This window comes from Letharia lupina, assembly GCF_014066315.1.
Source record: "Letharia lupina isolate WasteWater1 chromosome Unknown contig_3, whole genome shotgun sequence".
NCBI classification, from domain to species: Eukaryota; Fungi; Ascomycota; class Lecanoromycetes; order Lecanorales; family Parmeliaceae; genus Letharia; species Letharia lupina.
This window is the reverse complement of record NW_023502972.1, coordinates 1,538,900-1,602,650: the sequence shown is the minus strand read 5'-3', so window position 1 is coordinate 1,602,650 and position 63,751 is coordinate 1,538,900. Positions and strand designations below refer to the sequence as shown.

At 30.9% G+C, this 63,751-nt stretch overlaps 11 protein-coding genes across 11 annotated transcripts; 6 read left to right on the top strand and 5 right to left on the bottom strand.

Annotated features, from left to right (window-relative positions):
- Nucleotides 1–11,914: 11,914 nt before the first annotated feature.
- Nucleotides 11,915–15,529, bottom strand: HO133_007340 (uncharacterized protein; the record flags this gene model as incomplete). Its single annotated transcript, XM_037298231.1, has 8 exons — nucleotides 11,915–12,284; nucleotides 12,340–13,145; nucleotides 13,201–13,298; nucleotides 14,122–14,482; nucleotides 14,545–15,062; nucleotides 15,152–15,247; nucleotides 15,298–15,475; nucleotides 15,527–15,529. The coding sequence occupies 8 exons, from the start codon at nucleotides 15,527–15,529 to the stop codon at nucleotides 11,915–11,917; spliced, it is 2,430 nt and encodes an 809-aa protein (XP_037156866.1).
- A 7,298-nt stretch (nucleotides 15,530–22,827) lies between these two features.
- HO133_007339 (uncharacterized protein) lies at nucleotides 22,828–23,598 on the top strand (the record flags this gene model as incomplete). Its single annotated transcript, XM_037298230.1, has 2 exons — nucleotides 22,828–22,841; nucleotides 23,043–23,598. The coding sequence occupies 2 exons, from the start codon at nucleotides 22,828–22,830 to the stop codon at nucleotides 23,596–23,598; spliced, it is 570 nt and encodes a 189-aa protein (XP_037156865.1).
- A 1,624-nt stretch (nucleotides 23,599–25,222) lies between these two features.
- On the top strand, nucleotides 25,223–27,005 carry HO133_007338 (uncharacterized protein; the record flags this gene model as incomplete). The annotated part of the gene is made up of 6 exons (XM_037298229.1): nucleotides 25,223–25,513; nucleotides 25,580–25,628; nucleotides 25,671–25,793; nucleotides 25,848–26,248; nucleotides 26,298–26,659; nucleotides 26,735–27,005. The coding sequence occupies 6 exons, from the start codon at nucleotides 25,223–25,225 to the stop codon at nucleotides 27,003–27,005; spliced, it is 1,497 nt and encodes a 498-aa protein (XP_037156864.1).
- Nucleotides 27,006–27,587: 582 nt separating this feature from the next.
- On the bottom strand, nucleotides 27,588–28,569 carry HO133_007337 (uncharacterized protein; the record flags this gene model as incomplete). Its single annotated transcript, XM_037298228.1, has 4 exons — nucleotides 27,588–27,778; nucleotides 27,839–28,155; nucleotides 28,210–28,478; nucleotides 28,528–28,569. 4 exons carry the CDS (start codon nucleotides 28,567–28,569, stop codon nucleotides 27,588–27,590), a joined length of 819 nt encoding a protein of 272 aa, XP_037156863.1.
- Nucleotides 28,570–34,928: 6,359 nt separating this feature from the next.
- On the bottom strand, nucleotides 34,929–35,717 carry HO133_007336 (uncharacterized protein; the record flags this gene model as incomplete). The annotated part of the gene is made up of 2 exons (XM_037298227.1): nucleotides 34,929–35,483; nucleotides 35,589–35,717. The coding sequence occupies 2 exons, from the start codon at nucleotides 35,715–35,717 to the stop codon at nucleotides 34,929–34,931; spliced, it is 684 nt and encodes a 227-aa protein (XP_037156862.1).
- Nucleotides 35,718–39,954: 4,237 nt separating this feature from the next.
- On the top strand, nucleotides 39,955–41,524 carry HO133_007335 (uncharacterized protein; the record flags this gene model as incomplete). Its single annotated transcript, XM_037298226.1, has 3 exons — nucleotides 39,955–40,047; nucleotides 40,103–41,293; nucleotides 41,366–41,524. 3 exons carry the CDS (start codon nucleotides 39,955–39,957, stop codon nucleotides 41,522–41,524), a joined length of 1,443 nt encoding a protein of 480 aa, XP_037156861.1.
- A 615-nt stretch (nucleotides 41,525–42,139) lies between these two features.
- On the bottom strand, nucleotides 42,140–42,876 carry HO133_007334 (uncharacterized protein; the record flags this gene model as incomplete). Its single annotated transcript, XM_037298225.1, has 2 exons — nucleotides 42,140–42,556; nucleotides 42,616–42,876. 2 exons carry the CDS (start codon nucleotides 42,874–42,876, stop codon nucleotides 42,140–42,142), a joined length of 678 nt encoding a protein of 225 aa, XP_037156860.1.
- Nucleotides 42,877–43,686: 810 nt separating this feature from the next.
- HO133_007333 (uncharacterized protein) lies at nucleotides 43,687–44,343 on the top strand (the record flags this gene model as incomplete). The annotated part of the gene is given in 2 exon segments (XM_037298224.1): nucleotides 43,687–43,752; nucleotides 43,765–44,343. 2 exon segments carry the CDS (start codon nucleotides 43,687–43,689, stop codon nucleotides 44,341–44,343), a joined length of 645 nt encoding a protein of 214 aa, XP_037156859.1.
- Nucleotides 44,344–45,049: 706 nt separating this feature from the next.
- On the top strand, nucleotides 45,050–45,734 carry HO133_007332 (uncharacterized protein; the record flags this gene model as incomplete). Its single annotated transcript, XM_037298223.1, has 2 exons — nucleotides 45,050–45,522; nucleotides 45,605–45,734. The coding sequence occupies 2 exons, from the start codon at nucleotides 45,050–45,052 to the stop codon at nucleotides 45,732–45,734; spliced, it is 603 nt and encodes a 200-aa protein (XP_037156858.1).
- A 292-nt stretch (nucleotides 45,735–46,026) lies between these two features.
- HO133_007331 (uncharacterized protein) lies at nucleotides 46,027–47,052 on the bottom strand (the record flags this gene model as incomplete). Its single annotated transcript, XM_037298222.1, has 1 exon — nucleotides 46,027–47,052. The coding sequence occupies one exon, from the start codon at nucleotides 47,050–47,052 to the stop codon at nucleotides 46,027–46,029; it is 1,026 nt and encodes a 341-aa protein (XP_037156857.1).
- Nucleotides 47,053–47,988: 936 nt separating this feature from the next.
- HO133_007330 (uncharacterized protein) lies at nucleotides 47,989–48,860 on the top strand (the record flags this gene model as incomplete). The annotated part of the gene is made up of 4 exons (XM_037298221.1): nucleotides 47,989–48,185; nucleotides 48,248–48,373; nucleotides 48,457–48,744; nucleotides 48,827–48,860. The coding sequence occupies 4 exons, from the start codon at nucleotides 47,989–47,991 to the stop codon at nucleotides 48,858–48,860; spliced, it is 645 nt and encodes a 214-aa protein (XP_037156856.1).
- Between the last annotated feature and the right edge of the window lie 14,891 nt (nucleotides 48,861–63,751).

Sequence of the window (63,751 nt, the reverse complement as noted above, 5' to 3'; positions counted from 1 at the left end):
TCGAGATAAAGACGTTAGAGAAAGGCTATTAAAATCGAATTTCGATTATATTATTAAATAACTTCTTAATAGAGAACGTCGTTAAAAATTAATTAATATTAACGACTTTAATAGTAAAGCTATATTTATAAATAATAAGAATAAAAGAAATAATAAAGATCGTAATAATAATAATAAAATTACTTCTAGATTTAAATATAATAACTATAACTTTCGCTATAGTAAAACTTACTAGCTATCTAATCTCAATTAAACTTTCGCTAAGTAAGTTAAAAAAAATAAGAATTATATTAAAGAATTTAAGAAGAAGAAGAAGACTAGTAAATTTATCTCTATCGAATTTATTAAAAAATTAAAAATAGTAAAGATAATCTATATAAAGACTATTACGATATTATATAACGATAACTAATATTTCGATAATATAGTCTTATTTTATATAATATATTTCGAAGCCTATTTCGTTAAGAAATTAATATCTCTCGAAAATTCTATATTAGTTAAAACTCTTAATAAAAGGATATTAGAAGCTACTATAGTCGATAATACTCTATTAAAAACTCTTATTAAGAATAAGAATAATAAGAATAAAGAATATTTATTAATACTAGTAAATATTTACTATATCGACGATCTATTTACTATATCGACGATCTATTTATTAATCTACTCTCTTTAGATATATTCTAATATAACGATCTTACTTATACTAGTAAGAGAAATTATTTTAAAGTCTATAATAATAATAACGATATTATTCTTAAGAGAGAATTAATAAATATACTTTATAAGCTAAGACTTATATTATTTAAAGCTATAATAATTAAAGAGATTATTATAATCGCGATTATTAGAAAGACTAATTATTATAAGATAATAGCTATTAAATAATATTAAGTATTAAATTATTTAAACTTTAATAATATTATTAGACTATCTATTATAATAGAAAAAATAGAAATTATAGATAATATTAAAAGATAATTTTATAAATTATATATATATAAAAAATAGAAGAAGATCTTAGATTATAAACTAATAATTAAGATAGAAAATACTTTTAATAGTATTTATATAGATTATGAAAATATAAGATAAGATACTTAGTTATTAACTGTAGAGTTACTATAAAGAAAAGAGCGACTAGATATAAATACGCTAAGGCGTATCATGTAACCATGTTACGTAACCGCTAAGAGTTACGTAACTCGAATTTCAATACTCCCCTTCGCATATATTCTCTTATAGGCGAAATCTAGTAAATATAAAGCTTAATACTAATAGGGTCTAAAATCGGGTAGATAAGATAAAATAACTTAGTTAATTTTTATTAAATTATTAAAGTAAGACTAGCGTTAGATAATTAAAGTGAAATCTAAGCTAGATAATTAAAGTGAGTTAGCGCCGGATAGCTAGCGTGAAGATATATCTTCTATACCCCCTTTATCTCTATTTTCTTATACGAACGAAATTGAAAAATATAAGATTTAAAGTTCGCGACGTCTAAAATAGAGTAGATAAGATGAAAAGTCGAAATCTGAAAACGACTATATTAAACTAGTCCCCTATTAAAATTCGATCTAAATTCCACTTTTTATTAAAAAGCGATTTTTCGAAAATTTTATTTTTAGACTATTTAATATATATTAAAAATCGATCGATTCGAGGTCGGAGGATATATATAAGAGTAGCTGAATGAAATAATTGAAAGAAATTCTTCTAGCTATATATCGCTAGCTACTAAGTCCTCTATAAAAATTATTCTAAATATCTAGCCCTTAATAATAGTAACTATAATAGCGGTAATTTGAAAATATAATATCTAAGATATTAGTAATGAATAGATATAGATTTCTTAAAAGAGTCTTAGAAATTTGATAATAATAGCGGCAATAGCGCTGAAAAAATAGCTATTTCGATGTGAATTGACGAGTTCGCTAAGTGTTAAGTCTAATATAGCGACTCGATAAACAACTCGAATAGATTACCCGTAGTGCGGGGACTAATAAAATAACTTTCTTAAAGTAGTTGATAGTAGACGACTTTTCTAAATTCAGATATAAATATAATAGAATAACTCCTCTATTAGATATTATTAAATTAAGACTATATTAAGATAATAGTAAGATTAACGGCTATCGAGGAGGTGAGTAGATATAGCTTTCACCTTAAGGGTATCTCGAAAAGTAACGAATTTATTTAAGCAAAGGGCCTTGATAAGCTTATCAGCCATCTATTTATTAGTAGAAATATACCGTATATTCACAGTGCCATCATTAATCTTTTCCCGTACGAAATGGTGGATAATGTTAATATGCTTAATGCGAGTATAGAACTAAGCGTTCTTTGCGAGGATAATTGCGCTCTAATTATTATCGAAAATAATAGTGGCTTTAAGGTCTATATCGTCGAGGCGAAGAAGTTAATTAAGTAGGTTTTTTAGCTAGATTACTTCTTTAATAGCCTACGTCTAATTAATATACTCTATCTTATAAGTAAATAATACTACGATAGCTTAACGCTTAGATAATTAACTAATCGCGCTGCTTTTTATATTAAAGAGGTAGCTAGATATAGATCTTCGAGTTATATTGCTAGTTCAATCAGAATCGATATAATCGATAAGTTCTTAAAGAGAGCCTTTATACACGAGTTCGTAGTGCACTATACTTCTTAGATATCGAAAGATTCGAATAATCGTATTTTAATACGCTGAAATTAGATTAACTAAGTAGCGACTTATTAATAATACCGCGTAGGCGATATCGGGATAAGTATCGAGTATAATATATATAAGAGATCTTATCGCGAATTAATAGTTCTCTTATAATTTTCTTAGGGCGATATAGCCCTCTTCGGCGGGAGCTAGTTTGCGATTAATTTCGAGAGGCGTCGATATTAAAGTGAGATTTTAATAGTTAAAATAATTTAAGAATTAAGTAATATAAGCCTCTTATCTTAGGCGAAGAATATCGCTATAATAATCTCTCTTAATAGTTATATCTAAGTAGTAGATATATAATCTTAAGTTTAATATATAAAACTTCGCATTAAGACCCTTCTTAATCCGCTAAATTTCGACTTTATTAAAGTTAATAATTAGAATATCGTCGATATAGAGCGCTATAATAGTATTCTCTTTAAGATTTATAAATATACTATTATTTAATTTAATAGAGAGAAGGCCTAGCTTCTTTATATATTTCGAGAAGTATTAATATTAGATTTAAGAAGATTACTTTAGATTATAAAGTGCTTTATTTAGCTTATAAATCTTGATATTATTCTTATTAAAGCTATCGAATTAACGTATATAAATCTCTTTTTTTACGTTATTATATAGAAAGGTAGTTTTAATATTTATTTACTTTAAATTCTAATTTAGAGCGACTATAAGTGCGAAGATCGCCTTATAGCTTATAAGCTTTATTATTAATATGAAAGTATTATAATAATTATAGCTCTTCTATTATTCGAATTCTTAAATAATCTAATATACCTTATAGCGAGTAATTTCTCTATCGAGACCTCGTTTTAAGATATAGACCTATTTATCTCTTAGAATATAAGCCTTAGAAGGCGTCTAAATAAGATATTAAGTGTTATTATCTATAAGAGATTTATACTTATTCTTTATAAAAAGTTTTTAATTTATTCGAAATAGCTAATTAGATATAGCTTACTTATAAGTAATAGACTTAAAAATATCTAGCTTATTAATATGATTTATAAGTAGAGTAAATATTATAAAGGTTTTTAAAAGAGAGTTAGAGGATAGATCCCGTAGATTCGAAATTATAAAATTCGAATAATTATATAATATCTTTTAAATAATATTTAACTTATAATCTTCGCGAATAGCTTATATAACTTTAATAATAGTAAATAATAAATCTAAGTCTAAGAAAATTTTCTATATAGATAGTATAGATTAAATTATTAGTAGTAGTATAGGTATAGTATTTAATTAAGTAGCCCGTATTAAGGATACTTAAGCTAAAGACTTTCGCGTAATTAATTAAGTATATCGTATTAAAGACTCTTATATAGATTTTCGCGAAGGCGCTAACTTATTAGCTGGCTAGAGGAAATTTGGCCTTAGCCTTATAAGTATTAAAGGTCTCGAAGCTATTAAAGATTTAGTAATTATTTTAGTTATAGATATAACGTTTTCTAATACTTCTTTAGATTTAACGTCTTTCGAAATATCTGTAATACGCTATCTATTTAGTGCCTCCCTTATAGCGAATACTAATATTATTAGACGTTGCCGCTTATTCGAGAGCTTATAAACCTCGATTTCTTCTTTCGAATTTATAATTAAGAGTTATTTTTTTATAAAGTGCGCGCTATTAGCGCGAATAATTATCTTTTTAATAAGATTATATAGTTAAAAGATATACTCCCCCTTATATTTTAATAGTATATACTTTTCACTTCGATTTATAAGCTTCTTCTAAATTCGTTTTATCGCGTAAGCGATGGAATCGATTATGCGTAAGTAGAAAAGAATAAGCTTTCGTTAATAGAAGGCCTTAAAAGAAGTTACGATAATTCTAATATTAGGCGATTATATTATTAGATAGTTAGCGATAATAATAATTTTAGACTAAAAAGATTTATTAAGATTAAAGCTTAAAAAAATGAAATATATCTTATATAGTAAGATCTATCTAAAATACTCAACTATATTATTTATCTAAGGGTTATTAGAGACGATAAGTTTCTATTTAATACTCGATAGAGCGAGATAGTTAAGAAAGGCTTTAAATATATACTCGCTCTTATTATTAAGGCGAATATAAGAGATCTTATAGCTATGCGATTTAAGATAAGTCTTAAATTATAAGAATATAGCGAAGATCTTACTCTTATAGCGGATATAGTAAACTTTAGAATAGAAGATAAAATTATTCTTAAATATTATAAAGTATCTATAGCTATTAAAATTAATAGGAAATAAAGACTCTATAAGATCGCTATAAATAAATTCGCTTAATTATATATCGAATATAGTAGAACTAATATAGAGAATAGTCTTCTAACGTCTCATAACACAGCACTCGTAAGTATACTTATCCGCGATATTCTTAATGAAATCTATATCTATCGCTATAGTAGGAAATCTATTTAGATTCTATTAATCTAAATAATTTATATAAGTATATTAAAGTTAATAAATTAAGTTCGAAGAAATATTATATATTATTAAAATACTATTTAAACTATTCTAGAGATCGAGAAAGAATAGATCTCGATTGCGAGTATTTATAAGCTTTAGATCATCTTTAGTTAAAGCGTAGCTAGTCTTATAAAAGTCGATTACAATATCGATATTTAAGAGTTTATTAACGAAAAGAAGGTTAACGCCTATATTAAATATATATAAGACGTTAAGTAAGATAATATCTATATGCTTATCTTAAATAAAGTAGTTTAAGCTAATAGTATTACGGCCGAGGAACTAAATTTAATTATTCTCGATATCGCGGATAGGGCGAGAGTAGATCTTTTCGTAGGTAATAAATATTAAATAATTAACGAAGGAATAGCGAGAGTAGTTAGAGTTTATCATTATATAAGAGCATAGATCGACGGAGTTAGTAATCATTAAGTTATACTTTAAACTAGAATCGACGGCTATTAAATTAATAACTTTCTTATTATTAGTTATATTAAGGATATTAAAATCGTTAAGACTAGGATTTATATGGTATATAGTCGAATTTAGTTCTTTTAGAAAGGTATAGTTGATATTAAGGTACTTATTCTTCTCTAGAATAAAGGTGTTAAAGGGCGTCTCTTCGATACGCTTACGCTTGGTGTTAAGGTCTTTCTCTATATTATTAAAGTTAATCGCAATAATTTAAGCCTTCTTCTTCTTTTTCTTATTTAATATAAACTTTTTAAGTTTTAGGTGAGAGAACTTGGTCTAGTATTTAATAAGGGGATATCTAAATTTATATTTAGTAGCCTTATATAAAGAGTAAGTTTCGCGATTAATTTCTAAGCCGCCGGCTTTATAGTGTCTAGCGAACTACTTATCTTTATTCTTATTATTATTATTATAGACAGCGTATATAGCGATATCGTCGTCTTTGAATAATAGTAGGCGAATCTCTTTATTTATCGCGGTATAGATGATTTTATTAAATTTAATAGTCTTATCGTTATATAGCTTATAGATTTAGATATAAATTATTACGAAAATATTAAAAGAGTTCTCGAGTTTTATAAGAAAGAGCTAAATTAGAAAGGGCTTTAATAGAGTAAGCGATTTATATAAGCTAGCGATTTCGATAGTAACCTTATAAAAGTCCTTTTTATATTAATGAATATCTCTCTTGAAAGTAAGAGTGATATCGAGTAGTTAGCGAATTAGCTTTATATAGAGCTCGAAGTCTTTAGGTTTATAATATTTGGCGATAGTGTTTAGTATTATCTAAGAATTCTTATTATCGTAATTAATCTCGGTGAGTTAGCGATTACTATATTTAAGGCGTTAAAAAATAATTATATAAGTCTTAAGTTTAATAGTTTTAATAAAGAATAAAAGATTATTAAGTATTAATTAGCCTTTAATATCTTATCTTTATCTAATATATCTCACGCTAGATTCTAGAATAGCGATAAAGATTAGAGAGAAATTATTTTTATTAGATTAGAATTAATTAAGGGTATTAGTCATAGCGCGCTATAATTAATTATTTAGATTTATTATTGCTAGAGAATAATCTAGATAATAATATATAAGATATTAATAGAGAGGGTAATAGTAGCGATAATAATAATAATTTAGCTATTATTTTAGACGAGGTAGTAGAGTTAGAGAAAGACTTTAAGAGTAACTTTAAAGCGGGTAAAATAAGCTTTTTAGTATAAAGGCTAAATAGTTTAATATCGCTTATAGAGCTAAAAGTATCTTCGCTAGCTTTAAATTTAAGATTAATAAAACTATCGTTTAATAAAGTAGCGAAAGTAGAATAGATACTCTAATCGTTATTAGAGTTCTCGAAGATCTTATTAATACTAGTTAACTATCGTCTTTAAGCTTTAAGTTCTTATATAAAAAATAAAAAGTATTTATATATAGAGCTGCGATAGATATAGGCGATCTAATTAAAATAAAAGATATTTAATAATAAAAATAACTTATAAATATAGGCTAATTTCTAGTGGAATTATATAAAATATAGTTATTATAGATATATGGATCTTCTTCTTAAAGAGGAATTAATACTCTTTTTATACTACTTATTTAAAGACTTAGATTTAAGATATTTATATCGCTAGCTACTATTATAAGACTTCGAAGATTATTCTAACTTTATAATTACGGTGGTAGGATATAGATAATCGCGGAAAAAGAATTCGATAATAAGACCTTAGCCCCTTTTTTTAAGAGGCTTCTAAAGGCCTAGAAGCTAATATTAATAAGATATTCTTATTATTTTAATTTTAGTAGGCTTATAAGCGTATTAAGAGATAGTAGTATTAGCTCTAAAATACTCTAAACTACGATTAGACTATTAATATTAATATTTAGTTACTTTTAATTAATAGCTATTAATTCGATAGTTAATATATAATTTTAAAGTTAATATTAATATAAAATAACTTTACTTTTAATAAAGTTAAGTATTCTAATTTAGTAGAAGCTAATAAGATTTAAGAGTCTTAGCGATATAACTTAGTTATATAGCGATATAATTATATATTTAATATATTTAGCGAGTTCGATATTTCGACTAGAGGCGATATATCTCGACTCGCTTAAAGTAAAAGCGAAAGCGGCTTTTAGCCTCTTATATTATTAACAAATTATATTCACTTAGACCCACAATTATTTTAAGAGAGGGAAATATCTTTATTAAGAAGATTAAAAGAATATCTCTATAGCTACTACTATCTCTATATAATAGACTTTAGATATTATAAGATAGATATTAAAAGCCTAAAAATAGTCGTAGTTATAGAGGCGAATAGTAGTTATAATATAATAGTTATTAAATAGAGCTCGAGCTTATAATCTATAGAAATATAAGATAAGATACTTAGTTATTAACTATAGAGTTACTATAAAGAAAAGAGCGACTAGATATAAATACGCTAAGGCGTATCACGTAACCATATCACGTAATCGCCAAGAGTTACGTGACTCGAATTTCAACATAGATCTCTTTAATAGAGAATTAATATTATCTTATTTTAAAGAAGATTATTATTATTACTTTATAAAAATTAATTAAAAGATTTAATTTCGATAAGTAGACTTCTTAAAAATTAAGAATTAGATATTTAAGTTATTATAAAATTTTATTATTATAATTAAAATATAGTTTTATATTATCTTTAAGTATATTTATTCTAATAATAATAATAAGTATAATAATAAGTATAATAATAAGAAAACTCGAGATTAATTAGTTTTCTAAGATATACGATAAGAGTTAACTATATTTAATTTATTTAAATAAAATAATATTAATAAGCGTATTAATAATATTCTTATTTAAAAGATATATATTTAATTAATAGTTATAAATCTATTATTAAGTCTATAGACTAAGATAATTAGAATAGATATTTTAAATATAAATTACTTATTTACGATTTTATTAAGAAAGTTAGCTATAATATTATATTAGATCTTTATTAAAAATAAGTTAAATATAGTTTATTTAAGATTATTTAAGATTACGATTTACACTTATAATTATAAATATAAATAAAAAAAAATTTAAATTAGAGTTTAAATATATCTTACTTAACTATAAGAGATTTAATTAATATCGATTATAAAATAAATATAAATCTCGTCTAGTAGCCGGAAAGATATGATATTTAATATGAGATTTAGGTAATTTTCGAGATATCATTTCAAAAGGTATAGGATATTTTCAATCCCACTCGATATTTTATATATAAATTATCGTATTTTAAAATTATTCCGTATAGAATAGACTAGCCTCGTTATAGAACTTTAAGAATAATAAGATTCTATAAATAGATTATAAAGATATAAATTTTTAAAGAAAAGAGGTAAAAGTTTAAAAATTCTAAGTTTAAAAAATTTCATATCTTTTCGGCCAGTAATCTCGTCTAATACGGCGACGTAATATCTTATAAAAATCTCTTTAGACTTTTATCTCGTCTTTTAGTAATATTAAAAACGAGCTAAGTAAGATATTAGAGAATAAGAATATTATAAATACTATTATCGTCGTTAAAAGAATTTTATTATTCTTAAAAGCTTCTCTTTTACTAGTTATAAATAGTAAGATAATAATAAATATATTTAAAGAAGACTTTAGAGTTATAGCTTAAAATTCATTTATAGATCTAGAAAATTTCGAGATTAATTATATTTTAAATTTATCTAAATTAAGTAATTAGAAGAGTACTATTTCGAATATATTAAATTCTTTTATATTTAATTTATTAAGACGCTTATAGCGTATTAAGAATATATTAAAGAATTATAATATTATATAAGATAATAAATAGACTAACTTCGATATTTTAAAAAAGAATTTTATTAAATTAATAAGAGTTATATTACTTATATCTAATTCTAAGTCTTATATTTATAAAATAATAATTAATAAGTTTAAAGTATTTTAATAAATAACTACTATATAGAAGTAATAGAATTTATTATAGAAGATAAAGATATAAAAGTTAATATTAAGATTAATATATTATATTATTCTTAAAAAAAGATAGATTTATAAGAAGAAAATAGAGGTAGATAATAAAATTCTACGCTATAAGACTAGATATATTATTAAAAGCTTTCTTTAATAAGAAGATATCGACTATAGTAAAATCTTTTTAAATATTATTAAGCTAATTATATAAAAGATTCTCTTAGCTTTAATTATATATTATAATAAAAAAATAAATCTAATTAATATTATAATAGTATTTCTCTATATAAAATTTAAATATAAGATTTATATAAAATAGTTAGAAGACTTTATTAAATTAGATTAAGATTAAATCTATTTACTATTTAAGATACTATATAAATTAAAATAATCTAATTATAAGTAATATAAGACGCTAGTAGAGTTTCTATTTAAATTCGAATTTATATATTTATAATTTAATTTATATTTATTTCTCTATAAATTAGATAAAGAAATCGTCTTTTTAATTATCTATATTAATAATATTAAAATCATTAATAATTAACTATTAGTTAATTAGGCTAAGAGACTTCTATATAAATAATTTAATATTATAAATCTTAATCTATATATATATTACTTAAGTATAAAGATCGAATAAAATTATTTAATAAGAATACTTAAAATAAATAAATAAATATTTATTAATAAGATTTTTATAATCTATAATATAGAGAAGTATCGTATTTCGCTTATCTTAATAAAATTAAATATAAATAATTATCTTATTTCTATACTTAATATATATATAATTAATCTAGAAAATATTATTATATTTAAGAGTAGCTTAGAGAAAATTAACTATTTAATTATTTAGATATAATTAAATATAGCGTTTACTACTAGTAAACTAATTATATTCTCTTTTAATTCGAATTATTAATATTAATAAGTATATAAAAAGATATTACGATATTTAATTAAGACTAGAATATATAAAATAGTTTTCGAGACTATAAAAATAGTAATATTATAATTATTCGACTACTTAAACGTTAATTAAATTAATAAGATATTTATAATATAATTAATAGCTAGAATAATTATAATACTAAATAATAGATTAATTAATTAGAGATTTACTAAGTAGAAAATTATAATATAATTTATATATAAGATTAAATATATAGCTACTTTTAATACTATTTAGAATATAATATAAATATACTATATTTTATTAGAGCTTAAATAATAGCTAAATAAATTATTTATAATATAATATAATAATAAGAAAGCTATAAATCTAATAAGGAATTTTATAAATTATAAGAGATTACGATATATTAACGTTAGTTATTATTAATAGCTAATTAGACGCTAAGATATAAATATATATCTATTAAGAATATAAAGATTAATAATCTTATTAAAGTATTAATTATTATAAAATTTAGTAATTTTATAGATATAATAGACTTAGTAAATAGAGATCTAAATTAATAAGCTAGAATAATATATAATTTTAGCGTTAAAATAAAGATATTTAGATATTACTAGATAGAAGAAGTATTAGCGTATTTAATTTCTTCTATATATATATACTTTCTATATACTTTTATCCTTTTATATATATTCTATTATTATTCTTTTTATATAGTTAGCCATAGATAGTAGTGCTTTATTCTCCATTAGCTATATAATAGCTAATGGCCCTATCACTAAATCTACACGCTTTCTATTATCACCACTGCTGTGCTACGCTGAGACACATATACATCTCTAGCTGCCGGACAGAGTACGTATGGGTAGGCATTGCATTATGCAGGTAAGCTTTGATAAGCATGGCGGGGCAAGTAAAATCCTCAAGCCAGACCACAGACCGCTGAACGGCTTTTGAGCCATATGTAGGCCGATAAGGAGATATGAGACTCCGCCGTTATCCCGGTCCAAGGTTACCTTTCGATATTGCAGATCGATCCCGTGTTAGGCCACTGACTATCTTGGCTATCGTACTAATACCTAGCTTGAACGCTTGCCTGGGGAATACAGTCGGTGAAGGAAACTAGCTTAATGAACTTCACTGTTGTCAAGTAAATGCGGTACTGAGAAGACAAATTTTGTTTGTCGAATCACTACTTGGTCGAAGAATGGCCTTTTTGGGATTCATGATGTGCCTTGGCCTACCAATCACCAGATCGGCCAATCCTAACCATTGGGGGCTCTGGTTATATGGGCTATTTGTAGATATGTCAATGGTCTATGATACTCCCATGTTACAAATGTTACAGGATGGATGACTCTCTTATCCCTTCGATACCATTGTGGGGTTTGACTCCATATTCATGGGTCTTGGTAAAGTTTTTCCACGCCTCTCGTCCACTTTCTGCAGCGTCGTACTCCCAGAGCCACTTGAACAGCTCATGATCTGCACCCGCACGAAGTCTTACATCGCGTTTCTCCTGGTCTGGGCCATCGGCAAGAGCAAACATAGCCTTCTGGTCTAACGTGCGATGTCTGACATCCGAAGCTCGTGGTTTGCGAACCTCCTCGAACACCCTAAGGGCGTCCGGAATTTGGTCACGTCCCACCAACAGGCTGAATATCCCTCCGAGGACTCCTGCATCCTCGAAGACCTGTGCGGCACCCTGTGCGCTGAAGAAGAGTTAGCCAGTTCCATGATGAATGAAGAGACTATGGTTATACATACAGGCATGGCAGTATTGCGTGAGCAGCGTCGCCAATCAGTACGAAGCGTCCACTCTCATGGCGCCATTGGCTCGGCTCATGGATCTGGAACAAAGTCCACTTGGTGCAAACAGACCCTTCCACATTGATAAGCTCATGAAGTACTGGGTCCCAGTCAGAGATCTTGCTCCTGAACTCTTCTAGGTCTGCTCGTTGCGGCCCGTACATAACCTTGCCACTTCCACCCTCGGCATATACCAGGACCACATTAAGCATATCGTGCTGGATGAGGTACGAGACCACGTGTCCGCCTGATCCCATCCAAAAGTTGACGCTAGATCGTTTTTTCAGGTCCCAAGCTAGATGGTCTTCAGTTATATCTGCTATAGGAACAGAGATCCGGTAGACGACATCGCCAGGACTGTAAGGAGGGTCCGCATGACCCAACAGGATACCCCTACAGCGGGACCTCTCTCCGTCAGCACCCAGGATCACGTCTGCTTCATAAACCTCGTTGGTGGACAAACGAAGGGAGGGCTTGCTGAAATCGATCTCTTTGACGTCGCTGCCAAGTCTGACTTCTATCTTATGCTTCCTCGTTCCAGACAACAAGGCTCTTAAGAGATCCGCACGATGAATCACGATGTAAGGGGCCTTGTTGACCAGCCTCGGATCGGACACGGGCGGAGACTGCGAGAGCACGTCTCCTCGATAGGAGCGGAACGTCCCGGCCTCTGGCCGGTCAGCGTACTTGAGGACCTCCTCAAGAACGCCCCAGTGTTGGAGCATACGCGTAGCATTGGGTGACAACTGTATTCCAGCGCCGATCTGTTAAGCTAAGTTAAAATAAGCTCGAATGTTATATCGAAAAGCATGAGATTACTTCTTGTAGCTCCAAACTACGCTCGAACACTGTTACGCGGTGTCCAGTCTGAGCAAGAGCCAGTGCGGAAGCCAGTCCACTGAGACCGCAGCCCACAACTAGGACATGACACTTGTACGCCATGTTAGAAGTCGAAGGGGGTAATTCCCTATAATTCCATAAGAATTTTAGAAAGATTATGACTTTGGCACTGGGTGTATTTAAAACAGGTATCTGGCGGGGAGAGAAAATACCGGCTTGAAATTTGACAGCAGGGCAAAAGTAACTCTTAAGTAATTTGATCCACATGAATTTGTAGAACCCATTCCGCGTTTCCCGTGCTGACAACAGGGTTGAGGACCCTGCGAACTCTATTATGCGTAAGCCAGGACCATTTAGAATCCATTGTGCATTTAGAGGCAACCATAGTACTTCAAGTCTGTTGTGTGTCAGGGTGCCAAATGATTAGTTGTGATAACACGATCCATGGATACACGCCTCACCGGAGCAGAATCTAGGTATCATTGAAGTGAGCAATAGGGAGTATGGAAAGAAATACTGTATATTTATGATCAAGAAAGAAAGTTAATATACCGGGAATATAATGGAATGGGCAGTCAAGCCATTCCATCTGGGGTGTGTGTTGTGGTTGTGTGATGAACCAAGTTTCAAGGAGGAAAAAAAGCCGCTCGATCACAGATCTTTGTGGCCACCTCGGTATGTAGAGTAATTATACAAAGGCAGGGACAGTTTCAGCTAAGCTGATTGTCGAGGATAATTTACTGCGATAGCTAATGTTATTCCACCCCGCGAGGTCATCCTGGGCCCAGGAAGCCTGCAGTAGTCTTTTACAATGATTAAAAGATCGCGACGAGCTCAGCTTCTCCGTCCTGAGGATGACATCGAGGATAACGGCCCGTTGTTCATCAGTTCGCGACTCACAGCCAATGATGTAAATGGGAAATTGCTGTTTACAGGAGCTCAGCCGGGGCAAGATAGCGAAGGCTTGGTCGATTTGCTGTTGCGTCCTAATGGGTTGGTCAATTAGGCCTTCGGAACTTCGATTGAGATACCAGAGCATAGCAAGCTGGTATAGCTTCATCACCAACGTCGCATTATCGCTACCCTCTGTGACTTTTGGTATTGGTAGGCTCCTGATTCTCCAATCCAACACTTCTACGAAGCTCTTATGATCATGCACATCGTCGCTCATTTCTGGCGAGATTGCGCTGCTGGATACTGTATCACATATCTGAGACAGCAGATTCAGCATGGAGAGAATGGGCGGCGGAAAATTGGAAATCTGGAATGTTAAACATCAGGCCAACACGTCATGTAGTCATATATTCTGTGTCATATACGAACCTGCGGACACAAGTGATCTGTCGGAGTGAATGGGAGCTCCGGGGCCCCTTCTCTTTTCCAATGCAGTAGTGAAAAGCGAGCGGAAACATCGTGGTAGTGCAGCCAGTCCAGCAGGACGACCACATCAGAGCTGAACTGAAGTAGTGTTTTGATAGAGGACGCGTTGATGACTGTCTTGACACCGCCGAGGTATTGCGTCCATTGACCTGAAGTGCAGGATGCCTGGTGAACCTCAAACGAACAAAGCAACATCCCCGTGCTAATATGCTGAATAGCCCCTATCGCCCCAAAACTCGGCTCGAAAGATCCTTGCGCCAGGTTTCCCAGAGCAGCTATTTTTGCTTCGACGGCTTGGGATTGTAAGCCGTAGCGATGTAGCGAAGCAAAGGCTATCAGCGCCTGGAATAGTGCCGCAGCCGAGGCCGTCTTCCCTTCTAGGCTAATTCGAAGCAGAATTTTTCCGAGGTTAGTGGTATCTTGTCCAAAGGTAGCCAGGGATGCGGACGCTACACAGCAAACTACACGTGGCGTACATGAACCTGTCAGTACTCCCTTCCAATCTCTGACTAAGCTCGGTAGGTAGCTATGCGGGATGTACGCAACATACAGTATTCGAGCAGATCTGAATCAAGTGTCTCCAGCTCAGAAGGGTTCCAGCACGTTGATGCGCCTAGCAAAGACAGGGTTCGTACCGGGACAGAGCCTGTCAGGTTATGGTACAACTCCATATCCCAATGGGTTGTGTGAACAAACCGTGCATCTGAGATTCGGCCCTGCGTGGGAGACGACGGAGGCGACTTGGAGACGACAGCACGCCGACGATCGTTGGCACCCGGCCAGGATAGCTTGAGATTATGCCACTGGCATTTCTGATTGGATCGAGAGCAGTTTGTACAGTTCGGCTTGATGCGATCGCAACTGATGGCACGACCTGGCCCGATTTAGTGGGCTTACTACTTCTCCTGGAGCCGCGTCCACCTACCATTACACGTGGCACAGCCCTTGAGCACAGGCATGTAGTACTAAATGTTCAGGGTTGGATACCTGCAGTGCATAAGAACAGGATCCGGCGGACGCTCTTATATTTGTAAAGTTGCCATTTGCACGGCTCCGATGTTACACTACCTTAGCGGACATAGGAAGCTAACTGTTTCATGTGGTGGCAGTCAAGTACGCTTTCTGTGAGATGCTCAGGGTTGGATACCTGCAGTGCATAAGAACAGGATCCGGTGGACGCTCTTATATTTGTAAAGTTGCCATTTGCACGGCTCCGATGTTACACTACCTTAGCGGATATAGGAAGCTAACTATTTCGTGTGGTGGCAGTCAAGTCCGCTTTCTGAGAGAAATACTTGTAAAGTATTTGGTTAGTTATGTTGTTAAATCCGAAGCTTCCAAAGCTGACAATCAAATGCCGCACGGAAACAGGATGCACACCGCTGGCAATGTACGCTCTGACTGACACAAGGTAACCATTCTGTTATTATAACAAGTTTGGTAACCATTTTGAAAGACTTGGCAAAAGGCAACCATAACGTGCCACGAGGGTCGGTATAAAGTCCCTGCCGACTTTTCCGCGCAACCCTAACACCGACTTCTTACTTAATAGGGCTGCGCGGAAAAGTCGGCAGGGACTTTTTATACCGACCATTTATGAATTGCAAATTAAATAAGAATGCTTGGCAAAGCTGATTCAGCTCCGCCTCCGACTTTTTGTTAGCGCCATTCATAGAAAATTGTAGAGAACGTACGTGCCACTCTTGTACCAGCTCACTCCATATTTTTGAAGCTTCTGTATAGCCCAAACACGAATACGGTGATGTTGTAATGCCTCGGAATACCGTCAATCCTCGTCAGACGGCCAAGGTGGAGGGAGACTTACTAGTATGCTTGTTGGAATCAGCCAATAGGAGGCTAGGATTTCTACACACTACTAAGTTCCAAATAGATATTGTGACTACGCCTTATAATAATAAATAGCCTTAGCGTGGCTTCACACTATAGATAGATAATCACCTTTATTCTTACTATATACTTCTTTATAGAATATAATAATAAATAATTATTCTATATTAATATAAGATTATTAAGTATATATTATTTTTAATAAATTATAAGCTCGAAATTTCGCTACCGTAGTCTCTATACTATTAATTAAAAATACTTATCTATTTAATAATTTAATATTATAAAAGTTAAACGAATATTCTCACATTCTTATTATATATTTTTCTATTTACTCTTTTATTCTTTCTTCTATAGTTATATAAGATAGCTATATAGATATTTAATATATACGTAGCTATATTAATTTAGATCTAGAATTTTTCAAAGCTTAAAGAATAGAAAAACTATTAATCTTAATTAAAGAAGATAAAGAGTACTCTAAAGTATTACGATCTATAAGACGTAATAAAATAAGAATTAATACTATTTTTAAATAATCTATTAGAGAAAGTTACTATTATAAATATACTAGCTAATAAAACTTATTATATAAAAACTACTATATCGAGGTTTATTAATTAATAGATTTTAATTTATAATACTAAGATAAAGATCTAAAAGAATCTTAATAATTAAATATTAAAATTTATTTATTTAATATATAAGAATAAATTAGTCGAAGTAATAGAAGATAAGAAAATAGTTATAATTAGATAAAGTAAACTCTAAACGAATTATATAAACTCTAAATTTATTCTTCGCTTTATTAAGTTATAAAAATTATAAAATATTACTATAACTAATAATAATAACTCGATTAAGATCTATATTATTAATATATATATAAAATTTAAAGATCTTAAGCGTATAAAAGCTTTAATTAATAGATAAATTTTTATTATTTTATTATTAAACAATTTAGATAAAAAGTATAAAAACTTCGTATATCGTCTTATTATATAACTTGATAATATATTAGACTTTAATAAAATTATTACACTTCTTTACGAAGAAAATTATCTTCTTAAGCGAGATAATAAGAAATAAGTTATAGTTATTACTATAAAGAAATATTATAAGAAATAAAAGAATAAGAAGACTTTTAGAGATAATAACAATTTAAGATATAGAGGTAATACTTTAAAATAAGATCGGGATAAAAATAACGATAAAATTAATAACTATAACTTTAATTCCTTATTAAATAACTTAAATAGTATCTATTATAAGAGATTAGATAATATATCTAAGTATCTAAAGTATCTACTACTATTAAATAAGAGTAAGAAGAGATATTAGCTATATAGCTGCTAAACTCTTTATAACGAAAAGATATCTAATTAATTTCGAAATAATAATAATAATAATAATAATAATTCGAACTTTAAGTTTAAAGCGAATATAACTAATACTATTAATAGATTAGACGATTTCGTAAATTAAAATTATACTTATATTTTAATAATAGCTTATACTATAATCGATAATAGAAATACTATAAGAGATAAAGAGTATTAGAGCTACTTAGTTAACAGCTTAATATCTAAATTAGATAAAGAAATAATAAATAAAGAGCTCGAAATTAAGTCTCTTAATTATCTTTTAATCGAAATAACTAAATTATAAGAATTATAAAAGAATATAGAAAATTAATTAATATCTTAGCTTAATATTAATCTAAAATTAGATAATAAGATAAATCGAAAAGCTAAAAATATTCTTAACTCTCTATCTAATTCTCTAGAGAATAAAATAATTAATGAATTATTATATAAATTCTTAACTTACTTTCTCTTTTATATAGTATATATAAATAATTAATTTACTACTATATACGAATAGATAATAGACTTAGACTATATTAATTATATATTCTTCGATAAAAACGAGTTTATCGACTATTAATTATATTATATAGATATTATAATAGTTAATAAGATTATTATTTAAATGTAAGATCGCGGTATAATTAAAATAAAATAATTATTATAAAATAAATCTAGTAATATCGTAAAAGTTAGTAAAGTCTTATATATTCCGAATCTTATATATAAACTATTTTCGATTAATTAGATTATATAAAAAAAAATTAAAATTATCTTTCTTAATAATAATTATTATATTCTTTAAGATAGTAAATTTATTAATAGCGCTTCGAAGATAAATAATAACTATATTCTTAATATCTTATAATCTATAATTAAGATTTTAATACTTATTTAGAAAAATATAAAAGTCTTAATAATAAGTCTAATATTTAATAAGAAAGCTATCGAGCTATAGTATTATTAAATAAAATACTTAAATAAAATAAATTTTAAGAGATTAATTAATATAAGTAAGAGTATTATATTAACTTAAAAACCTCGAATTAGATTAATATATAAGGCTTATTTTAAGATTAAATCTATATAAAAGATTTTAAAAAAAGTATAATATAAGATACTTGAAAAATTTAATAAGATTTATATAGACTTAGAAAAATCTTTTAATATATTATTTATTAATAAGACTAAGTATTATATACTTCTAACTAATTAAGTAATTCTTTAAATCTAATACTTTACGTATAAATATAAAAATAAAATCTTTAGATAAAAAATAAATTCGATTATAAGATTAAGATAATTCGTCTAAATAATAATATCGAATTTATTAATAATAAATTTAAAGAATATTTTAAAAACTTCGAAATTATATAGAAGTTTATTATACTCTATATATCTAAGTAAAATAAATTTAGTAAGATATAAAATCGAATTATTATAAATAGAGTAAGAGCTATACTTTTTAACTCGAAGTTATTCTATTATTTATAATTAAAATTACTTTATATTAAAGTATATTAAAAGAATAAAAGTTTTATTACTTATCTTTAGAGTATAATATTATATAAGATATAAATAGACGAATAATTATATCTCGATTATATAAAGATTATTAATTACGTTATTTAAATATATATATCTAAGAAAAAGCGTAAGAAGCTCGATAAATATAATAAGAAGTATTATCTAATTAGCTACGAAGATATAAATATCTTTTAAATATAAAATCTAGCTACTCGATAAATAGAACGATTCTCTTATATCGATTTTAATAAATTATAAATAATAATTATAATAATCTCGAATATAGATTATTAGCTAGTTGAGATTATTAATAATAATATAGTAGATATATTTAATATAGAAGATAACTTTATAGTATATTAATATATATTTAAAATCGTCGTTAATATCGATATAAACTCTATTAATATAAATAAAATTAAAAATATTCTTTTTAATAAAAATATTAAAGAAATCGAAGAAGTCGAAAATATAAAAGATAGTAATATGGGCTTAAAAGAATTTAACGATAATAATATTAAAGAGATATCTCGAGATAGCTTTATTACTTATCTAGATTTATATTTTAATATAATATATAATTCTCGACTAAAACGAACTTTTATATCTTTTTAGAAAGTTTTTCTAAATAATAGATAGAGTAATATTAAGATATAAGCTTAAAGAGCTATTATCTATATTAAGTATAATAAGACTCTTAAATTAAAACGCTTATACTATAGATAAGCTATATTAAATTATAAAAATCTAAATTATTATAACTTCGATCTCGTCTTCGACTTCGTTATTATTATTTAATAAATAATTAATATAAGATATTAATAGGCTATTACGGAGATTAATAATTTTAAGTTATTAATCTATAACTAGATAATAGCTAGCCTCTATATTAAATAATAAAAGAAAACTATAAATAAGTAAATAAATTTCTTTATTATAATGAATATTTAAAAGCTTATTTCGAGAATAAAGAATATATTAATTTTTATTAATAGGTAAGTTTATAAGATAAAGAAGAAACTTAATAACTTTATTCTCTATAAAATACGCTAAGTAATTCGAGGTTTTAAATAAATTTATAGCGTTAATTACGATTAAACCTTCGCCTTAGTTATTAAATCTATATTATTTAAAATACTATTTATAATTATAGTATACTACGATCTAAACTATAAGTAAATAAATATTATTATTATATTTTTTAATATATTATTAAAAAAAATTATTTATATAGAATAATTTAAAGGGTATAAAAAGAAAGATAATAAGATATATCTATTACTTAGAGTACTATATAGTTTAAAGTAATCGCTATAAAAATAGTACTTTACTTTATAAAACTTTCTTATATCTAAAAAATTTAAATTAATTAAATTTAATTACTTACTCTTTATTAATAAGAAAATATAATTTATTATTAATATATATATAGATAATATTTAAATTTATAATTTAAAAGAATTAAAACTAATATTAAAATTTAAATAAGATCTTTATAAACGATTCGCTATAATCGATCTTAGACTATACTTATATTATTTAAATATAAAAATTTAGAGAAATTGAAGAAAGAGAATTATTTAAATTATATAAACGATATATTTAAGAAAAGTATTATTACGATTTAATATAATTAATTATATATCTATTTCTATCTTAATAATAATAGATATTTAATTATAAGAGAAATTAATTAATAAGATTAAATTAGAAATTATTTAGAAGTACTAATTAATAGTAAAATCGATAATATACCTTATAATTTAAACTCGCTTAAATATTTATTTTATTATTATAATTCTTTTATAATATAATTATAATCTAAATTCGAAATATATTATAGTCTTTAAACGAGTTATTTATTATTTAAAGAGAATATTAATTTATAATATTATATATAAGACGACTAATATATTAAAAGATTATATAAATACTAATTAAGTCTTAAATTAAGAGATCTATCGATCTCTTAAAGTTTATATATTCTTACTCTACGATAAGATAATTAATTAGATATCTAAACGATAATAGTTTATTATATTATTATCTTATAAAGTTAAATATATAGCTTAGACTAAGATAATAAAGAAAGCTATTTAATTAATTAGACTTTTAAACGAATTAGATATTAACTTCGAATTATCTAATAAACTAGTATTAATTAAAATAAATAATTAAAAGATTATTATATTAATTAAAAACTCTCGCTTTTACTTATATATTAAATATATTAATATCTAATAGTATTTTATATAAAATTAAGTAAAAATAAAAGTAGTTATATTCGAATAAGTACTTATTAATAATATAACTACGAATAAACTTATTAAAGTTCTTATTAATAATAAATTCGCTATATTTATATATTAAATTAAATTTAAGAAGAGCGAATAGAAGAAATAGCTTAAATTCGAACTATATAAGAGTATTAAAATTAATAATATTTCCAGCTATTATTTAGACTATATAAAAGTATTAGAATTAGTTAATAGAAGGCTAGAATTTCTATATACTATTAAGTTTCAAATAGATATTATAACTACGTCTTATAATAATAAATAGTCTTAGCGTAACTTCACATTATAGATAGATAATTACTTTTATTCTTACTATATACTTCTTTATAGAATATAATAATAAATAATTATTCTATATAATATGAGATTATTAAGTATACATTATTTCTAATAATACTTATACTCTAAAACGATTAGATTAGAGAGAAGGTTATAGAGAAGATAGAGGATTTTAATTAATATTACGTAGTATTTCATTATAATTACTCTATTATCTTCATAGTTAAATACTTTAAATCTCGTTTAAATATCTTAATTTCATCGTTAAATATATAGTCTACAATACTCTACTTAAAATACTTTATCGTAAATCTATTATAGCCACTAATATCGATTATATACTTTCGCTCTCATCGATACGCCGTCGATATATTAAAATAGATATTCGCAGTTACGGCTTTAAGTCGTTAATAGAATTCGAGTAAGAGTTAGATACGCTGGCGTATAGAGAAATTCTTTTTAAATAATAATATCGCGTTCGAAGTAAGAGCTAGCGATATAACTATTATATATCTAAATTAGAGATAAAATACTAGAAAAAGCGTATATACTTATTAGCTTCGATATTATAAATGTTTAACTGAGGTAGTAGATAATAGTAACTATTATAAGAGTGACAAGTACGTTCTATACAATTTTCTATAAATGACGCTAACAAAAAGTCGGAGGCGGAGCTGAATCAGCTTTGCCAAGCATTCTTATTTAATTTGCAATTCATAAATCGGCAGTTGCAGAATTTTCGCGAAATCTTGGCATTCGCGCTTGTAATTGTAACACGGCATTCCTCATAGTCATACAAATCCAGACTACGGAGGTTGGCACCAAAAGTCCTGGACAGCGCCAGTATTGCCTTAGCACGCAACGGCCCCAGGATCTTAGGTGCTTTATAGGGGGCATTGACCCCTAAAATGGTCGGCTTCCGGTGCCCAAGTGTGGCATTCTTGGCGTAGAAGTCTTGGTGTCCAGGACTTTTGGTGCCAACCTCCGTACATAGAAACACCACTTTCTTTACTCAAATTGGGTCTAACTGTGAAGCCATAGAAGCTGCGTATACGAGTACGACGTTGTTACATTGCCCCGCGAACAGAAAAAGCAGAAAAAGAAGCAGTCTGACGCGGCCCAGGCACCCCCTGAACAGCTGGCTTCAGGAAAACAGCTGCGATCCAACTCCACCGTCTCCAACGATCCCCCTACTACTCCACCTCGCATCCGCAAACCAACGGTTCACTTTGATGAGACACAAGGGGAACAGGAACATACTGAGGGAAAATACCAGGGCTGCCATAGAGTATAGCGCAGATAAGATAGTCCCTTCTCCGACCAGGGTAGAAGAAAGTTCTGGATATTCTGAAGAATCTGATCTTGAAGTTCAAAAGTCGATTGACGAACAGGATAATTATGCAGAATGGCAACGCAAACAGTATACGTACAGCGTCAAGGCTACGCTGAAGGCAGATACGCATACTGGCCAGCGTGTCAGGTGGAGCAATCGCATTGGTACTGAGAATTGGGTGATGGACAACTTTGATATCAACTGCCTTCTCATGGAGCTGCATAAGCTCATGGATCAGCATAATCTTATTGGTGATCTCTATGAAGTCATTGTCTTCGTCAAATCTGCGTACTCGAGGGCCACCAAACATCGGCTTGATCTAGAAGCCCTAAGCGAGGAGGTCTAGAATACTCGCGTCGAGTCAGTCCTTCTGAATGAGTGGACTAGGAAGCCGGGTTATCATATGGATGTCTTCATAGAGTGTAGTGGAAAGGAACCTACAAAGGATTAGTTGAAAAGACCATATAGCTCTATTAGTTCACCAGCTAATTCGCCGCATAGGAGGACGAGAACAGTTGCGTTAGAAGAGCAGCAAGTGTCGCGCAGGGATCGCAATGAAATTGCTGGTGCCGACGAGGTGGAAGCTTAACAAGCACCTTGGCTTCCAAAGCTCCGCCTAGGAAAGTCAAAACCCCACTTCCTTTTTTTTCTCTACAAATCCTCTAACAGCTTAACCTGTATCCTTCCTCATCTACTTCTTCTGCCCACCTTGCAAGCTCCCGATAGTAAGCTTCAATATCACCCTCAAACTGGTAGCCTCCGGCGCAATGTCGAAAGTGTTGCGTGGCCGCCCGATCACACCCACTATACTCAATAGCATACCAAAGAAAACCTTCTTTCCGAGATCGCAGTTTGCTCCACGTCCAATTGCTGAAGCATAGCTCGTAAGACTTATCAACAAGTGCGAGCAAAGGCCTGCGTGTCTGTTTCTCGGATCCGCATGCCTGTCCTCCTCGGATCCTGCTCGGAGTCTGACACACTATAGTAATCATCAAAGAAGAAGAAGAAGTGGAAGCTGAAAGAAGTGGGAAAGGCGGCAAGTTCGAGAGAGATGATCTGCACGCCCGGGGTTACAAATGTGGGTTGCGCAGTTCTACTGGCAAGGCTTACGTTGTGTGACGCAGTGTAACGTCAGGTCTATCAGAAACGGTAAGTTCATAAATATTATGTAAATATTACGTCCGCGCCCTTAGAAAGCAATATCACAATCCTCAAGCCGCGCGGCGCCGCCACCGCTCCGAAAGAGCTCTTTTGAAGCCGAAGGTTGGCCATTTTGCAGCTTCGATGAAGGCTCATACCTTAATAGCTCTCGGAAGCTGCGTGCAAGACATTCACCCTTGGTGGAAGCCTAATGTGTCTGGACGGCCAAATATACGCTCTAGAGCGTAAGCTGGGCTGATACCGACCTCAGCTCGCATCTGTTGTACGTGAAGAAGTTGTGTTTTCTGATCGAGCAACCTTATTCGGGCCGAGCTAAAGAAGCAAAGATAACAAAAAGGATAAATTTTCTTTTAAAACACCGAGGTTAATAAGGAAGAATTAGGTACGATATTATTTAGCTTCGCCAGAATAATATTGTTTGGCCAGAAAACTTACTGAAACACACCCTGGCCATCCGCAAACGACTCTGGGCTAAGATGCGCTGAGCTCCAGTACGAGCTGAGCTATTCTTAGCAGCCCAGTCAGCTCGAGTGATGGGCTGTGACTTGAAACGGGCTGGGATTCATTTTGCCGTCCCGACGTTGCTTTGCTGGTGGCCACTGACTCAGAAAGGAGGGAGACTCCGAGCGGCGTGGTAATGGACTCAATCCTGAGATTGAAATTGGTCGTAAGCCCAACGCGAGGATTTCGGTGGCAATTCTGAATCAAGACTACAAAAGCAGACGCGATGCCTGTTGTGCCGATGGAGGAAGAGAATTGCATTCCACATCTTACCATTGTTGCTACAGTACGACCGAAACGAAGCAGAAATGGTCACTACCAAGTCCTTGATCGTGGCTTATGGCCTCGCCCTCCTGCCGGTGCTCGTGAGCAGTTCTCCCATCGTGCCTCGTTATTTTGAGAGAAATCTGTTCTCGCGAGACAACATAACTGCAAGCACAGTCAAGAATGAGCTGGGCCAGCAACTATCAAAAGGCTCACTGATCTTCGGACCTGATAGCGCCCTATATCCAAATGCCACAGAAAGATGGAATACTCGAATCACGCCTGATGCTCAAGTTGTCGTGCAACCAGCAGCCGAGTCCGACCTAGCACAAATTGTGAGTGGCCTACTCAGGAGGTTCTTGAGGATTTGATGACACTCCTGCTGACTCTAGTCAACATAGATCAAGTACTGTAATGATAATAGCTTCGAGTTCCTCGTGAGAAATCGTGGTCATGGAGTAACATATACCTAGTCAACATTCTCTGGTATAGAAATCGATGTGGAACTGCTTACGGGCGTTACTGTTCAGCCGGATAAGAAAACCGCTACACTCCAGGCAGGAACATTTATTGGTGAAGTCATAAACAAGCTTTGGGACCAGGGCTTTGTTACCAGTAAGCGCTCTGTTACTCATTGAAAAGTTTCACCACTGATATTGAATTTGCTAGCCACTGGATCCGCAGCATGCGTTGGACTGATGGGTGCAGCACTAGGTGGTGGCCATGGGCGTTATGAGGGCCTCTACGGCTTGGTCCAGGATAACATTGTGCATTACAATGTTGTCTTGGCAGATGGCACAGAGATCGGTGTAAATGAGACAAGCCACCCGGATCTTCTCTATGCCTTGAAAGGGGCTGGTCACAACTTTGCCATCGTCACCAGTGTTGTGGGGAAGATTTATCCTAGGGAAAATTGGTACCAGAAGAGCTACACTTGGACGCAGGATAAGCTGGAGACTGTATTTGAAGCGCTAAACACGTTCCACAAAAGTGCCAATGGCACCACACCTCCCAGGATGGGTGCCAGCTACGGGTCCATCATTATTAATACGTCCATTAGCACAACTGAAGTGAGTACTCTTTTACCTCCACTTCAAGATTATTGCTGATTATAACCAGGCAGTGCTAGAGTGGGGCTTTGACTACGCGGGCCCTGCTGCTGACGCGGAAAAGCTCCTGAGACCATTCAATGCCATCAAGGCTGTCCAAGTGGACTCGAGCGAAGCCTCATACCCCATTATATCTGGAGCTGAGGATACCGATTGTCCTGGCGCCAAGCGAGCCATCTCCAGTGTCATGACACTGGAGTATAACGTCACAACACAACGCACGCTCTATAATCTTTTCAACAAGAAGATAGCCGAGTACCCCGGACTCGCTCCCTCCGCCTATCTCTGGCACGAAGGCTACGCGACTGCCGGCATGCAGGCCATACCTTCCGACTCCACCGCCTACCCTCACCGCGAAGAAAACCATTTGATGTAAGTCGTCCCCGGCCTGTGTGATGGGCACGTCTTATTGTATATGCAATCAGGTAGATTAATTTGTATCTATAGGGTCTTCTTCAGCGAAGTTCCGGAAGGGTCTGGCCTGACGGACGCGGCAGAGGCGTGGGCCGAGGAGAACCGGAGTCTTTGGAACGCCGGCCAGCCCAATCGTCAGCCACAGACGTATGTAAATTACGCCCAGGGTAAAGACTACGAGACGCTTCAATCCGTCTATGGTTATGAACCATGGCGCTTGGACAAACTGCGCTCGCTCAAGGCGAAATACGATCCACAGAACCGTTTCCGCTATTTTGAGCCTATTGTATCTGGTTCGGCATAGATTCAAACCGCGGCGGACCGCTCATTTCTTTGAAGCATGGTATTTCATGGAGGCGATCATCTCATAAATTTGTATTATAGAACTTTCCTTTTTATTTTTTGACATTTATAGACATTTTTAGAGGGATATTTTAATACACACAATCACATTCATGTTTTCTTATTCGGTCGATTGATTGGCCTGGCCATTGACCGGTATGAGACACCGAGTTAAGTATAGTATTCCCTTATCAGATCTGTGTACGCCACTATAAGTGTCATCGAAGATTCAGATCTGAGCCCTGAGATGACAATGCAACCTTGTCCACCGAGCACCAATCGAGGACAATAGAATGTCCATTCAGTGCCGGGCCTTTTCCTATCATGGATCCATCGGACTGTCAATGTGAAGGGCAATGGCGAGGGAGTGGAGAGGCGCAAAGGGTGAATGTAATTATCAAACTCTGGTATACCCAGTTACGTCAATGGATATCTGGAATTGAGATACTTGAGATATAATTCGGTCTCGCGGAGTCTATGTGGATGTACAGCGTACACCTATGTAGATAAGTGTATCTAATTCAACTGATCGAGACCCCTGATTTTACACCCACTGCCTATTTCCGAAATGCGAGACGAATGCACCGGCATACCCAGTCTCGATGCTGGCCCTCTCCCAGAGCGACCTGATAGTCTGGACGGCTCCTTCTACGGGGACTGGACCCTTGAAGTGAGGCGCATAGGCTTTAGCCCTGCCCACGAATTTCATCAACCCCTCCATCTGTTTTGGACTCACTGTGGGTACGCATTAGTAGAATGTCCAGATATTTCAATCTCGAGGACGGAGGTATATACGGTCGCCAAAGTGGCCCACTTCCACCACTCCTGGGCTCAAGCTGAAGACGAGCACACCGTCTTTCTTGTATTGTGCGCTGAACTTGGCCACAATGATGTTCAAGGCCGCCTTGGAGGCAGAGTATAAGGCAGAATTCTCAATGTCGAAATTGTTGATGAAGTCAAGGTCGGCATGACCACTGGTGATGGCGATGACCTTCTTGGCCTTGCCCTTCAAGACAAGAGGCATGAAAAGGTTGAAGAAGTGGATGTTACCGGTGACATTGGTCTTGAATAGTTTGTCTGCAATTTCGTCAAGCTCCTCGGGCTCTTCGCCTCTGTGGATCAAACATCGTTAACCTCAAATAGTAACCAGAGGGAAATAGACCTACAATTCACCAATAGGTGAATAAGCGTCGAACTGGGCGGGGAAACCTGCGTTGCCGACAAGGTAGTCAATGCCACGCTCGCCAACAATCTTGGCAGTGTCGGCAGCGGCTTGCTTCAGGCTGGCATAGTTGGTGAGGTCTCCATGGACGATGTGGACGTTGGAACGCTTGCCCAGCTCTGTTGCCACCTTCTCTTCAGTGGCAGCCTTGTTGCGGACCAGACCGACGACCAGGTTCTGCGGGTCTTCGGAGATGCTCTTAAGGAACTCATACTAGGCCAGATTAGACAGAGGCCATGCGCGACAAGGCAGGCAGACTCACGCCGATTCCGCTGGACACACCGGTGATTACATAGACAGACATGTTGAGTGATTCGAACTTGAAATGGGTGCGAGTTGGTGCAATGGTGTGGAATGCGATTGAGCAATTCCAGATTACCAAGTTCAAATAGCTCCTAATATATGACGCAAAGCATGCACGGGGTGCTTAATAATGACATTCTTGATTAATAATTCGGGTAGTTGCTGAGTCTCACTTCGCATGACACCTGCATTTTCATAGGATTTTTGTGGATCGGTACCTATTTTACCTGCCCTTGCTGCCTTCGAATGTTTCGAGGCAGCGGCGCTAAGAGGCTTCTCATACTAAGGTACCTTACCTTCCTTTAAGCTGCGGGAACCGTATCTATACCGTACTAGAAAGTAAAACCGCTAAGAGGCCGTATCTATACCCTTATTAGTACTAATACTATACTTTAAGATACTACCGTAATAGATCAGCAACGTACTAAACAATAAATAGTTCTACCTAGCTTCGTAACGGTAGTAGATTAATAACCGAATTTTCTATATAGTGAAAAATAAAAAACCGTAAATCTTAGAATACGTATTCTATTTATAATCGCTAAAAGGCGATGAGTTTTATTAGCAATATAATAGGCTATACTTAATATAATTAGAGCTAGGGCTATATATAAATACTATATAAATAGATCGCATATATAGATAGATAGAATATAAGAAAAGAACTTTATATAAGTAAGTATAAGTTTAATATAAATATAAAAAGTCGCTTATTAAATTATTAGAGATTCGTTTCTTCGAGTTATTCGATTTCGACTTATAGTCTATAGTAAATCGAATTATTTCGAGAGTTATATCTTAGTCTTTTAGATATATTAGTTTTATATATATATTAAGTAAATTAATTACTTTAATATACTATAGTTATAGCTATATAGCTATTATTTATAGCTATATAACTATTATTAATAGCTATATTATTTATAATTATATTTATTTATAGCTATATAATTATAGTCTTTAGTTATATTATAATTAATAGTTATAAGCTATAGCTAATAACTATAAGTCGTTAAAATTAATACTCTTTCTTTATTTAGTTATTAAAAAGATAGAGATAATAAAGTAAATAGTTAATATTATTTTTCGAAAAAATCTTTATAGAGAAAGTAGAGAAAGTAAAGAAATAATATAAACTTTTAATATAACTCTTTAGTTTATTCTTCTAGAATACGTAGTAGCTTTTATATATAATAAGGTTATTTTAAAGAAATAAATTTAAGTCTTATATGATATTGAACTTTCTCGATAGCGATCTTCTAATTAGTCGAATAATTATATATCTCTAATAACTCTCTATATTATTTAAATAGCTTCTTATTAAGCGATTTAATAAAAATATCTATTATTATTTAAGCTATAAATATATAATCTATTATAATTATCTTATTTTTAATTAATTAATAAATATAATAATACTAAATATCGATATATTTAATTCTTTAGTAATGCTCGAGATTCTTTATAAGACTAATAACTCTCTTATTATTATCGAGTAGTATTATAAAACCTTTATCTAATACTCGAAAACGAACTTTTTATAACTATCGTATAGTTTATATAATAATCTTATCTTCTTCTATTAGAGTTATATACTTAGCTTCTATTATAAATATAGCTATCTCTTACTATTTTCGACTATATTATTTATATACTACTTATTTATATAATAAAACGAATTTATAAATAAACTTATAATTCTTCTAGTTATTATCGTATACTGAATTCGCGAATTATTTTAATATTTTTATTTCTTAATAGCGTAGTTCTAGAAATATAGTACTTTATATATATTTAAGTACTTAATTTACTATATTTATATAGTAAATAGTAGAGTTATAACTAAATTAATTAAGCTTTTCTATAACGAAGACTAAGTTAATTTATATATTAGTTATAAGAAATATAAGACTTTCTATTTACTTCTAATATTATAGCTAATTCATATATTCTTTCTCTAATTAATTTAATTAAATTAACTTATATTTATTAATAGAGATATAAATAGAAGTTATCTAATCTATTAAATATTCTTTAAATATCTTTTCGATATACTATACTTATTTAATAATTAAAGTATAGAATTTCTAGTTATAATAGACTTAAATGTTAAGAATATAATTAATTAAGTCTACTTTAATAGTCTTAAATTCTTTATAAATTTAATACTTAATATAATCTATAGTACTTTATAGCTTAACTTTAATAAGAATATCGTTTATATAGAGTACTATAATGAGCGAATTACTAATTTATATTCTAAAAGTATAAATTCTTATCGAATTATACCTCTAATTACTAAATTATACCCCTATATCAAATTTCATCTAAATATAAGATATGATTCGATAATTTGTTATTGCTTAGGGTATGATTTAAAAAATAATAGCTTTCTGATATGAGAGGGTTTAATGAAGGTAATGATAGCGGTAAGCTTATCGTCGACTTGATTATTGATAACGGTGGTATTTACGCTGCGCAACGGGGGGGTTCGGGGCGGGGTTTGACCCCCGAAGCTTACCCCGCCCCGTTGCGCAGCGTAGTAGGAATTATTCCTTCGGGGGCCCTACCGGGCCTACGGGACCCGAATAGGGGTGTCTGCAGCGTGAAGTGCGGACACCCCCGGGCTCGAAATTTCGCCCACTCGGCTTTCGTCTGATGTTTTTAGGCTGATAGAAGTCTTATCAAATGCGGTCGGAGAAACTCCCTTATTTCTATGATCGAATAAGCCAGATCGCGGATTATCTCCTTCGTAGTTTGAGGCCACTTTGACAACTTATCAAATCATACCCCAAGCAATGGCAAATTACCGAATCATACCTCATATTTGGGTGTGATTTGGTATAGGGGTATGATTCGGTAATTAGAGGTATGATTCGGTAAGGATTCGTACTTTCGAGGTATGATTCGGTAATTTACCCGTGCTATAATGGTTATTCCCTCTGGTGATACTCGAATAAAGATATAGCTATTAGTTATAGTGGCTGTAAATCTCATTTTCTTAATAATATACTTGAATTTCTCGTTTTAGATGCGGGCTAATTACTTAAGATTATATAATTCTTTTTAAAGAAATAATATCTTATTTTTAGTACTAGTTACTAATAAATAGTCTAATAATAAAATTATATAGATTTTCTTATAGAGGTCGCTATTAAGATAAGCATTATTAATATCTATTTATTTTATTAGAAAATTTATTATTACTATATATAATAGAAATAGATATAGAAAGTTAAATTATAGAGTAAGGGTAAAGATCTTATAGAAGTCGATATTTTCTATTTACGTAAACTCTCTAATAATAAATCTAATCTTAAATTTATTAATAATCTTATCGCTATTATATTTAATCTTAAAAATCTATTTATATATAATTAAGCGTCTATTAGCTAATAGAATAGCGAGCTTCTAAGTTTCTTTAATAATTAAGACGATAATTTCCTTAATAATAGCTTACTTTCATTCGCGAGCGTTTAATTTATAAATAACTTTCTAATAGATAAAAAATTCGATTATAATATTTATAAGCTTAGTCTTATTCTTTATATCGAAGTTATTATAGAACTTATAAAAGTTATAATCTAGCTTCTTAATATAAGACTATCGTATAAAGATAATAATTTAAAATATAAGATATCGATTAGTATAATTAGAAGGGTTAGAAATAGATATAGATATAATAGATTATTAAATATTAATCTTAGATATTATTTCTTAATTTATTATTTTCTTATAAGTAAAGACCTATGAATTAAATTTATAAAGTTAAATTTTTCTAAGTTAAATCGAATTTTAGCCCTAGCCCTAAGTTAAATCGAACTTTAATCGCTTACTATACGTTTTTAATCTATATATAAATATATATATATAAAGAGAGGCGCGCTAAGGTCTAATTAGGAAAATATATTAAGTATAAAGAATTAATCTATAATAATTGCCTATGAAAAATAAAGAAAGAGTATCGAAATATCGAAAAGAAATAGAGATAATATATTAATTAGTGGTGTAAATCCTATATTATCTCTTACCGCAGTGAAATCTTTTAAAGAATAAAATAGCTATTAGAGTAAGATATCGAATGATTTTAATTCGTTTAAATATATATTATTTAATATTTCTTCTATAGAGATCTGATTAACTATAATCGTCGTAGTAGATTCTTCTCTTATAACGTTATTATAGTAATATATTATATTAATATAATAGAGATAATAGACTAAATTATAATAATATTCTTCGTTTATTAAATAATAATTTAATATAGAATCGTAAAAAGTATATAACGTGGGATCTTGGAGAGTTAAGTCGTGTTTTTAATAATAATAATCTTATTATCGCTTAATTTCTCCGTAGTATTCTTTATAGTATTCTCCGTAGTATTTTTTATATTTATCTATTATAGTTTCTTCTCTTACTTCTTAATATAGTGAAGATAATAGACTAAATTATAGTAATATTCTTCGCTTATTAAGTAATAATTTAATATAGAATCGTAGAGAGTATATAATATAAGATCTTAAAGAGCTAAGTCGTATTCTTAGTGCTAAAGATTTTATTATCGCTTAATTTCTTCGTAATATTTTTTATATTCGCTTACTATATTAATTTCTCTTATATTAATTAAGTAGATTAATATAAGATTATAAAGAGTAGACTTATTATATTATTACTACTAATAACTATCTTCGTAATATTCTTTATAGTATTCTCCGTATTCGCTTATTATAGATTTTTCTCTTATTTAATTAAGTATAAGAATATTAAAAGTAAATATATTTATATTAGTGAAATTAATAGAATTAATAGAATTAATAAAATTAATAGAATTAATAGAATTAGTAGAATTAATAGAATAGTAAAAGAAGAATAGTTATATAAATAGATGAAAGAATTATTATTCGATCTCGAACGCGTTTAATATAATTATAATATTTAAATATTAATTTAATTTATTTATCGCTAACTTAAGAGGAGTATATAGAGAAGAATATATTTATTTAAACTCTTTTTAAGAGTTTTTTAATATATTTATAAATAGTAGTAGATAGCTATTAGACTCGCTTACGATCTTAATTACTAGTAATAATAAATTTATCTAGAGATCGTTTAAGGGCGTTAATAGAGGCTTTAAGAGGTAAATAAAAGAAGTATATATATCTAAATCGAACGCGTTTAATATAATTATAATATTTAAATATTAATTTAATTTATTTATCGCTAGCTTAAGAAGAGTATATAGAAAAGAATATTTTAATACGTTTATAAGTAGTAGTAGATAGCTATTAAGCTCGCTTACAATTTTAATTATTAGTAATAATAAATTCGTTAAGAGATAATTTAAGAGCGTTAATAGAAACTCTAAGAGGCGAGTAAAAGGAATATATATATCTAAAATATTAAGTAATCTTTAGATAAGAGATATCGAAGATAATTATATTTATATTAATGAAATTAATAGAATTAATAGAATTAATAAAATTAATAGAATAATAAAAGAAAAATAGTTATATAAATAGATAAAAGAATTATTATTTAATCTCAAACGCGTCTAGTATAATTATTATAACTATTATATTTAAATATCTATTTAATCTATTAATAGTAGATTAAACTTTATAATTTTTATAATATTAGAAAGCGTAAAGCGAGTTTTATAATTTAAGAAATTATAAAGTAATTATATATATTATAAGCTAAGTACTTTAAAGTATAAAACTTCTATATATAAATTTTTAATAAGAGAGATATAAGAGAGTTATTAGGCTAACTTAGTCGATCTAATTAAAAAGTATATAGAACTTAAATTAATAATTAACTATATATATAAATTCAAGATTTTCAAGCTTAGTTCTATCTTATTCTTTTATATATACTAATTATTTAAGATATTAAGAGAGTCTTTAACTTCGCGAAGGCTTAGCGAAGATTTCGATTTAATTTAATATATATTTAAATTACTTAATCTCGAATCTCTACTATAATTTATATTCTCTAAGAAGTTAATAGAAACTTCTCCCTCTACTTAAAAATCCCGTATATCTTTAATTTCTTCGATTTGTAGTAACGGTGTAATATTCGATATAGATCTCTTATAGTTCTTCTTATTATTATCGTCGTTAGTGTTAAGGAATCATTATGGTTTGACTCATATATGTGTGTGGTGTAAAAGATGTTGATTATCTATGTGGTCTGCAGGCAGATATGTGCGGTGCCAAGCCTACGCTAGTGGCCCTATGAGTATCCCTGAGGCATCTCATGACAATTGCCCACAAAAAACAGAGAAATGCCATGTCCTCATGGCAAGAAGCATGCATGCATGTGCTTTTCGAAAAACCGGAAAGGAGTGGAGACACCGGGCTAATTAGTGGTGTGGATCTCACAAAATCTCCTGCCGTAGTGGAACCTTTCGACTAATGAAATGGCTGTCGAAACAAGACATCGGACGGTTTCAATTCGTCCAATTATGAATCGTCCGATCTTCCTCCTGCAGTGGCCCAATTGGTCATAGTGATTTGGCTGTGACCGTCGTAGTAGATCCTTCTCTTGTATGCTCAACTCAGTGATAGTGTGCCATAAGAATGTAGCGGGGATGACAGGCCAAGTTGCAGTGGTGTTCTCCGCTTGCTGAGTGAAGATTTGACGTGGGAGCGTGGACAGTATATGACGTTGGATCTTGGAGAGCTGAGCCGTGTTCTTGGTGATGATGGCCTTGTTGTCGCTTGGTTTCTCCGCAGTGTTCTCCGTATGTGCCTGCTGCAGTGGTTCCTCCGCAATGTTCTCCGCAGTGTATTGTTCCTCCTCTTGCTTAACTGAGTGCTCTGGCTGAGTGGCTGGCTGAGTGACTGACTTGACGGCTTGTAGAGACCTCTTATGTTGCTGGCGAGTCTTCTGATTCCGGTGCTTCTTCTTTTGCTGTATGGCACGTACAAATGGACACTCCGGTGATCGAGTAGCGTGGAAATCAAATGGATTGTTATTATCCTAGTCACAAGGATCAAGACCGCATAGTGAGCACACAGTGAGATCCGGAGATGGAAAAGTAGGGTCGTATTCTCGATGAAAGCCAGCACGGGCTACGGTAGAGGCACTTGGACACACGTGTGGCCATGACGTGAATGAGGCAAGTCTTGAAGCGTAGGAGTTCATGATATCGATAGGCCTAGTGAAAGGATCGATTTGGACGTGGGTTTGTCAAAAGGTACTCGATGACAGCGAGTGTGTTGGAGGACCGGCTTGAAGCGTTACACTATTAGGTGTTGATGTAGGCTTTGCGTAAACGTCTGGAAAGACGCCTGGATGTCCTATGAAGTAGGGCCAGGTGTTGCTACCAATTGTTAAGGAATCATTATGGTTTGACTCATATATGTGTGTGGTGTAAAAGATGTTGATTATCTATGTGGTCTGCAGGCAGATATGTGCGGTGCCAAGCCTACGCTAGTGGCCCTATGAGTATCCCTAAGGCATCTCATGACAGTTAGATATAGTTTTAATATTACTCTAAATAAAGGCGTTACTAAGATCGTTATCGTTTTAATAAATAAGAGCGATATCTATTTATATGAAGTTATAGATTATTAAGAACGAAGTTAGAGTTATTAGTTAAACTCTCTTATAATTCTTATAAAAATAAATATTTATAGACTATTTAAATTAATTATTCTAAGAATTATAAATTCGATACTAAGTAAATAAATAATAATTAATATATATGCTTTAATAGATTATAATATATAGCTTATTTTCTCGTTTTTCTTTTAATAGATAAATTAAGTATAGATAATCGAAGACTTTTTTATAATTTAAGTTCGATTTCTTATTAAATTATAATTTATAGAGTAATTTACTCCCTCTACTATTATATAGTAGTCTATTTTTTAGATAATTTATATAAACTATAATCTCTAATTAGAAGTTTATAGATAGATCTTATAAATTTAATTAACGTTTTATTAAATTATTCTACGATATTATTCTAGTATAGAATATAAATAATCGTAAATTTTATAATAATATCTCGTTTTTTAAGTATATTCTCGACTAACTTATATTTCTCTATATTATCTATTCTAACTAATATTACTTCTCTTACTCTAATTATTTTATTAATTATAATTATATTTCTAAAAATAAAGATATAGATCTATTTTTTTAATATAATAAGCTCGAGATTTAATTAATTAATAATCTTATCGATAAAAATATAAATTATTTATTACTCTTAATAATACTAATTACGAGATATAATCTCTAGAAGTTAATATATATTTAAGCTTCTAGTACTATTTCCTTTAGTCTAGAGTTCTTATTAATCTATTAAACTATTTTTATAAAGTTATATATATTATATTAAAATCCTTTTAATAATTTTATTTCCTCTATATCTCTTACGTAGAGATATAGATTCTTTAGATAATACGCTTCGATATAGCTTAATTATTAATACATTAATCGAAAATAATTAACTTATTCTTATTTTGTAAATATAGATATACTTTTAATAGAAGATTTAGATTTCTTAAAAGCGAATACTCTATTAGATATCGATTTGATTAATTAATATAGACTATTCCTTATATAATCTCTTATTATCGTCTTATCTATAGACGTATTAATAATTCTAATATATAGACTTTCGAATTATATCTTAAAACTCTTTTAATTTAATACTATAATAGATAGTAGATTATTATTTATTTCTAAAATATATAGAATATTCTTTATAGTCTATATGTGATTATCTATATAAATTCGAATAGTTTCTCTATCTCTCGCTATTAACTTACTTTAATTATCGAATTCTATCTTCTTTTAATAAGACTATAAATTAATAAATAATTTCTTATTTAATATTATATAACGAGTCGCTTTAAAGTTTATTAGCTAGCTACTATCTTCTAAAAAGTCTATTATTATAAAGAAATTCTTTATTAATAATATACTATTTATAGGCTCTAGCTTTTCTTTAGCTATCTATAAGTTTTTTTTTTAATTATATATATCGCTTATATCGCTAATATTATTATTATTATTTAATTTATCTATTACTATAGTAGTATAATCTAAATATTCTTATCTATTATTTTTAAATATCTTTAAATTTTTTAATCGATTCTTTAATTTATAATTTTATCTATTTAAATTCTTCGCTTTATAATTCTTATTCTTTTCATCTTTCTTATTTAAATACTTCTTTTTATAATACTTAATTTTCTTATAGCTATAGTATTCTATCTTACTTATATCTCTAAAAGGTTTTTAACTTAATTAACTCTTTTATCTATTATATATAAGTAAATCTTTATTCTTAATCTATCTATCTTATTTTACGATCTATAGATATTTTATAGCTATTTCGATAGTAAGATTATTATTAATTCTTAAGTTATATTTAATTATATCGAACTTATTCTTTTAATAAGCATTTATAATTATTATCGCTATAGTAAGATCGTATAATATATAAACTAGATTTAGATTTATAATTTTATTTTATAGATTTTATAAATCTATTATTATTTAATTGATCGTCTAATTTACTAATTTAATATATTTAAGAATCTTCTATAATATAATAAGAAGGCGTTCTTTATTACTTATTTTATAAATTTAATAAAGCTTATTTTATATAAATTTAAAAGTAATAAGATAAGCGATATAACTCTTCTAATTTTAATTAATATTACCTCTAATTAATATAATAATTTACTTATTTAAAATAATTTATCGTTTAGCTAACTTTCTATTAAATTATATAGATATTAATAATTCCTCTGATATTATTTTAAAAATATCTCGTCTCTCGAGAAATTCTTAATAATCTTAAATCTATAGATAATAATTTAAGTTCTTTAAAACTTTTATTTTAATATATAATTTACTAATAAGTTCCTTATTTAGTTTCTTTAATAAATCGACTATTAGTAAATTATTTAAATCGAGTAGAAAATTCTTCTCCCTCTCTTCTTTCTTCTTTTTTTTTTCTTTTAAATAAAAAAGACTCTTAATTAATAACGCTATCTATCTAGCGAATAAATAATCTTATTCTCTAATCTATTATAGCTCTATTCTTAAATATTCTTTAATAAAATTCTCGAGACAGCTATATTCTCTAATATTTAGAGAGATTATAGCGATAATAGATAGATATAATAGAAGATTAAAATCTCGATTAATAACTAATTAGACTTATAATCTATTAATAATATAATAGACTATATCTAATATAATTAAGACTAAGGCTATATATAAATATTATATAAATAGATTATATATATAGATAGATAGAATATAAGAAAAGAATTTTATATAAATAAGTATAGGCTTAATATAAATGTAAAAAGTCGCTTATCAAATTACTAAAGATTCGTTTTTTCGAGTTATTCGATTTTGGCTTATGGCCCATAGTAAATCGAATTACTTCGAGGGTTATATCTCAGTTTTCCAGGCGTGTTAATTCTATATATACGCTAAGTAAACTGATTACCCTGGCACACTATAGTTATGGCTATATGGCTGTTGTCTATGGCTATATGACTGTTGCTAATGGCTATATTACCTATGGCTATGTTTGCCTATAGCTATATGGCTGTAGCCCCCAGCCACATTGTGGCTAATGGCCATAAGCCGTGGCTAATGGCCATAAGCCGTGGCTAATGGCCATAAGCCGTCAAAACCAACAAGTTTTACACTCTTTGAACGGACTAACCCTTATTGGAACATGCAGGTGAGATCGGAAAAACACGACGGAGCAAGTAAAATCTCGGCTCGAGTCAGACGGCATCCACCAAGTTTTTACTAAACCATATTGGATATGGTAACGATGCGGCACGGAGCAATCAAAATCTTAGCTCTGGGTATGCAGGTCAGACCGCCAGACGGCTTGTGGGCAATTATGCAGGGGAACACGCTAGCAGGGGGCGAAATCCTGGATTTAGCTTGCATGTGGCTCCCACCCCCTTCCTAGGAACAATACCATCTTCTTGACCACTAAGACGATCCAGCCATAATGGCCCTGTGAGCCATGTCATGCAAACCTTTGGTGTGCAGCTTGGGAGTTTTCATGGAAATACTACTTGCGTAGGTACTGCTGTAAGAGCGATCTAAAGCCAAGCGAGGATCATCCGCTAAATTGACCTCTATCTATGCCCATCACTATTATTCCTGCGCCCATTATATCACACTTCTTCCTTCCCAATGGCCTGAAAAGCAACAGCGCCAGCGGGATCTCATCTCCTACCTGTCAGCTGCTATCATGTATTCGATCGAAAGCTCGTACTACCCCTATCTTGGACTCTTTCTTTTTTTATGCAGCAGCTATGTAACACTCGTTCAATTCTTGAAACCCACCGACTTGAAACGGTCCGGTGGCAGGAAGAGATGGGCAATGCCACCAGGGCCACCAGGCCTACCAGCCCTAGGAAACTTGCGGCAGATGATGCAAGCCCGCCGAGGCGGACCCCTTTCGTTCAACAAGTGGGTGAGTTTCAAACCTGTCGAACACAAGCACGTGCCTTGATCTGAACGTCCAGCAGCTATCCTCCTTGATACCGTATGGTGAAATGGTGACGCTTCATATGGGATCCAAGACTTGGATTGTGCTCAACTCGGACCGCGTCGTCTCGGAGCTCATAGCCAAGCGAGGGAAGATTACCAACGAGAGACCCCAGATGCCCATCGCGAGTGATCTTGTGAGCAATGGAAAGCGCACAGTCATAAGGCAAGAAGAAGAATGGCGAGAGGGACGCCGTGTGATGCATCAGCTGCTCAGCGGCTCGAATCTCAAGGTCTACGCTGGCATGCAGGAGCTCGAGAGCGTAGACATGCTGCGCCGATATGTTCGGGAGCCCGACCTGTGGTTTTCTCACAACTTTCGATATGCCACGTCCGTTCTTTATAGAATCGTCATGGGCTACCCATTAAACAAGACCAGAGCGGCGCTGGATGACTATCAGAGGGTGACAATCGAGTTTGTCACGAGCATCAACCGTAGTTACGTGGATTTCTTCCCTTCGCTTAGCAAGCTCCCCCATCTCCTACAACCTTGGCGGCATTACTGGGCTCAGATGGGCTCGTTCCATCGCCGTGTCTTTCAGCAATGGTGGGACCCCATCAGAGCGGCCGTGGATAAGGGCTCGGCGCCGCCCTCGTTTGTCCGCGACATTCTTCTTCATCCGGATACAAGGTATTCTGGTGATGATGAAGAGGCCATGTATCTGGCTACGTCTGTCATGGCAGCTGGCGGTGACAACACACGCATGACGATCAACACGTTCATTATGGCCATGATCACGCACCCAGAAGCCCAGGTACGGGCACGCGAAGAGATCGATCGAGTGTGCACGAGCGGTCGCTCGCTCAGGCTTCCCCGGATGTCCGATCTGTTGGAAATGCCTTACGTAGCCGCTATGATCAAAGAGACCTTACGTTGGCGACCGACCGTCCCCATCGTTCCACCCCACCAAGTCACCGAGAACCTTGAGTTTGATGGGCACTTCATCCCTGCCGGCACAATCTTCCTGATCAATTCGATAGCGCTGTCGAGCGAGTTTGACAATGCCCATGAGTTCCAGCCAGAGAGATGGATTGATGGCTCGGAAGCCAGAACGACAAATAACTTCTGGGGGTTCGGGGGCGGCCGTCGGATCTGCGTCGGCTGGAAGGTTGCGGAGCAAGCTTTATTCATTGCATTTGCTCGTTTGCTTTACTGTTTCGAATTGAGTCCGGTTCGTTCACCTTTGCCTCTGGTCCATCAGCTTGGTTCTGAACGACGGATCACTAACGCATAAGATGTCTAGCGCGGGCCTATCGACAACGAGAGACTCAATCACCAAACTGTCAACGAGCCATTCCCTGTCAAGGCCACCGTTCGCAGCGCCGAACACGCATTGCTCGTCGAGGAGGAAGCATCCAAGTACGAAGCTTCATTCTCTAAATTCGGGTCGACGGCCAAGTGAACCTGATTGAGCATGTTCAGCAATGCACAATGTGGTAGAGCATGATAGAGTATAAGCGTCACGGCCAGATCAAACCTGAGAGGACTTCTAGAAAGAAAAGTTAGCCATGGTCATCCGACTGCCCAGTTCAGTCAAGACAGAAGTCGTTCCAAACCGAAGTTGTATAGAGCTGTCAACGGGGTGGTCATGGAGTGATAGGGGCTACATTGAAGAATGCCGGCACCTGATCTTCGCTCTATCCGGATGATTAGCACCTATACATAATCGTACAAGAGGTCAATCACGGTCGTCTATGCCGCCGAGATTCTGTCCCACTAGTCTGATCAAGGCCTGAGCAAATATGCCGCGTCTCCATGGCCCCTGTTATAGCTCTAGGGCTCCCATCGGTCGAGATGCCTGCGTACACATCCTGCAGCTGACGCTTGTCCGTCTCAGCGAGTGGTGTCATAGAAGCCGACTCAGACAATTTCAAGGTGGCAGATTGGGATTATTCAACAGATAATACATCTGATTCACTATCAAATTTATTTATATATACCGAATGCACATTCTAAAGACCTGTCTTGAGATGGTGAAGATTCCCTTGAAGTGAAAAATCTTCAACATGCCGGTCCATTAAAACTCACTTTCCCAGTAATCATTTTCATGAAACTTAGCAAATCTACCACGATCTGGTCCGTCCTCGGTTTTATGGCTGGGCAACCATACAGCATCCCTTCTGGGTAGACCTAGCTTCCTCTGCACCTTCTCACCACCTGCGTGCGGATCGTTGATTTCGAGTGGGACGACCAAAATGCGAGCAGGCAGGAGCCCGTTTCCGGTCACGTTGACCCATCTGTGAGTGGTCGACTGTTGGACGGCAATGTCGCCGCGCTGCATGGCACGCTCCTCGCCAGAGTCGAGAATCATTCTGAAAACGCCCTCGATCACGACGGTGCAGTCAAGACTGTTGGCGCGCTGCATTGGTGATGCGCCACCTGGAGCGAAATCAACCATGCGGCAAGCGGATCCGTTCTCCACGGAGATGTCGGGCTGTGCTTTGCTTTAGTTCTATTGTCTGTGCTGTGCATCAGGAGTTGAGATGTCCTGACCTCGTTCTCGTGAGCATATTCGATGTCCACGTCGCCATTGAGCTCAGCAGGATGCTGATATGTCGAGTAGTTAATAGTGGCGATGGATGATTTGTAGACCAGCTCGCGGTGGTGGTGATCATCATCGTCTGTGGACAGGAACACCGATTTCCCTTCTGCGTTGCGTCCAGTAGCGTGACGGACGACACGGGGAAGAACTTCCACTGTATGAGGAGTCCGGATGTCGCCCCCACCCAGACTATGTATGTCAAGGGCTGTCATAACTTCTGGGATGCCGAGCAGGGTCGGCGCTGATGTCTGTGTTCCAGAGGCCGCGTAGAGGATTGAACTCCGGTATTCATGACTAGAGCTGCTCGTTGATATTAATATCGACAACAGCGTTCTATGTTGGTAGATAAGTAGCTCTGGCAAATACAATCGGGGTATAGTAGGCCCCGGCATGTATCCCGAAGAAACTTGCGAGACCCTGAATTGGACTGAGGCTTGGACCTCCCCGGGCTAAGATGTCAGCCCAGCTCGCCTCTGACCGCTATCTTGAGCTCGGAAAAACCAGGTTATAGCTAATGCATTGTAACTTGGTTGATCCTACTAGCTTAATAATGCAAGCACACCGAGTATCAACAATTGTTTCCCAAAACTCCTATCCGCCTCTTACTTGCATATTCCTTCAAAACGTTATTTAAAGGAGGCTTAGCGATAGTTGCTATTAGGCCCTGTGATATCACAAGCTTTGTGTATTTACTTAGTTAGCATTTCTTTTGTATGTGAAATACGAGCAACCGATATACTACTAAAGTGGACGGACTTACATGCTCAAATTGCCAAGTATATACCCAACCTGGAGATAATCCTACCTTACAAATCGTTAGCCGGAACTAATGTAAATTATATGGAGATCTATATATCCCTGCGATGCAGACTAGGCGCCATTTGCCTCATTAATGGACGATCCCCGAAGACGTTAAACATAATCAATTACTCTTTGTTGTCCTTTCCGGAACTCATCTGTTCTTTTTTTCAAGGGCTTAGACTATAAATAATGTTAGATGCTGATGTGATAGAGCTTTCACTATGGCTTCTTTAATCACTTCGAACGGTGTGGGCCACGTGGTCGAGGCTCTACCTATCCTGGATGAGGTCAATTAAGAGATCCGTTCTGATAGTGAGGACCGAGCCTTCTGGTGGGAACCCATGTCCGGAACTCTGGCCACGCTCCTCCAGGCAAATCAATACAGCGATGAAGCGCAACGCCACTATCTCCGTTGGTTTTATAAATGGGTTCCCCCGGCTCTGGGGCCACGTCTTATCAACGGCAAACCCTATTACGGTTCATGGCTTACTCATGATCTGTCGCCCTTCGAGTTTAGTATCAACTGGAAAGAGAAGAGTCGCAAAAAAATCCTCCGCTTTACCTTTGAACCAACTACGAAGCAGGCAGGGACAGCCACCGATCCCATTAACCAGCTGGGGACAAAAGAGTTTATGAACACAATCTCGAAAGACGTGCCGGGTCTGGATTTAACACGATTCAATCAGTTCCTCGAGGCAACCAACGTACCCAGCGATGGCGTGGACGATGCCATAGCAAAGCACCCACCGAACTTCCCACGGTGCCGCGCCGTCGTCGCCTTCGACCTGGAGCACTCCGGCGACCTCATGGTCAAATCCTACTTCCTGCCGCACTGGCGCGCGCTTCAGAGCGGGATCCCGGCCAAGACCATCATTTAGCGTATTCAAAAACATCTGGAATGCTTGGCACCGGAGATCTTTCACACCACACACCCAAATTCGTACTGTAGCATAGAAATCTCTCCGCAAAATCATTCAAATCAAGTAGCCACATCGCAAATAGTCGCATTTAACCAATTTTGAAGCTATATAACCTCAGCTATACCTCCCAAACGCACCAATAACGCAGTAGCCACCGAACCGCCGCCGTCGCCGCCCCTCAGTCGCCGTCGTAGTAAGAACTACCCCCCCATAACTACTAAAATAGCCTCTACTTAAGAAGCTCAGAAACAGATAAATAAGGGGCTGAGTGTTAGTAGCAGCCCCTACGGGGGCCCTACGGGGGCCCTACGGGGGCCCTACGAAGGCCCTGCGGCCAAGTATTTAGGTCCAAATAGGGGTGTCTGACTGTCAAGCGCAGACACCCCGAGACCAGGCTTTCTTAGCTGAGTTGCTAACACTGAGGAACATACCAAGACTTCAGTATAGCTTTATCTTTTTATTTGGCACCTATATTAACGATAGCAGTGTTATTAAATAATTTTGCGGAGAGATTTCTATGCTACAGTACGAATTTGGGTGTGTGGTGTGAAAGATCTCCGGTGCCAAGCATTCCAGATGTTTTTGAATACGCTAAATCTCCGACGCGGTCCGGGCATGCAACGGGCCGGACGGGTTGTCGTACGATGGATCGCTGGATGCCATCATGTCGTACCTGTCGACGTTCGAAGGGCAGGAGGACGCGCCGCTGGCCTGGCTTCTCTCCAACGACTGCGTGGCCGACACACCAGGGATGCGCCTCAAGGTCTACATCCTCTCCGAGGCTGACTCGCTCACCAAGCTCAACGAAATGTTCAACCTGGGCGGCCGCCTGAAGGACGCCCACATCACCGCCAGTTTCGAGGGCATCCGCGAGTTATGGTATCACCTGTTCGGCCTCAGCGGCTCGGACCTAACCGCCAACGACAAGGTCTACGTCGACAAGATGAAGTGCGTTTTCGTCTATGAGATGCGCTCCACGCACGGCTCGGAGCCCGACCTCGATGTCAAGCTCCACATTCCAATGTGGCAGCTCGATAAGTCGGATGGGCAGCTCAGCGAGGTGATGGCTTCTTGGTTCGAGAGCCATGGTCATCCTGATCTCGCCGCCAGGTATAAATCCGACTTGAACAAAGCATTGTACGTCTCACCCTTTTCTTCCTTTCCCCACCTTATTGTTTTTTCATCAAGTTTGCCCAAAAGCTAACATGTCGTTTCAAAGTCCCAAGCACGGAATTACAGAAAATATGGGTGTAGGAACCCATACTTGGATGTCCATCACCCACACGCCGAAGACGGGGCTTTACATGACTATGTATCTCAGCCCGAAACTCCCCGAAGTCTACTACTGAGTAGCTGCCGGGTGTAACGACTCGGATCGTACTTGCCACTGCTCACTGATCATACATGCTTGCACGCGTGCATAGTATGACTCGCGATGGTGGTTCATTGCTAGAAGGTAGAAACATCTTGATGAACGTATTTGCTCCCATCTAAAATTAATTGGTGCTCATTTTAAATCTATCAAACCCCCCCACCCTTCCCCCCCCGGTCAAGCTGTGGAAGCAGATATTGAGATGTTTTATCTGTCCGCTCTAGTTCTCATTTTAGATCCACATGCGACTAGGTGCCTGAGCTAGTCAGTCAGAATCCATACTTCTTGGACCAGAACTCAGCAAAGAGCCCAGCTGAGATCGAGGCGCCGACATAAGCACTTCCACGACCAAATGCCCAAGCGCAACTAGCGCCATCTTCCAGGTCGGTAGCCCAAATCATCCATGACAACAGCAAAGCATCGCCGCCACATGTTATGGCATAGTATGGTCCACCAAACCCTGCTAAACGGCCTGCCAATACTAAACAGTATACTTGCGCCAGAGTTGCTACGTAGAGGGCTGGTTTTGTTCCCTTCCTTCCGAGTCGAACGGCGAGTCCTTTGACGCCAGCTTTCAGGTCGTCGAGGTAGTCCTGATGAGCGTAAAGAGTGTCAAAAACGACAGACCAGAGAATCCCAGCGGTGTATAGAAATGCAGCTGCCTGGGCCTCGGGTGACTGAACGATCTTGGACACGCGCCCTGAGAATTCCAACGACGAGTCCAGTAGAGGGGCTAACGGATCCTTGGCGAGCATCCCAGTCACCAGAAAGATGGCATAAGATAGGCCAAATCCCAGCTCGACTTGAGGGAAGTCTGTAAAGCGCTTCAGCAAGGGATAGATAAACAAGAACACGCTATCTATGGCGGCGTGAAACAATATCGAATAGCCGTAAGGGTATAGGATGCAGGCTCCGATAGCAATCAGTGCGGCTGTGAAGAAATGCGCCTGCGATGTTGTGACGGCACCGCGCGGAATGGGTCTCACTCGGCAGCGAGCGACCTGGCGGTCAAAGTCCTGATCAAGGTTGTCATTCCACGTACAGGTAATACCGCGGAAGACGGTGGCCCATAGACCCAGATACGCTGCGAGGACGACAAGAGATTTTAGATCGATATCATTGGAGAATGGGCGAAGATTGATGGCAAATCCAAGTCCTATCAAATAGTGCCAGTAGAAGGCCCAGAACCCCGACAGACGGTCGAGACGCATGAGCTCGGCGTATGGAACCCAAGCATCTGGTATGAAGTGAAAGAGGCCATGATTTGGCTTGCGGTAGCCTTTAACGGCGTCCATGGCGTCGCGGGAGTGGTTCTGTCCGGGTTATGATGGCGTGCGACTGCCAGAGATCGCGATTCAAGAGAAATGGTATGGAAATTGGGTAATGTGTGCGATTTATATAGACCTGGGGATCGGGATGGGATGGGGGGCTCGTTGCAGTATTGAATTTTAGAAGCTGGAACTGTCATAACCTTTATTTCTCATGGTGATATCCTCTCTCTCTCTCGAGAACAGCAGGCGAAAGGATTACATGGCTTGCCGCGAAAACCATTTCCCCCCCATGAAGGCTGCGGAGAAGTGGGATGGTGAGTTGCCTCTCGGTACCTTTTTGATCTCACCTGCATGAAAACGAAGCCGTAGTCCTAGCGTGTCTTATCAGTAGTAGATTTACCCGCTGGGAACGGAAATTCTCGGGATCGTCGGAGGGTACATCCACCGCCTTTGTACACCGGCTTGAAGAAATCTGTGCTTGATGCTACGCTAGAAGGATGTCTGTTCCATCACCACCACCAGGGGGTGCGATAAGTGAGTAAGGTAACTAGGCCGGATTTGGACTGAGGAGTGGGAGTGTATTTTTCTGAAGGAAATCTAGGCTAGAGTAGATGAGATGCCTGAGCGATGTGCTTGGCTAGTAAATAATGGTGGTAAGGGCATTAAGTCGGCGACATGGTAATCAAGTAGCATGGGAATGTAGCCATTCAATGCTGGAGAAGCTATGTCCAAATCCGGCCTAGTTACCTTACTCACTTATCGCACCCCCTGGTGCCACTGGGAAGCTCCGAGCTGACGATGTAAGTCTAATCGATACAATGCTGCTGTGACACACCATTTATAATCGGCGAAGCAATTATAAGCACGAATACACATAAATTTCAAGCAGATCCCCGCTATATAGCTTGGAGCCTTGACGTCTGTTCCGTTGCCACCTCCTCATTGTCAATCGATTTTAAAATGGTGTGGGCGTGGCAACTCTGGCCGTCGCCTCGACCGCGGCGCCGCACCGCGAATACCTCCCAGGAGTCCTTTGTTACCTCTGGTAATGCAGCGCTATATGAGACAGTCTCAAAGCCTGGAGGTCTTTGGGCCATCAGAGAGACGCATCATATAGAAAACCCTGTTGTTAAGGCCGGACTATCTGGACCTCCATTGTAAGCGACAAGGATCATATCAGAATATTCAAGAAACGATATCTGATTGGCTGATATGGTAGACATATACATCTTCGACAAGACGAATACTTCAAGGTCGAGCAGGGTACATTGGGTATAATCACGGACGGGTTGGAACAAGTACTCACCAACGACGATGCAGTCCTGTTCATACCTGCTGGCACGCGGTAAGTTTGACCCTGAAAAGGATGTCCCACATATCTACTTAAAGAGCCACTGTGACTGACCGAAAGCCGCCTCGGACTTGCAGCCATCGCTTCTGGAGCCACAAATCAGCTTCCGAGAATCTCGTCTTCTCCGCCTGGGCAGATCCCTGCAAGGACAGGGACCACATCATTGACGTGAACTTCCTGCGCAACGCTGTGGGCTACCTCGCCGATTGTGAGAGAAACGGCCTGCAGCCATCGCTTTTCCAGCTCGTTCTGTTCTTTCACAACGCCTCCTCCCTCCTGTCCCCGGAGATTTGTGATTGGATGCCGATCTGGCTACTCGTTTGGATGCACATCGCAGCGGCCTGGATCGCAGAGACTTTGTTGGGGTAAGCGTGCGGTTCCTACGGTCGACTGACATCTGCTTCCTCATGTCTATGCTGGAACTAGCTAACCCTCCGTCTATCTCAGGTACGAGAGGTGTTACCCTGAGTACACCAAATAATCGGAAAGCGTTTAGTTAGTTGCCAGAAAAATAGGGAGGTTTAGCAATGTGATTCAAAAGAATGATTCAAAACGAAAAGGGTAATAATCCAATAGGCTAACCATATAGAGTAGTTATTAGCCTCGTCGATCACCCACAAATTGAATCACTGTTTTATATTATGAAACAGTGATTCAATTGCAAAGTTGCCCTATACGGCGTTAGCGTAACTGCTTATTTAGACATACAAAATTAAAAGAATATTGCGGAGGCAGTCAGCAGCAGCGGTGACACAACAGACCTACTCTCCACGATCTCACATTAATCCACTCAGTCAGCTACTCAGCCAGTCACTCAATCTGATATTCTGCAAGAGGAGGAATAATGCACTACGGAGAGAACTGCGGAGATAGTCAGCAGCAGCAGTAACACAACAGACCTGCTCTCCACGATCTCACACCAATCCACTCAGCCAGCTACTCAGCCAGTCACTCAATCTGATATTCTGCAAGAGGAGGAATAATGCACTACGGAGAGAACTGCGGAGACAGTCAGCAGCAGCAGTGACACAACAGACCTGCTCTCCACGATCTCACACCAGCCCGATACTCAGTAAGAGGAGGAACCACTGCAGCAGGCAAATGCGGAGAACATTGCGGAGACAGTCAGCAGCAGCAGTGACATAACAGACCTACTCTCCACGATCTCACACCAGCTCGATACTCAGTAAGAGGAGGAACCACTGCAGCAGGCAAATGCGGAGAATACTGTGGAGAAACCAAGCGACAGCAAGGCCCCCAGCACCAAGAACACAGGCCTGCTCTCCAAGATCCCACGTCATATGCTCTCTACGATCCCACGTCAGATCGCCACTCAGCAAGCGGAGAACACCACTGCAACTTGGCCTGTCATCCCCACTACGTTGATATGATACATCACTGCAATAACGACACAAGAGGAGGATCTACTGCGACGATATCTCGACAGCCATTTCATTATTCGAAAGCTTTCACTGCGGCAGGAGAAATTGTGGGATTCACACTACTAATTGGCCCGGCATCTCCATTCCTTTCTGGTTTTTCGAAAAACACACATACATGTATACTTCTTGCCGTGAGGACATAGCGTTTCTCTGTTTTTTGTGGGCAATTGTCATGAGATACCTCAGAGATACCCATAGGGCCATGGCCCCATCATTGGAGGAGTTCATAATGTATATATGTGGTGAAAGAAGAAGAATAAGTGAAATTCAAAGAGATTTGTGACTCTTCGGCAAAGGTTTCGCCGAAGTCCGTGATATTACCCAATCGGGTTAGCGGTAGAAGGGTAGGGCTGTTCCCGTTTTGAATCATTTCTTTTGAAAAAACTGCTAAACCTCTCTAGAAAAATCGTCCTAGCAAATAGCATGTCGCGTTGAGGCGTTTTGGAATGAGTCGCTAGGTTCAAAGCCACATCCCTGTTAAGGTCCTACTGCCCGAGCAAGAGTTCCTAGGTGGCTCCTGAAGAGAGATCAATTCGCAGAGAGTAGCAACAATAAGGTAGCAAGTATATTCCAATAAGTAGGATGGAGACATCTGGATATAGACTCTTTGAACCTTGATCGCAACAGTGGGACTGTGGGTTAGTGGGTCCTAGTGCTGTCTCGCTTACCGTCCCATAAAAACTATACGCATAAATAAATTCTAAACGATAATTAGCTAGATCTTGAGACTTAGTAATATATAGATAATAGTCTACTATATAGCTTAGCTTTAGAAAAACTTTCTTTATATAAAATAGAAGATTTAAAATCTAAATATAAAGAAATATTAAAAAAATAAGATGTGAATAAATAGAAAAAGTTTAAAACCTCTTTTTATAATAAGAGAAATAAGAATAAAAAGTAAAAAATAAAAGAAATATCGTCTATTTAAGACTTTTCTAATATAATAATCTCGATAGTTCTATTATAAGTATATAAGTTTAAGTTTATAAATTAAATTTATAAAAAGTAATTAATTTTTAAATCTAATCTCGAGATTGAATTCGACTCTCGAAGAGTGAAAATATTTTAATTTAGGATTTACTTAAAACTATAAGATCGAATTTTATAATTTTTAAATTATTTAAAAGCGAAAGTTATATTCTATAATTTAAAAAAAAATTAAAAGACTTTAATAGAAAAAAGAGAAGTTATAATAATAATTAGTATATATAAAAGAATAAGATAGAGCTAAGCTTAAAAACCTTAAATTTATATATACAGTCAATTATTAATTTAAGTTCGCTACGCTCTTTGATTAGACCGACTAAATTATCGCGAATAAATAAATTAGCGTCCGCAATTATCAAAATCTCGCCCTTCCGCGCCTTCCTTATTAAAAAAATAGGTATATATTATTAACACATAGAATAACTTTTTTATTTTCTATTAAAATTTTGAGATTTTTTTTTCAAATTTTGAAACGCTATTTATGCTTTCCGAAATTTTAAGAATTTCGAAATTTAGTCTTATAATTATTAAAGCGCAAGGAATTCAAATATCGCTCACTAAAGTTCGCTCGACAGTCGGACAGTCTTAATCAGGTATACATTATTTGATTTTAGAATAACCTTTTTATTTTCTATTAAAATTTTAAGATTTTTTTTGAAATTGTAGAACGAAATTCGAGCTTTTAGAAAAAAAAAGAACTGCTAAATTTAGTTCTATAGTTATTAAAGTATAAGGAATTTAAAGATCGCTTATCTACTTACTCGATAGCTCTAATCAAAAAAAAAATTATGAATTTAATTCATAGGCCTTTACTCGTAAGTTTATAAAGAGTTAATTCAATTTAAATTAATTTAAATTTAAATAATAAGAAGTTAATTTTAATATCTATTAAAGTTTATTCTTATTATTTTCTTTTATTTTTTCTTTTATAATTTATAGAATTTTTATTAATTTTACGATTTTTACGATTTTACGATTTTTTAATAAGGGAGATTTATGAATTCGAATCGAGAACGAAGCGAAATAGTTTCGAAATTTATTGAAATTATTACTACTCGACTATTTAAGTTTATATTAAAGAATATTTTTAATAAAGTAGATAAGCTTTTAATAAGCGATATTTAAATTCTTTATTTTAAAATATTTATAAAACTAAATTTTATAATTATTTTTTTATTTAAAAGCGTAAAAAATATTCTATAATTTCAAAGAAAAATTCTAAAATTTTAATAGAAAATAAAAAAGTTATTCTAAAATTAAATAATATATATCTATTTTTTAATTAAGACTATCGAGCGAACTTTAATAAGCGATATTTAAATTCTTTATCTTTAAATATTTATAAAATTAAATTTAATAATTTATTTTTTATTTAAAAGCCTATATTATATTCTATAATTTTAAAAAAAAATTAAAATTTTTTAATAGGAAATAAATTAGAGCTATCGAGTAAACTTATTACGAAAAAGTATATCTTATCGTAAATCGTTACGTTAAAAAAGCGTAGACCTCTATCTAAATAGTAGAAATTCTCTAAAGTATACTAAATTCGTAATAATTATATACTTCGAAAAATAACGTATATTTCTATACGCTAATCTATACGTATATTATATTTAGAATCTCTTTAAATATAACTCGTAAACTACTTATAGTCTAATGCGTATAGCTTTAAAAAGATATAAAAGTTATAAGTTTTTATTAAATTCGAGTATAGTTAAGTAATCTATTTAGACTATTCGAGTTATACTCGAAATTAAATCGATATTACTATTATTTATTACGAAAAAGCGTATCTTATCGTAAATCGTTACGTTAAAAGAGTATAAATCTCTATCTAAATAATAAGAATCTTTTAAAGTATACTAAATTCGTAATAAAACTTTAATAAGCGATATTTAAATTCTTTATCTTTGAATATTTATAAGACTAAATTTAATAATTCTTTTTTTATCTAAAAGTCTATATTATATTTTATAAGTTTAAAAAAAAATCTTAAAAATTTAATAGAAATAAAAAAAGTTATTCTAAAATTAAATAATATATATCTATTTTTTAATTAGAACTATCGAGTAAACTTTAATAAGCGAACTTTAATAGACGATATTTAAGATTCTTATTCTTTAATAATTATAAGATTAAATTTTATAATTTTTTATTATTAAAAAGCGTAAGTTGCGAGTTATAAATTAAAAAAAATCTAAAAATTTTAATAAAAAATAGTAAAGTTATTAAAGGATTAAAAGTAAGATAAGAGATTTTAATAATTACGAACGCTAATTTATTTATTCGCGATAATATAGTCGATCTAATTAAAAAGCGTAGCGAACTTAAACTTATAATTAATTATATATATAAATTTAAGATTTTATAGCTTAATTCTATCTTATTCTATTATATATATTAATTATATCTCTCTCTTATTAGCTCTTAATTAAACTATAATAATTAATATTATCTTATTTAATATTTTATAAAAATTATATATATAAATAAATTTTAAATAATAATTAGCTAAGTTTTAAAACTTAATAATATATAAATAGCGATTTACTATATAACTTAACTTTAAAAAAACTTTTAAAATAAATAATTTCTATCTAATAGAAATTAGTTAGCTTTAAATTAAATAAAAATATTAAAAATAATATAATATAATAAGAATATAAATTAAATAAATTTCGATATATAAGTAATATCTTATATTAGTTAGACTTTTAATATTTAGATTAATATTTCTCGCGAAGATAGCGATCTCTTTTTAAAAGAAGTATTCTAAATAATAATTTAAATAGTTAAATATATATAGAGTACTACGTAGTATAATAATAATATATTATCTTATAAAGATCTTATTTAAATTAAATAATAGCGATAACTTATTAATAGAAAAACGAGTAAATAAATTTTATAGCGAATAAATAAGATAAGTATTATTATTTATAGCGGTAATAGATAGCGTAATCTCTCTTCTAAATGATTTATTTTTAAGAATAATAGTAATAGCTTTATATAGTCGCTATAAAGCGTAATAAAACATTTAATAATATACTATTATTCGAAATCGCTATTCTTAAATTTAATCTAGAATTATATAAATTTATCTATATAAAGAAATATAGTAAATATAAGATAAAAGAAAGTATATAAGATAATTTTCTTTAAGAAAGTTTTATCGAATTAAATAAGAATATAGAGTAGTAAATCTCGCGTAATTAGATAATATTCTTTAATATCGACCTCGCTACGTAGTCTATAGATATTAATAATTATTCGCTATAATAATAAATAGAAAAACATCTTAAAAGCATCGATTTCTATATTTATATAGATTAATAAGTTTAGATCTATAAGTTAAATTTATAGAAAGTAATTTATTTTTAAGTCTAATTTCGAGATTAAATTCGATTCTCGAATTTCGAAAAGTAAAAATATTTTAATTTAAGATTTACTTAGAAATATAAGATCGAATTTTAAAAAATTTAATTTATTAGAAAGCGTAGATTAAGCTCTATAATTGAATGAAAAAGTAGTAAAATTTTAATAGAAAAAATTAAAGCTATATTAATAATAGATTTCTAGAAAGTTAATTAATTTTAAATTGATTTAAATTTAATTAATAAGAAGTTAATTTTAATATCTATTATAGTCTTTTCATTTTAATTACTATTATTCTCATTTTTATAATTTATAAAATTTTTATTAGTTTTACGATTTTTACGATTTTTACGATTCTACGATTTTACGATTCTTACAATTTTACGATTTTTTAGCGAGGGAGATTTATAGATTTAAACCGAGAACGGAGCGAAATAGTTTCGAATTTTATTAAAATTCTCTATCTTTAAATATTTATAAGACTAAATTTAGAAATTCTTTTTTTATCTAAAAGTCTATACTTTATTTTATAATTTAAAAAATAAATCTTAAAATTTTAATAGAAAATAAAAAGATTATTTTAAAATTAAATAATATATATCTAATTAAAGCTATTTAACTATCGAGCGAACTTTAATAAGCGATATTTAAATTTCTTACGCTTTAATAATTATAAGACTATATTTAGAAATTCTTTTTTTATCTAAAAACTTATATTTTATTTTATAATTTAAAAAAAAAATTATAATTTTAATAGAAAATAATAAGATTATTTTAAAATTAAATAATATATATTTAATTAAGATTATTCGATTATTTAGTAAACTTTAATAAGTAAATTTTAAATTTCTTATACTTTAATAATTATAAGATTAAATTTAGAATTTTTATTTTATTTAAAAGCTTATATTTTATTCTATAATTTAATTTAATTTTTAAAGTTTTAATAAAAAATAAAATTCTATATATTAATAATATATATTAATTTTTTTAATAAGAGAGTCTAAGAGAGCTAGCGAGCTAATTTAGTCGATTTAATTAAAGAGTATAATAAACTTAAGTTTATAATTAAATAATATATATAAATATAAATTTTTCTAATTTAACTTTATCTTATTCTTATATATATATTAATTAAATACTTATAAGATATATTTTAATAGACTTAATCTAAATATAATAATTAATTAATAAGTATTTAAATTATAATAAAAAATATAATAGTTTTTAATAAGATATAAAACTCGATATAGAAGATCTTTATTATTTAATAATAATTTTTTATCTTATTAATTAGATCTTAATAGAGATATCTTATAATATTATAATTTAAATAAATCGCGATTTAATAATTTTCATATAAATTAAGAATATTAAATTATAAATATAAATTAGTAATTTTATTAAATTTAAAATAAGAGAGTAAATCGATTAAAATATTTTATTTAATAGAAATTTAAATTATATTATAAATAATATTAAATTAAATAAATAATATAATTATTTATTTAAATAATATTATAGTTAATTTATATATAGAAATTTTATTAATATTTTTAATAATAATATTATTATTATAATAAAATATAAAATATAATTAATATAAGCGAAGTAGTTATTTATAAATAATTATTAAAATAATAAATATCTTTTTAAATTAAATAATCTTTTTATAATAATAAGTAGTAAAATATATATATAATATATCGTCTAATTTAAAATAAATAGCGATATTTTTAAAAATATACTCTTTTATTTTATATTTATTATTTATAATTATTTATATAGAATAATAATAATATATAATTATATAGTAAAGTAATTATATTTTATTTTATTTTATTTAAATAAAAAAATAATTATTAGCGTAAATCTATTATAATTATAATAATAATATAATAATATATTTATTTTTTAAATAATATAAAGTAAAGTCTTTTTAGAAAGATTTTATTAGAAATTATTACTTTAATAAAGAAGAAGAATAGATTTATCGCTATTTTAAGCTTATTATAAAAGTGTTACGGATTTAGTGTGCTTTAGGGGATTCTTGCTGTTCAGGCAGGGGTCCACGCTCTTTTGGCGCTTTTGGCGCAACGGTTAGCGATAAGGCACGCTTTCCGTGACAAATGGTAGCAGCACCGGTTCGATTCCGGGTGTGACCCGGACAGTTTGAATAGGTTACTTGGCACTCGGGTTCGGTGAGGATTTGGTGGGGACTCATAATCCTCGTGCCTTTCCTCGTGCCTTCCCTCGCACCAGGCCGCAAGTAGCTTACGGGGTCACACCTGGGGGGTTCCTAAATACGACATGCGTGTAGGCCAGCGCATGGGGACATGCGCCATTTTTCGAAGTGTGCAATTGTTACGGATTTAGTGTGCTTTAGGGGATTCTTGCTGTTCAGGCAGGGGTCCACGCTCTTTTGGCGCTTTTGGCGCAACGGTTAGCGATAAGGCACGCTTTCCGTGACAAAAAGATACTTTATCTATTTAAAAGAGCTTTTATTAACTTTTTTATTTATTTTAACTTATTAAAAAAAAGCTTAATCTTTATCTTCTCGCTATTAAATTAAATTTTTAAAAATTTAATTTAAATATTTTTCTTATTATTAATATAATCTATTTTTAAATTATAATTATTATAAATAAAATTAAAATTTTTATTAAATTGAATTATATCGCTAGTAAGCGAAAAAATAGCGAAGAAATTATTTAAATAGTAAAATATAATATTTTAAAATAAAATAATAATAAGTATTTAATAAAAGGCTTTAGCGAATAAATTAAAAATAAAAAGCGCGATATATAAATTAAATAATAAGAATCTATCGATATAATAGAAGCTATTTTAAAAGAAATTAAATAATTGAAAATTTAATTTAAGTATAAAAATATAATTTAATATATTAATAAGATCTTATTTAATTATAATTATACTCTTATTTTAAGCGAGTAAAATATTAATAATATTATCTAATATAGTATATTTAAATACTTTATAAATTTTATAAATAATATAATTAATAAAGTATAGTTATAAGAAAAAAAGATTATAAATCTTTCTTTAATTATTATTATATTTCGAGATAAAATTTAATAAAAATAAAATAAAGTATTCTAAAAGTTTTATATCTAATTTTATTAGATACTTATAAGTAAAGATCTATAAATTAAATATATAATTTTTTTTTAATTAGAGCTATCGAGTAAATTTAATAAGCGATCTTTAATAAGTAATATTTAAGTGTCTTATCTTTTAATAATTATAAGACTAGATTTAGAAATTCTTTTTTTATTTAAAAGCTTATATTTTATTCTATAATTTAAAAAAAAATCAATTTTAATAAAAAATAAAAAAGTTATTTTAAAATTAAATAATATATATCTAATTAGAATTATTTAATTATCGAGCGAACTTTAATAAGCGATATTTAAATTTCTTATACTTTAATAATTATAAGACTAAATTTAAAAATTCTTTTATTATCTAAAAGCTTATATTTCATTTTATAATTTTAAAAAAAATTCTAAAATTTTAATAGAAAATAAAAAAGTCATTTTATATATTAATAACGTATATCTATTTTTTTAATAGTTATAAATATTAATTTATTTATTTATAATAAATTAGTCGATTTAATTAAAAAGCGTAATAACTTTAAATTTATAATTAACTATATATATAAATTTAAGATTTTTAAATTTAACTCTATCTTATTCTTTTATATATATTAATTATTCTTCTACTTTTAAAGATTTTTAAATAATAATTTAAATATTATAGTAATATTAGAATAGAGTTTATTTAATAATAATTAATTAGAATCTTAATAGTCTATTTTAATATTATAGACGATAATTATAAGTAAAATATAAATAAATATCTAATCGAAGTAATTCTTAAGCTATTTCTTTTAGTCGTATTTTTTTAATAAGCTATATCTCTTTAATAGAGACTTATTTAGCGAGATAAATATATATAAAAATAACGTAACTATCGACTTAAGATCTTTTAATATTAATTATAATTAAAAAATAAAAGAAGATCTTATTTTTAATAAGATAATATTAATAAAGATTTTATTAATATAGTTAATAAAAGAATATAATTAGTTATATATATTATATATATATAAATAATAATAATCTTAAGTATTATAAATGTTATTATAATTAAATTAATTATAATAGAATAATTAAGAATTTTAAAGATTTTAATAAGAAGATATAGAAGTAATATTATAATAGACTTACGATAAAGCTTAATTTAGATATAAATTATATAATAAATAAACTCTCGATTAAATTAGTAGAGGTCGCTATCTTAGAATTCGATTTTTTAAATAATTATTAAATATTCGCTAAGTATAAATATTATTTTAATAAAGCTAAATTTTATTATAAATAAAGATCTTATAAGAATAATATATTAATTAAAAGATATAAATAGTAAATAGATTAGATATATAGTAATAATAATTTAATAAGACTTTTTAAAGAAATAGAGTAATTATTTTATAAGTAAAGAAATATATAATCTAGCTATAGATCTCGAAATATTAAAGAAATTTCTTAAATCTCTTAATTTTTTTATTATTATTAGCGAGATAGTTAATAAAGCTATTAAATAGCTTATTAAAAAAATTTAATATTAAATATTCTATAATAGATTTATTTAATATACTTTAGATTTATCGCTTTAAAATAAAAAAGAAGAGAGATTATTATTACTAGTTAAAAAGATATAGTATAATATAATATATTAATCTATTATATTATACTCTAATAAGATATAAAATATTAAGATTTATATAATTTCATATCTAGTATAATATAAGATCTTAGCGATATATACTACGATATAATATATCTATAATATTATATTATAAAATAATATATATATAAGATATCTCGACTAAAATTTCTATATTTAGATATATTTATTTAATAAATTTAATATAATAGCTATTACTACTATAATTACTACTATTATATTTAATATTATTATATCTATTACTATTATATCTATTACTATTATATCTATTACTATTATATCTATTATTATTATATCTACTATTAAAATATAATCTTCGCGTATTCTAGTTATTATATTTTTTAATTATCTAATTTTATATTATATTTAAAATCTAATCTCGAAGAGATTTAAAGAATTAATTCGTTCGTTTTATATATTATATATTTAATATTTTAATAGCTATTATTACTATAACTATTACTATTATAACTATTATTATTTATTATTTAAATAGTTTATTATTATATAATAACTATAATAGTAATAGTTATAATAGTAATAGCTATAATAATAATAATAATAATTATAATAATTATAATAGTAATATCGATTATAATAATAATAGCGATTATAATAATAATAGCGATTATAATAATAATAGTTATAATAATAATAGTTATAATAATAGTAGTTATAGTAGAAGTAGCTATAATAGAGATAGCTATAATAGAAGTAATTATAATAAATAGTTATAATAATAATAGATATAGTAATAATAGCTTTATTTACTAGAATAATAACTAGAATAACTACTTATACTTCTAAATATAGAAATCTTAATCGAGATATCTTATATATATATTATATTATAATATAATATTATAGATATATTATATTATAATATATATTATTAAGATATCGAACTTATATTAGAAAAATAATATAATATTTAATCTTATTTATATTATACTCGAGTATAATATAATATTACTTAATATAAAATATCTTATAGAATATATTATATCTTTTCGACTAGTAATTATTATAGTATTATTATTTTAATATAGAAAGAAGTAATATAATATTACTTCTATCTTAGATAATATTAATATTCTCTATTATAATAAGATTAAAATTAATTATAAAGCTTAAAGAGATATAAATAATAATTAGAAAAATAAAGTAAATAGAAATAATTAATAAATTAATAGTATAGAAGTTTAAAATATAAGTTATTATATAATAGAGATAGTTAATTACGCTACGTAACGGGGCGGGGAATCTCGACGAAGTTTCGAGAGGGGTCGGGGTCGGGGTAGGGTTTCGGGTCGGGGTTTCGAGGAAACTCGAAACCTCGACTCCGTCTTGATCTCAAGCTGAGATTTTGGAATATATCTCGTTAACTCGGTAAACCCTAAGTATCTCTAAGCGATCTCTCTAAATTTTAATATTATATAATAGAAATAGAGTAAAATAAAGTATAGAATATAATATTATAGTCTAAATTAGAGTATAAGATATAGATACTTAGAAAGATACTTAGAACATATATGAGATTATATTTATAAGGTGTTAGAGGGATATTATGGAAACGCTATGAAAATATTATAAGAGTAATAATCTCGAGCTAATCTAATTAATAGACTTAGCGAGATAGCGGAGTGCCCTCGTTATTCCGATAGGAGAACTCTATCTCAACCCCACCTCACCCCGTTAAAACCTCGACTCGAAGCGAGGTGATGTTGGGTACTTAAAACCTCGCCTTATCTCGCTTCGTTACGTAGCGTATAGTTAATTAACGACGAATATAAATCTTATTAACCTCGTTCTATATATAGATAAGTTCGTTACGATCTTAAAGTATATTATTTTTATTAATTCTATTTTTATTCGAGTTTCTAACGAGCTAATTATAATTATACGATATAGAGATTAAGAATCGAATCTGAGATAAATAATCTTACTAGAGAATCTAATTAGTGAATAGAAGATATAGCGAGAACTTCTTACGACGAGAGAAATAAGAATAAGAAGTAAAAAATAGAAGGAATATCGTCTATTAAGGCTCTTTTAATATAGTATTCTCGATAACTCTATTATAAGTATACTATATCTCTCTCTTACTAGCTCTTAATTAAGCTATAATAATATTATAAGACTATAGCGTTAATAATTAATTAATTAATTATTTTATTATTATACGATATACGATATTAGAGAGATAGATAACTATAGCGAGTATTATTTATATAATTACTATATTAATAATAAACTCTTTATTTAAATTATTCTCTTTTAAAATTATATTATTATTACTCTTTTCGTAGTTAAATCTATATATATTAATCTTTATTTAACTATTATAAATATACTATTTAATTATTATAAATATATTTTATACTCTTATATACTTTATAATAGCTTCTACTATTACTATTAAATTTAAAAGAATAATTAAATAAGTTACTCTCGCCTTTAAAGTTATTAAAGAAAAATCTAAAATAATTAATAAGATTTTAAAATTAAGAAGACTATTAAGATTAAATTATTTTCTCTTTATAAGAAAATCGTTATATATAAAACGTTATTAAATATTATTAACTCGAATAAAATCGAAGAAATACTCTTATTTATTATTAAAGTAAAGCTTTAGATATTAATAGTTTAACTATTTAAGATTTAAGAGAAGTAAAATTATCGCTATTATTACGAGAGTCGAGTTTATAAATTATATTATTATTATTATCGCTATAATTATAATTATTATCATTATTATTTAGATATATTAAATTCGAATTTATTTAACTCTAAATTAGATTAAGAGAAAAGAAAAGAGATTTTATTTTATTACTTAAAAGATAAAAAGCTCTTTTTTACTATTATTAAAAGATTTTAAAGTATAAATATTAAATACTTTAAATAAATCTTCTTCGAGATTTTTAAGATTAAAAACTTTACTAAATTAATCTATATATATATTATTTTAATTAAGAAGAATAAGAATATTAATAATAATTATTAATATATATAATAGAATAATTAAAAAAGATAGAGCTAAGTTAAAAAATCTTAAATTTATATATATAGCTAATTATAAAATTAGATTTATTATATCTTTTAGCTAGACTATCTAAGTTAGTTCGCTAGCTCTCTTAAGATCTCTTATTAAAAAAAATATACGTTATTTATAAATAGAATAACTTTTTTATTTTCTATTAAAATTTTATAATTCTTTTTTTAAATTATAAAACGTAATCTACGCTTTTAAATATTACTTATTAAAGTTCGCTCGATAGCTCTAATTAAAAAATAAATATATATTATTTAATTTTAAAAATAAATTTTTTATTTTCTATTAAAATTTTAGAATTTTTTTTAAATTATAGAACGTAATCTACGCTTTTAAGTAAAAAAATAATTATAAAATTTAATCTTATAGATATTTAAAGATAATGAATTTAAATATCGCTTATTAAAAACTTATTTACTCTATTAAGAATATTCTTTAATATAAGCTTAAATAGTCGAGTAATAATAATTCTAATAAAACTCGAAACTATTATACTTCGTCCTTTATTCGAATTTAATAATTAATCTTTCTCGCTAAAAAATTGTAAAATCGTAAAATTATAAAAATTATAGAAATAATAAAAATTCTATAAATTATAAAAATAAAAATAAAATAATTAATAATATAAAAAAACTATAATTAAAATTAAAATTGAATTCTTATTAATTAAATTTAAATTAATTTAAAGTTAATTAATTCTCTAGATACTTATTATTAATATAACTTCTCTTTTTTATATTATAATTTTACTATTACTTTTATTAATTATAGAACTTAATTTATACTTTCTATCAATTTAAAATTTATAAAATTTAATCTTATAATTCTAAATATATCTTAAATTGAAGTATTTTTACTCTTCGAGAGTCGAATTTAATCTCGAAATTAGATATAAAAATAAATTACTTTTTACAAATTTAATTTATAGATCTACACTTATAACTATAGTCGCTTTATATAAATATATATAAAAAAAACTTAAATAATATTTTTTATTTATATACTATTTATCTATTATAACTATCTATTATCTATAAATTTAACTCTTTTCTTACTTATTATCTCGCTTTTATTACTATTAATATATATAATAAAATAAGATAAAACTAATTTAAAAAACTTTAAATTTATATCTATAATTAATTATAAATTTAAATTCGCTACGCTTTTTAATTAAATCGAATAAATTAGCTCGCTAATTCTCTTATATCTTCTTATTAAAAATTTATATATAAAAATTTTATACTTTAAAATACTTAGCTTATAATAGATATAGTTATTTAATAATTCGTTGAATTATAAAGCTCGCTTTACGCTTTTTAACGATATAAATTTTTTAAAGTTTAATCTATTATTCGTAAAGAAAAGTAGTATTTAAATATAATTATATAAACTATATTCGAGATCGAATAATTAATTCTTTTATCTATTTATATATTTATTATTCTTTTATTCTTTTATTAATTTTATTAATTTTATTAATATAAATATATTTTCTTTTAATATCTCTTATCTAAAGATTATTAAATATCTAAGATATATATCTCTTTTTCTTATCTTTTAAACTTTTTATTAATATTTATAAATCGTCTTTTAATAAACTCGCTATTATTAATAATTAAGATCGCAAGCGAGTTTAATAGCTATTTACTACTATTTATAAATATATTAAAAGATCTTTAAAAAGAGCTTAAACGAATTAATAGTTATTATCTTCTTTTATATATCTCTTTTAAA